This window comes from Tubulanus polymorphus, chromosome 4 (assembly GCF_964204645.1).
Source record: "Tubulanus polymorphus chromosome 4, tnTubPoly1.2, whole genome shotgun sequence".
Lineage (NCBI taxonomy): Eukaryota > Metazoa > Nemertea > Palaeonemertea > Tubulaniformes > Tubulanidae > Tubulanus > Tubulanus polymorphus.
Window position 1 is genome coordinate 22087476 of NC_134028.1, and position 60948 is coordinate 22148423.

General features: G+C 40.9%; 6 protein-coding genes and 1 non-coding gene across 8 annotated transcripts; 3 read left to right on the forward strand and 4 right to left on the reverse strand.

Moving 5' to 3' along the window:
- Positions 1-23289: 23289 nt before the first annotated feature.
- Positions 23290-24333, reverse strand: LOC141904442 (enhancer of split m7 protein-like). The gene is made up of 3 exons (XM_074793030.1): positions 24187-24333; positions 23944-24031; positions 23290-23840 (listed from the first exon to the last, which is right to left on the reverse strand). Exons 1-3 carry the CDS (start codon positions 24331-24333, stop codon positions 23290-23292), a joined length of 786 nt encoding a protein of 261 aa, XP_074649131.1.
- A 2168-nt stretch (positions 24334-26501) lies between these two features.
- Positions 26502-27544, reverse strand: LOC141904443 (uncharacterized). The gene is made up of 3 exons (XM_074793031.1): positions 27398-27544; positions 27155-27242; positions 26502-27052 (listed from the first exon to the last, which is right to left on the reverse strand). Exons 1-3 carry the CDS (start codon positions 27542-27544, stop codon positions 26502-26504), a joined length of 786 nt encoding a protein of 261 aa, XP_074649132.1.
- A 2137-nt stretch (positions 27545-29681) lies between these two features.
- LOC141904444 (transcription factor HES-4-B-like) lies at positions 29682-30764 on the reverse strand. The gene is made up of 4 exons (XM_074793032.1): positions 30618-30764; positions 30376-30463; positions 30129-30274; positions 29682-29825 (listed from the first exon to the last, which is right to left on the reverse strand). The coding sequence occupies exons 1-4, from the start codon at positions 30762-30764 to the stop codon at positions 29682-29684; spliced, it is 525 nt and encodes a 174-aa protein (XP_074649133.1).
- Positions 30765-32532: 1768 nt separating this feature from the next.
- On the reverse strand, positions 32533-40965 carry LOC141904153 (FERRY endosomal RAB5 effector complex subunit 3-like). The gene is made up of 13 exons (XM_074792687.1): positions 40872-40965; positions 39624-40517; positions 38971-39116; positions 38079-38260; positions 37708-37807; positions 37498-37622; positions 36920-37017; positions 36751-36835; positions 36118-36239; positions 35138-35307; positions 34348-34581; positions 34048-34173; positions 32533-33335 (listed from the first exon to the last, which is right to left on the reverse strand). The coding sequence occupies exons 2-13, from the start codon at positions 39781-39783 to the stop codon at positions 33255-33257; spliced, it is 1629 nt and encodes a 542-aa protein (XP_074648788.1). The 5' UTR covers positions 39784-40517; positions 40872-40965; the 3' UTR covers positions 32533-33254.
- Positions 40966-41377: 412 nt separating this feature from the next.
- On the forward strand, positions 41378-41459 carry Trnas-gcu (transfer RNA serine (anticodon GCU)). The gene has a single exon. It is a non-coding gene; the product is annotated as a tRNA-Ser (tRNA).
- Positions 41460-42275: 816 nt separating this feature from the next.
- Positions 42276-53018, forward strand: LOC141903159 (cytosolic phospholipase A2-like). Of its 2 annotated transcripts, none has more exons than XM_074791167.1 (18): positions 42276-42720; positions 44369-44451; positions 45030-45054; positions 45228-45306; positions 45545-45691; positions 46217-46332; positions 47216-47253; positions 47366-47498; positions 47787-47923; positions 48469-48691; positions 49119-49233; positions 49388-49525; positions 49661-49753; positions 49886-50042; positions 50526-50647; positions 50846-51027; positions 51446-51632; positions 52331-53018. In XM_074791167.1, exons 2-18 carry the CDS (start codon positions 44435-44437, stop codon positions 52825-52827), a joined length of 2406 nt encoding a protein of 801 aa, XP_074647268.1. In that variant the 5' UTR covers positions 42276-42720; positions 44369-44434; the 3' UTR covers positions 52828-53018. The 2 variants fall into 2 exon arrangements, with proteins under 2 accessions (XP_074647268.1, XP_074647267.1); XM_074791166.1 differs by lacking the exon at positions 42276-42720 and adding an exon at positions 43136-43401.
- Positions 53019-55327: 2309 nt separating this feature from the next.
- LOC141904002 (uncharacterized) lies at positions 55328-60722 on the forward strand. Its single transcript, XM_074792432.1, has 4 exons — positions 55328-55525; positions 56967-57079; positions 58056-58204; positions 58775-60722. The coding sequence occupies exons 1-4, from the start codon at positions 55456-55458 to the stop codon at positions 59703-59705; spliced, it is 1263 nt and encodes a 420-aa protein (XP_074648533.1). The 5' UTR covers positions 55328-55455; the 3' UTR covers positions 59706-60722.
- Positions 60723-60948: the final 226 nt, after the last annotated feature.

Consider the following 60948-nt stretch of genomic DNA (forward strand, 5'->3'; position numbering starts at 1 on the left):
CAAGTCACGTGATCGTAGAGAAAGTGTAAAACGATAAAAAGACGGTGAAACGTACGGCGAAATGAGAAAGTCATAATGCCGAACCGATCAGTGAATTAATGACACTGAACTAAACAATGTCACGACTGTTTTTCAAATAAATGAAATAGATTTGCTCTGAAGTCGAGATCGGATTGGATGATTTGGATCCCTGTTTTCCATCGTTGAATAGATACTGCCAAAGACTTCGTCATCGATGTGACCCAAAAACTACTACCCCAATAAAAATACCAATGTAAGATTGAACAGGCCCATATTTAAAGGGGTTTGGGGGTCGGTACGAACTGTGACAAAGTCCCACCCAGATGCCGGCCTTAAGAAGATTTGAGAATCGATTTCAAAAGATTCACCCATTAGTAATACTTTTTCATTTCGTTTTCGTTCAGAATATGCACATGTTACCAAATTTAGTTGATTTGAGTCCAAATTGTCGGAACTTGTCCAAACTTTCCACCACAAATATATAGTAGTAGTTTTGTAATGTATTCTCTTTGCATCTAATTGTCGAATTTTCCGCATCAATAGGACCCGACATAGGACCATAGGTCATAGGACCCGACATTAGCGCGGGTGCCGCACATAAAGTTCCATTTTCATGAAAATCGAACCCCCTCAACGACGTAGTGCTGGCTACGGGCCTGTTGCAAGTTACGAATGCAAAATATCAAGTTCTGAAATACGTGGACGAAACAAATCGTCCTAAAAATGATCGACAAACCTCTCTGTCAAAAACCAAACGTAAAAAGTCGTGAGCCTCTAATCCAATGGTGAATCGCATGCGTAATCCACGTAGAGCGAAAGGCCGGTGCGAAGGTTCGAATCTTACCGTTTCTGGTGCGCCGAGTATGTAGCGTGTAGGTCAGATACCATGCTAGCACCTATATACAGTGAAAATAGAACAGTACCACTGTACGTAAGTGCAAGCATGACATTCGAACTAATCCATCGGCGCCGTGCTGGTGATGGTGGTGGTCGTCGTCGTCGTGATTCTTTTCAATTCCCAATTGATATCAGGTATCGAATCCCCAGAGTTGCCTGTTAGATTTACATAACGTATATATATATATATATAACATATACAGTTCCCTTCTAGAAATCGTGATTTAAAGATGAACTTATGTCATTCTGAAAGAATGATTTGGTGCCTAAAAACATCGGCGAATAGTAACGCTTACCTCGGAAGTCGGAGACAAACTGACCTCGGGTATTGTGCAACTTGTGCGTGGTCCAACCACCGCGTGGTCCAACCAACGCGCAGTCCATCCCCCGCTCTAATTACGAGTATTAATTGCGGATGATTAATTATCCGTTAAATTACAATTCTGACCGAAGCTGTAAGATTCATTGACTCACTTACATAGCCGGTCGGACATTGGTCAATCGAGCAATCCCTGATGATCGAAAACTCAGTCATCTATGTCGTAGCGAATATAGATTACCTCAAATCGCTAAAAACACTTTCCTGTAGTTGAAGTATGAATGGGGGCGCCCGGGATAGATAGATGGTTGGATGGATGGATGGATGGATGGATGGATGGATGGATGGATGGATGGGTTTTTTACGAAATTAAAATGCCGTTAAAAAGATATTTGATAACATAGATATTTGATATTTTAATCTGTTTTCGTCGAAGTATTATATAGCTTGTACGGCATTTGTAATATCAATATTGAATGATAAAATGAAATGACTGCTAGATGATACCAGGAATATCTAATGTGTCGTTACTCGTCAACGAGAAACCACCATTTTCATTCACTAAACTTATAGAATGGTCGCCGTTAAATAGTATCACAATTAGATCCACACAAGACAGGGGATTCTTGAGGGAAAGCTCTTGTTTTCCGTTCTTGGCGATGTTACACACCTTGAAGTTGATATCTTACGTATAATATAGAGTAATCAACTGATCTAACTCCGGAATTACATCTAATCAACAACTGTAACGCAAGCTGCTGATTCGAAAGAAAACTGAATGCTGACAAAAACCACTAATAGATGTGCTGATCGGTAATAATAATAATGATGATAATAATAATGATGATAGTCATTTGTGTAGCGTAGTTTCCATGTAAAACAAAGTTCAAATGCGCTCCTTCGGATTAAAGCTTGAAATAAGCACAGACTAGTTTGGTTTTTATGGAATTTTTGAACTGAGTGGCATATTGGTAACAACAATAAGGGTGAATGCTTTATGCATTTCTTTATCATAAGAAATTGTACATCTTCAAAAGTAATTTGATTTCTCTAGCGCTCTTAGCGTGTAGCCATCTAGGGCCAACTTCTGGGTTAGTCGACTAGAATCGAACTAAGTGAAACCGAATTTCAGTTAGTCGATATTCCAGAAATAGTTCGGAAATTAAGCGCATTCGGTCATTGGTTCCGACCGCTAGTCGACTAGATACGAAAACCGAATTTGGCCCTGGCCAGGTACCCATTCACTCCGGGGAGAGGCGATGAGGATAGATGTCTTGTCAGCGGACGCTACGGTAAAGTTAAGTACGGGGTTCAAAACCAAGACCTGGTTTCCCAGAGGCGAACGATCTTACTGCTCTGCCACACCGCTCGCTCGATATAATGGACTAACGATACGATATATAATAATGATGAGGCTTTCATGACCGCAAAAAAAAACTAACCAACTCTCGACCCGAAAACTCTTAACTTTATACATTAACGAAAACTCATAATAATCGCAATCTCTTCCTAATCTCTTACGATAACTATACTCATCATCAATTTCCTATCTCGAAACAAATAAGACGTGAATATAAATATGAGCCATTAGTAAATAGATCGATCGTCAGAGAGATGGCCACAGTAATTAGGCGATCTGTATAATTGGACTAAATCGACGCAAAGTCAGCCGACCGCGACATAGCTATAATGTGTATTTAAGTCTCCGTCGTTTAATCACCACAACCCGAAACGCATCGCTGGACTGGTGTCGTGTTTATTTGCAAATGATTTGATTGGAAAATTAGCCGCGGAATCAACTGGAAAATAAATCGGCTCCGGATAAAGTATCGATGTATGTACGACGACACAGTACGTATCTATATAAACCGGGCGGTAAATCTTATATGCGAGATTAAAAGATTGCCGAACTATACACGCTGTTTGCCGTTATAACGCGAGGCTTTTCGTTGTTTTAGTATAGGGAATACCATATTCACTAAACAAGAAAATGGATTCGAATCCCACATTTTGCCAAAAAGAAACTTTGATTCAAATCCCATTTATTTTGTCAATAAGAACGGCGCACCAACATTTGAAACCATTCGCCCATAGGTTTTACTATATAATATATTATATAAAAAGAGAAATGCATTTCAAATTCCACTGGTTAGGCTAGAAAAGTCATATCTTGTTCTCCTTTTTCTGCTTAGCTTAAATGTTGAACCGGCCGGCCGGCCGCCTATCTACCCTGTACATTACTTTTCTTCAATCATGACCAAGCTAACCATAACAGACCCGACAGCAGAGAAATGAACTGAATTTTATTGCAGTTTACAAAATGACCCGGCCACTGCGGAGGAACAAGGTGTCATTTCATTTATAAGCCTTACCCCACCAACCTCAACATATACTCATCAAAGAAACAACCTGTCCGTGTTGTATTTAAGGATAATTTGTAAGTCTCATACTAGAAATAGCAATAGTCCGAAATGACTGTTAGAATATAATCAAAACGTCGAATAAATATCAGCAAAAGAAAACATTCAAATTCAAAATCATTATTATCAGTTTGAGATTTTATATAAAAGCTCAATAACATCATTTCTGTGTCTAATGTTGTATATATCCGAAGAAAACGATTGCGAATTATGAGGTTTTTGTCTTGTCTATCAGCATTAAACGGATAGAACGCTTAGTCACACGATGTTTAGGTATATTTGGTTAGTAAGTAGAGGATTATTGGTTGTAGCTCGGGTAATTAGTAACCGAAAACCAGTTCGCGGCGAATACTCGGTAAACCGGTGGCAGTTGTGCAAAGACCGACCACTGCTGACTATGAAAAAGCCGGAAATTTCCCACCGTTCGGCTGCAGCAGTGGCTAACCCCGGCGCACGAAGTCGGCCATTATCCTCGTAATTGAAGTGGTCGCCTCTAAGATGCAGATCGTTGCCGCGAAAACACGTTTCGCCGAGAACGAATGAATGGAAAATACTTAAATATTCATAGCTTAAAGCGTCGAGATTCGTTCAAGTTTTGTTGTTTTAGGCGTCGCGTTTATTCTGTCGAAGCGAGAAAAGCTTGCATCGAGTTACACCACGTCGCAACACATTAGAAAATAGCCCTCGAGAAAAGTAAACCGCATCTGATTTAGCTATCGAAGTTCAAAGCAGGCATGATCTTAATGAAGTTGCTCGATTACAAGTTCAATGAACGCAAAACTGCTCATATTTGTAAATATTAGTAGTCGAATAAAACACTCATCCGCGTTGACTGCCCCGCAATAGAATTTTTAAAGATAGAACGAACTGAAATGAAACCACAACGTTTTGGCTGTTGACTAACAGCCATCATCAAGTGGAAGTGAGAAAATCAGCTTGTAAATGTGCCAGAAGAAATAGATTAACTCACTATACGTAACTATATATGATAAAACAACTAAGATATACGACGACTTACCAGTAACCCAGAGACGTTATTTCACGGAGACATCTAAAAATATAAAAGTATTCATCCTTTATAAACATCCCAACCGATGTATGAAACAAATTCGAAATCGATCAAACTCAATCAAATCCGATTAATCCTAGTATACAGCTTTACGAGTTCAGTTCTGTTCAACGAAGCGAATTTAAGATTCTAGGCACTTAATTCGCATTTGTAGTGACGACAATTTTTTTTCACAAGCATTTCCTATGTATTTCGGTATTGAACTAGAGATTTCTTGAAAAAAAATAACAGACAGTGAACGTATATTAGTTATTTGTGAATGTACCGGTTTATCCGAGGCGACAGTTTAACTCGCGTGTACAGATACGGGGCCAAGTGCAATTGAATATCTTCATAATTTAGGATGTACTGCGGGACCACTGAGCTATTGCTGCAGTTTATAGCAACATATAAAACGATAATGGCGTCCTGGCGGGGCCCATAAAATTCCGGTTGTCTAGACCTTCAAAAACAGCTCCGTTCCCCGGGGTAGCATCATTTATGACTACGGTGATACCATCTCCCAGTGAACATTGCCCAAACTGCGTATCAATGCACCGTTTTGCGAACCCTATAAATCAGTTCAAACAACCGATAGCGCTTAGGATTTTTTTTCGCGCGAACGCGAGGTTTGCCTAGATACACCGGCGACAGTGAAAGATGAAAGTATCGCAGACAGGAAGAGAAATGCGCAACCGACGCAGATAACCCATCCGAACCACGGCGGGTTTCGATTGCATTCTGCCGACTGCGGAATTCACGTCTGGCGCGTTCGTTTCGACCACGCTCTAACTATTCAGGAATAGCATAATCATAAACCTGATAGAAGCGGCCAGTAGAGAGTTAGTATAATCCTCAGTTGATTATCTAGTCCTAAAAACGAAAAGGCCGAAATAAAAGAATGGCCAATTTATACCCAAACGTATGGAGAATAGATGATAGGATAGAATTAAAACAAGATGTACGTATTACAGGTTAGATTGAAAAATCGTATGAAATGACACGACGCATTTGGCTCGTCACACCTTACGGTATATTGAAAACCATTGATGAAACACTGTTCCGTTTTGTAACGAACAGAATCCCACGCTGATAAAACGAGAAAGATGAAGTCCGATAAGTTTCCTTTAAGCTAATTATTTATCGATTCGACGTTTCGACTATATCCTACCTGAAGATGAATATTAGGATAAAGTCGAAACGTCGAATCGATAAATCATTAGCTTGAAGGAAACTTTTCGGACTTCATCTTGCTCGTTTTGTGGGATGCTTTAAATATGGTTTATCGAATTTGTAAATAGTTGATTCTAATTGTGCTGCCTCAAACATATTCAAAATCGAAAATGACATATCGAGATGTTTATAGTTTCTGATTTGAAGAATTTGCGATCTACAAGAAATTCGCTCTAAAAGCGAAAGATCGCGCGCAAGACGGTATGCTCGATTTATGCCGAATTTTATTATTAAGTTTGAACGGTGCGGCGGGTTTTAGGAGTTTTATTCGACGGCGCACACGTCAAATCCACACGTATCGACGCCGTACTGAGAACCAGACGCCCGGCTGCAAAATCGTTAACGCGACGACAAGCGGCTAGATTTACAATCCGCCCACGTCAGCAGATAAATATACATCATGCACGATCTAATACATCGGAGCGCCGAAATTGCTCCCGACGCAGTTACATCAGCACCCGTATATACGTACGTGTATATACCTCAATCAATTTAAACTACATAGTTTTCGAAAGAAGGAAACGGAACGACAAATTGACTAATTAAACGGATTCAGACTATACTGTGTTCGCATTCTCGGTAGACTGGCCGGTCAACTCGGATGTATTTGGAAAAACATCTATTTTCCTGACTCACAAATCGATGAACTAGTCATACAGCCCAAGCTCTGAGGCACAATTTGCGTTTTTGCTTTTATGTGTCGGCATTTTCGTTGAACGAATTTGTAATCTTATATTCACGAAGTTTCTAACCAATCTCGGTGTCGCGGTATACGCCAAATTTGAAACATTAATCAACATTTTTTGGTTGCAATTTAAAAAAGATGCAAACATTCACTACCGATCCTAGTTGAGAACTACGTATATACTAAGTGACGAACAATCTAAGAAATACGACGTGAAAAGAAATACATAATATTTACCGTTGGTCATTGTGTCTGTACCTGTCCCAGATACCCATTCTGCCCGTATATAAGATCAAGTCGCTAGCTCGCTTCTACCTTCGAGTCGTTATAGTATTCTAACGATGCCGAGGAAGATTCTCCGTTCCGATGACTGACTGAGTGACTGACTGGAGCTGTTGAGCCGCGGTGAGAGACGATACCGACAGGGCACAGGCAGTGAATGAATTGAAGTGTAATACCATAGATGATAAGTTATTGAGATCAGATAATACGCGGTAATTAAGGGTAAAACGAAAGTAATATGGCTTGAGTCGATTAAGTATGATAGATTGATCACCGTGATGTAAAATATGAAGCTAGGATGGGACGAACGGATACAACTCAGGCAGAAGTGATACGCAATGAGGCAGTACCTTCGGCATCAGTGATTTCCAGCTTGAAAACTCTTCTGGCGCCGCCGGTTAACTGACTCGACCAATCGCAGCCGACGACGCATCCGCCTCGTATAACCGTCGTTGCATTTAAACATTCAAATCTTTTAGCTTCTCCGCTTTTGAAAAGCGATTGTAAGATTTTGATTCTAACGCGCGGGGGTAAGTGCAAACATCTTGTGGGAACACAAACAATAATATACGTACGATGACATGTTCAGTTCCAGACATGTCTCGCGTGCTGTTATGCTGTTATGATGTAGCTTTTAGAGTGTTCTCGGGCACTGGCCGAAAGAGCTAATATCTAAAACGACAATCTTGATCTTGATGTACCCATGAGATAAAAGCCGTCTTTAAATCAGTGTTGATCGTGATCAAATGATTAGTTATCTAAATCAACATCAGTTCAATCAAAACCTGCCTTGATTCCTTTAAAGCGATCGAAGGCGATTTTGCTCCCTCATTTCTCCAATTTTGATTCACTTATGGAAATACGTAGAGACAATAAATATGCAATGACATGTCTAGCAATGTAAGATCCAGACAGTCTCACGTTCTGTTATGACATGGGGTCTATAATAGTACATGGTAATGATGAGCTTTTGAGTGTTCTCGGATGGTGTTCGAAAGAGCTGATATGTACTGCACATGCGTCGAGTATTTGGTGGCAGAAAACGGGCCACTGGCAGTCGAGTGGCTATCGCCACCGCGACAGAAATCAATATAACTATTGATTTAAAAACAATTACGTATTCCGGTAAAATGAATGGTTCAGTCGGTACGGAAGTGCCGTTAAATCCACAGTGCATTGCAGCGTGCGACGATGAGCACTGAAGCAAGCGTAAACATCACATGAGCCTGGTGCCCGAAACGCTTTTCCGACTTGATTCATGACCATGCCCTTCAAAGCATTCCTTCGTCTAATATCGACTCATCACGCCCTATCTGATGATTATCTATATTTTATTGTTATTCATTAATTTCTTAAAGATTTTACGTATCGAAATTATAAAATCATATCTTATCATTCTACGAAGTATCAATTCTGTTTCTACTTATCATCTTCGAGTACTCTAAAGTATCTACTATCTATACGTGATCGCCTAATAGATACATCCATTGTGATTCAGCGATGAAATCCCCGATGGGAAATTTCAATGCATTCGCTGAATCGCGGCCAATCGGCTTTAATGATTTCATAATCCGCGCGGCACATATCGCTGGGCACGCGGGTCTTTACGCGGTGATCCATCGTTTTAAACTCCACCGCTGACCTCTGATCGGCCTTTGACGTCGGAAAAAATTACGCGCATAATGAGAAGATATTCACGTTCGTTCACGCTTTGTTGATTATGATGGATAGACTAGACAATGAGTAGGTAGCGTACAGGGTGACAAGTCTCTTTGGCAACAAAATGGCTCTAATTTCCGTCAATCACGCCGAAAGTAAAGTTATTTCGGATAAGTCAGTGTGATTTATTATGAACGATCAGTAGTTTGAATGAGAATCGCGGCGGTGGTGGCAATGATGGCCTAGTTTCGATCGAATCGATTCATGGTTAGCCGCCATTGCGCTCCCATAAAAAACGATCTTAACCGATTGGACGTGTAAAGTTACCTGAGATTACGCACAGTGAGGCAGCAGTACTGCGATGCCACCGAGGGGTGTATAGCCAAGGCTTTTGGGGAATAATACTAAATAAGAAAAAATACGTGTGTAGTTCCAATTACAATCTTCACATTAGCGCCGCCAGTGGAACCTCAATTGCCACAGTCTCCTAATCACTTCAATTTCTAGTGCAAATGTATACATTATTATAGATATGATCATTTTGTCCGATTGCGTAATTGCTACAGATTCAATCTGACGTCGGTTTTAACCTCACGGCATACGTCATTAAGTAACCAGTGTATATCGTGACACGGGGACCGCGCAGTGCCGCATCATCGATCGGTTTGTATTCCGATAGCGGCTACAAGCAATCTTTTACTTGCTTTAGATAACGATCTGTTTACCCATTCACCTCACGTAGCCATCGTGTAAACCCATTTGAATCGAGCGTCGAAATTTCGCTTACGACACCGCGCTTACGGGGGCGCTAGGGAAGGAATGTAGTCCCAGTAGTCCGCAGTCCGTATACGTCACTACTCTTTACACCGGTTCTGGATGCGGCGGTATTAATTTTCCTATTAGCGCAAGTAATCGTTTTGAGATGTGCGCGGGGATCCGCGTGTGTTCGTATAGGTACACGCTACAACCACCGGCGAAACACGGCCGGCACCTATAAAACATCGGTATAATAGTTTGATTTGCGCTACGTTGATTTTATCTTCGTTGAAAGCGAATGAGAATGCGATGTGTAGTGGGGACGATCTATACGCGGCTCGATTCGATGATATCATCATCAAATGAAACGATGATCAAAGGGTTGAATCGAAGCGTTTTCGTCAATTCCGTTCTAAGTTGTATCAGTTCAGCAAGCGCAATTTAAACCCTTCGAGAAAGCTCGTTAAACCGTACATTTTCAGGAAGCGTAGAATCTGCGCGAAGCCGGTTATGATTTGTTCGCTTATCATCTAAACGAGATGTGCCGGAGTTTTTTTGATCAAATCCCGAAATACAGACCCATACCGAGCTCTTTTGAGGAGCAATTATATTTCAAGAAAAGGGGCATTATTTACCGCGAAAAGGAGCACTTTCCTATTGCAAGAGGACACATCCAAAATATGAAGTGCCCGGGTACTTGGACAAATCATTTGAGAATTGACTGCTTTCCTTTTCGAAAAGAACATGAAAATTGTATCCAAATATCGCAAAATCTTGACCCGAAGTTTTTGACAATGAAGGGCGTTTTGAAAATTTTTAGTGGGTTCGTTCGTTACCCCCGAATCCCCACCCGGCATGGGTCTGAAGTAAAAAATCTAAACAAGAAAGAAAATCTCATGATAAGCATTTTCAAACGTCACCGAGCTAAACCATGAACTTGTCGCTGTCACCCGGAAAAATTAGTTAAATCGAGGATGACAGTAAGTGACAGTTACAGTACTTCTACTACGCGCTATTGCATGTCAGTTGTACAGAGACCGCGTCTTCAAACTGGCGCCAAATACGATCCATATCCACTGAAGTATTGAATTACGAGTTGTCCTTCGAGATTTCTTCAATCTGTTTCTCGCACGATTTAAAGAGATCAATTTGGCGAAGAACTAATCGCTTTTTTACGTCATCTCGAAGGCCTGCCACAAGCGTTTAACGAATTTATTCATCCCTCGCGCCCCGAATAAAGCTTAACAACGTCGACGATATTGTTTAGAACATACTCCTCTTTACACTAAACAACGATTCACAAGGTCACTGCTGGCAATCTTCAGCATATATATATATATATATATATATATATATATATATATATATATATATATATATATATATATATATATATATGTGTATATATATATATATATATATATATATATATATATATATATATATATATATATAATATATATATAAAGAAATATTGAATCCAAGAACTAACATGTCTTGTAATATTAAGTCCGAAAATGTTTCCTTGAGATAATTTACGTATTCAAAGTTTCGACTATATCCGACTATATCCATCTTCAGAAATGTTCAGTTTTCCTGAAGATGACTTGCATTAGAATAAACAACTTGCTCAACGAAACTTTTTCGGACTTAGTATTAATTTATCGTTAATATATTGTGGGATACTCTGTATATTAACGGCTATAGTGTTTTATCAATGGTTGTTTACGTTTACTTGGAGCCACTTGAGAACAATAATTGATTAACATAACACAATCACAACATTGACTTTAAATATAGACCACTTTAAAAGTAACTGATATTGTTAATCGGGATGGACATGTTTATGGATTCAGCATTCCGTCAAATACTCGTCATAGCCAGCTCTAATGTAGATATCAATCTGCACCTTGAATTGAAACCCTGAGATAATCGATACTCGTTATCACCATTCTTACAATGTTTGAAACGCGTGGTCATCTGGCTTGTAGCTCCAAACACCCTGGCCAAATTCGGATTTCGTATCTAGTTGACTAGCGGTCGAAACTAATAACCGAATGCGCTTGATTTTCGAACTATTTCCGGAACATAGCTCCGACAAACGGACATTCGGTTTCGTTTAGTTCGACTATAGTCGACTAACTCAGATAACCGAAGGTGGTCCTGGTTGTGGCCTGAACACTCTGGTTGGTGCCTGAACACTCTGGTTGGTTGGTGCCCGGACTGGCTGTTGTACCGAACACCCAGATCGGGGCCTGATGCATCTTGTCCTACACACACACGCACCACGCACGCACGCACACCTAGTTTATCACGCAGAAAGCAGCAGTCGTCGGTAAATGTTTACCCTGCAGCTCAAACTGCGAACATTACCCGCACGATAAGGCACCGAATTAACTTTCTTAAACGCTTTAGACTTCGCCGCAGTGCTAATGTTTCCTGCCTGATATGTTCGTACGAAATGCAAGACGTCAATTTTGCCAATTTGATGCGATTTAAACCAAACCCGGACAAAAATCGGCTTACTGTCACAGCCGGTGGAAAGTACAACTGCGTTATCGATTAGTGTCGTCCGCAAAGCAGATACGAGAGATCTAATTAAACGGCTGCCATGACTGACCACTATATTGCAGGGATACGTATATACCTAGTAGAAACCATGAATCTGGACAGTTGCTTAGAACTGTTGTGGGTTTAACTATTCGGTCAGCGATGTGTTTGCTTGCTTTGATAGTTCTTTTTTCGTTAGTATAAGTAATTTACTTGTCGCAGAGAAAATTTACAAAATTAGTAATAACAAATTTAATAAAAAACAATGAGGTACATGTACAGATGACAGGATCCTGAGCAGGGCCATAATAGCTGTATATTCAAAAGGATGTTCAGACATCCTGACAAAACACAAACATGAAAAAACAAAAGAAAAACAAATAGAAATTTTCGAGTAGTCTTTCCATCACCCATGTTGTCCTTTCAGTCAGTAGTTCAGTTAAATTCGATCGTATTTATGTATCTATTTTATGGATGTAGGAACATGTGAATATACGAAAAAGATCTGACATGACCCGCGTGTCGTTGAGACAGGGTTTTGAATATAAGGATGAGAAAGTATAGTGAGCGCGATGTCACTCTGAAACGATCATGACCGTCAAGATTGATTCGCCTCGCGGTATTTGATTTACTCTTCTGGTTTATCCAACGTTTCGCGTGAATGATGCGGTTTAGAACCTGACGACGCATCGGTTTTTGGTCGATTCGTAATATTTACGAGTTCAAGTTGACCTTCCGATTGTATGTGAACGCGCGCGAGCGTCACGCCGCATTACACAGTCGAATCAATCCCAGTCACGCTGTATATCGTCTCTGTTCTGACCTCTCGGCAGTTCATTATTCCCGATGACAGAAAGCCGATTTTACTAAAACTAATAATAATTCCCTCCGATGCTTTTCATACACGTTCTTTTTCTGCGGTTCTAATTTCTTGTTATCGAAATCGTGTTTGGATTGAGATGTTTTTATCTAGCCGAAAATCGTCCATCTACGGAGACCGAGTTTTGTAACCAGCGGTCAAATTATCCAGCTCTTTGATATCGTAGAAAACCTAGTTATGGGACTGGTTTTAGACTGAGACATTGTCCTCGAGCTCTGTATCGTCGACCAACTCAGTATATTGTATAATGAAGTCATTGTTTGTGAAAGCTCATATCATTTGGCAATGGTTTGATGCATTCCTGCGTCCTTTTCCAAAAATGCCATTATGCACTCTTAGTACTGTTAAGCCCAACGCACACGGCACCGAAACAAACGCTTTTTCCTCGTGAAAAACGTTTTCGCCGAACTGAAAAACGTTTTTCACGAGCAAAAAACGTTTTCTGAAAAACGTGTTTCTGTTTCGGCGAAACAAATGTTTTGCCGTGTGCGTTGGGCTTTATACAGCGCAAGGCCGACCTACGCCCGCCTTTAGACGCAGCTGTTTTTAGTCGATCACATCGAGGTTTTCAGGGATGGGAACAGGCCTAGCTATAAGGTTTTTGAATAACCTCCAAGAAATAAATCATCATCGGCAAAATCATTGGCCTGGCCATGCACCAGTCTTGTTTTATGTTCGATAACTCAGAAAGTAAAAGTTTAAGTCGAAATGAATCTCGCGGATAAAGAGATTGATTTCACGTCATTCGGGTCATGTTACGTATAAGCTGAGTTCGTTCGTTCGTTCGTAATTCGTTCGATTTGAACTCGGGCTATTACGCGCCGAAAATGAGTAATTGCGAACATGTTCGGTATAAACATCAATTTTAGCAGTTCTTGATTCGCTGAAATTACATCGCAAACTAAACCAATTAGCCGTTTCAATTTCGGGAGCTTAGAAACGACTGGAAAAAACGTGTCTCCGATGTTAATATGATCATCAATTTTATGTATACGGTGCTAAAAGCGGTGGTTGTCGTCGGGAATTTCAAACGTTTTAACGACTTCAGACGATTGCGTCGAACAAAATTTCGAACCCAGTATACGTAGTTGGCGCGCGCTCGAACATATTACCACAAAGACTAGCGCCATCAATCTCGTCTGCGAGGCGTGTGTGAAGCGTACCCGGCGGAGGTTGGAATTTAACAAGAAAATTACTACTTTATACAAAAGGCGATTTTATCGCGTTTTTACGGCGTGTTGTAAGTGCGCGGTAAATTGGAGAATAAAGAACTTGGTCTTAATCCTATCCGGAGCTGCCGATACTGACGATGTCCCTGATTGTCAGGGCACAGTGCCTGAATATGCCTCGCCAATTATTGCAGAAAACTATATATATATACGCCGTCTTTTGTAATATAGCTCACTGATAATGTCTTTCGAGACCTACGTGGGAAATTTGTCAATTCTATGTTGTATTTCTATTTAAAAAAGAATGCCTCACAGTCCCTGATGATGGTTTTTCGATGCTACTGAAAATTGCTATCCCTGCAACAATTTCTGCTGTCCCTCTGAAAAATTGTTTCAGATGTTCATTTTTCCTTGTTTTGTTTGTGAAAATTTAGTAGTGAGCATGATCGGTATTATCCAGTCCTGTATTTAGAGGGGGGGGGGTTCGGGGGGTCGCTCATCGACGGAGTTCCATTTACTTAAGCAAATTTGAGAATCGATTTCCATGATTCACTATTTAATGACACTTTTTCATTCGTTTTCGTTCAGACTATGCATATGTTTCCGAACTTAGTTGATTTGAGGCCAAATTCTATGAAGAGGCAAACTTTTCGCCAGAAGAAATTGTGAAATTGTCTCTTTTGCATCTCGTTTTCAAAAATTGCCTGCATGGGTTATACGCTTACATTTGCATGGATACCATACAAAAAAATTCCACTTTCGATGAAAATCGAACCCTCAAAGACGTGGGTGGCTAGTACGGGCCTGATATCGGGGGTAAAGATAAGACAAAATACGGATATTTCCCTCCACAGAATATACCCGGCGTCCGTACCAAACGCCGGAGAGACACCTCGGTTGAATAGAATAACGTTGTTTGCCGCGTGGAGGGTGATTGATAGTTAAACGGAGATATTGTCGTTTTGCTCGTCGATAACACCAGATCGACCGGTGTTACTGTGTAGCGTGTGGCCTAATGACATACCAACCGGAGTGTGCGTAACGTTTTACAGCATAACATCCCGCAGGACCAATAGCCACCATTCAATGAAAATAGACACCGCTCCGCTTTGTGACGGTAAACACCTCAATTTGCATCGAAGATACATCAACCCTAACTAGTTTGACAAGAAGATTGCGCAAACATGACAATATAGAAACAGATCGTGTTTTAGTTACTCGTTAGATCACGTTTCGTGGTGTTTCATACATTAGACTACATGGTTCTCTGCTACCAGGTTGAAAAAACCCGTCATGTCATTAATAAAAAAGTGCGCACGGTCAGCATTTACTGTAAAGGTGTTTAGCGAAACAGGATCAGTCGCCACAAAGGAGTTACGTGTTAGATTCGGACCTAATATTGATAGATGCTGTAAGGAGATTACTGCTTCGTATGACAAGTTCCCGAAACGGAGGCCTGTCACGGCGGCTATACAGGAGTCCTTCACAAAACTTTCCACAACACAAAACCTCGCACGTAGTCAGACGCGAATCGATCCGTCGGGTGTATCGAGGGTGTGAAATCTGTAAGCTATACCTTGCACTAGACTCGCGGAAAGGGCTCGAATTTCTACAGGGAAAGCAACACGCTTAGATCGATCAGAAGAATGTGATCCCCTCTCGCGAGGTTTCGCTATCCCTTCTGTGCAATAAAAGTGTTTAAAAATGCATCGCACGTAATCTCAAATAAACGACTTTCCCCTTTCATAGGCCGGCGCTTATATACTAATGGACATTGCCGAAAGATAAATGACAATGTTAATGAAACAGTGGTTGGAGCCGATCTATACACAGGACACAGGACACTGTGAAGTACTGTATTACACGATGATTTGTTTGATATACGATCATACGTATCTAATCTCATTTCAAAACGCTCCAAATGAATACACGTTTTATATTGTTCTTGCTGAATTTTCTAGTTCGATTGTTTGCAGCTAATGCACGCAATATCTGCCCGAAATACGAAACTCAGAAACACAAAAGAAATCTTCTGAATCGGTTGTTTACAGCTTTAAACGCGCGCAACATTTAATACCCGAAGTACGTGCCAACGCTTTCCTAGAGTATTTCTGAATCGGTAGCTGATACCCGCTCCCCAATCCTACCGCGATGATAAATGCGTTTTTGCGCAATCGTCACCGGAGAGATTGATCGATGTTTTCGACGCAATTTAAATATCATTTTAATCCTCGCGCGCCGCTCGCGCACGCTTGTAAAAGCGTTTTAATTCCGCGACAACAGAAACAGGAGAGAAACGATACGGGAAACGCTGACAAAAATCTCGACGACACTAACTCTCAGACGAAAGATAACGACAGACAAACGTCACCCGGTTATCTCAGTAACTGCTGTAAGTACATCTATCTATACATACTCACGGGATGATGAGTTATACGAGCTATTTTACAAGTCAGATTCAATTAATTCCAGCGCCGATGAATCAATCAATCGATCGAGATTACTAGTAAACTGAAACTTTTATCAACGGAATGAACAGGTGATAAGGAGTAGTGTGATGAGCGTGTTTCGTGCTTCCTGTGTGGAGACATGACAGACATTAGACAGACATGAGAAACGGGTCTTTTTGATAACGATCGCTCAGGGGTCTTTCACGTGTGGCTCTGCCGTTTTGAAGCATGGCTACCCCCGTCCTCCCGAGGGAGGGATTCGAACCTGATGGCATCGCTACACTCATCTCTGCCACACTAAATCAGGCGCGCATGTACATGCGCAGCACGAAATCTTGCGCTACCAATCAGATCGCTTGTTGTATAATCACTGAGGTAAATCTCACGGAAGAACTATAAATGGGAAAAGCCAGGCTAATAAAAAACGAGATATATTATTGGCTGATAATGACATCATCTACGCTGTGCACTCGGTCGAGTGTGGCAGAGTTTCGTACCGCAGCAATCTCGATACCATCAGGTTCGAATCCCTGCCGTGGGAGGATGGGATACCCCGTGCTCTGTGATTCTGCGGTAGTCTTTGGTCTCGGATCCCGGTTCCACGTGATGGAGCCCTGAGTTTGATAGGCCACATGGGCTACCGTCTCAGCATTGATTACATTCTTTGGTTCTTTCTTTGTTCAATAAAGTTCAGATATATTATCATATTGTATTGTATCGTATTCTTTATTGTATTGTATTACAGGCTCGACTTCTCCGCCTCACGCAGAGCCAGCGCGAGATCCTCCATCCGCAGGATGGGTGACATCCAAAGACAGCCACTTTAATTTTCCCTATAGTCAATCTTGCCGAGATAAGACGTATTTCGATGGCTTCGTTCGGTACTTTCTCATTTTGTATTTGGACATTAACCTAAACCTTAGATAACCACTGAAAGTCGCAGTAACGATAGTGCGGTAATAAAGACTTATTGCTGGATCAAGTGGCGGTTGTAACGTCGTGTGTGTGGTCTTTGTTTGCGACGGTATGAAAATAGCCAGCAGAGATTCCTAGATCAGCGCTGAAATTAAAGCGGGTATCGATCTCCAGCCCATCGGACCAGCATTTCGAACATTCGTGAAGTCTTGAAAGTATGCTTTGTATAAAATATCTGGTGTTCGTTGCAGTAATCGTTATCAGAAATTGATCATGACGTCACTAGTGAATGCATAGGCAAGAGGAAGAGGAAGGATCGAGTAGTGGAGAGTGGGTAGTGACGTAACTTCCGTCCGCCATCTTGGATGACGTCACTTCCTACTATTCACTGACCAATCCTCATCTTGCCTGTCTTTACTACTGACGTCATAGACGGGTCCATAGGACTGGACTCAGCACGTCGCAATGACGTCACTTTGTAATAATAACTTCTAGCTGATCAGACCAGAGTGAGCCTTCCGGTCACCATGCAATCACTAGGTCCCCGGGACTCGGACTCGGATTGTGGATTTAGCCAACAAGCGGCCTTCCTACATCTCTCATTCTCATTCATATTTACCCCTGATCTGTCCAGATGTTATATCAATTTGCCAATAAATATTAACCGATATCAAATTCGTTGGTTTGTTTATCCAGCACTGGGTAAATGTTCAAACACGTGTTTAACTCTCAGGATATTAATCATTGGTCTCCATCATCATCAACGGGGAGTGAGTGCGACATATTGCAAGCTACAGTTTTAGAGCCTGCGATCGCGTGTCACGCAGGTTATGGGTGTGTATCGCTCTGAAACAGTATCTACAACTTGCCCGGACTTTCAAGAGTCGATTCTCTCCACGTTCTATTCGTTCAACAACTCGGTAAACATAACGTAATGAATTATCCAACTTGTTTGTTAATGGGGTTCTTTACTACGTAACGCGGTCTCTCTCTATGGTACGCGCAATAGAAACAATCGTTCAGATACGAACGTGAAATGCATATCATCGAATATTTGGCATCGCTCAACATTCCAGGCATCCTATAGGACTAGCTATAACTCGTAAGGTTATTTGGGACTGGCTTTTAATCGTGGACCTCTCATCTCTAATAGACGGAGAATTCATTAGCAGCATCCACGCTACCACTAGTACCGTTCCAAATAGGTCCGCGTATACCTGGGAACGGACCAAATCATAGTGGGCTAACACGCGTTGCTAAATTAGCTACATATAGTTATGACTTGACCCGAAAGTTGTCGCAATGGTTATTTCAACCCCGGAATTTATATCTGAATGATAGATTTAAGAGTCCCTTGCCGTTATTTATTTAAACAATTTTGATGACTGCAGTTTATCATTATTTCTGGACACATCAATCTATGGTAAATTCTAGGCCATTTTCAAAACAATTAAAACGGATACTCCACGAGCAACACAACACGTAATAGACAGATTTCCGGATGATGAATAAGCCGTTAGCCAATACTTCAGGTTCTAGGCAAAACAGAAATTATGTAAAATCTGAAAATTATGTTATTCTACGCAGGCATTTCTGGCCCGGGCCATTTTGGAGCGACACTGTTCACACGGGTGTCAAATGGGCATGTGCCTGTTTGGCCCGAACACAAACTTGAGCCAAATTTTACGGTGAACGCGCTCTCTAACTAAGCACGAGCCCAATTTGACACGGGCCTGATCCGCGCCAATTTGGCCGGGGCCAAATCGTCGCCGTGTGATCGCGGCTATAATCACGTCGATCCGTGCGTTAGTCTTGTTTTTGTTTTCTGATCGGGGTTTCGTCTTCCGGTTCACCTGGGACTGCGTCGTTTGTAAACCTACCGTGCAGACGATTATTCCATTCTACACATCGTTGTTTTCGGTGCGTAAAACGATTACGTCTGCATCATTTATAACTACACCGATGTCACAACGACTGAAAACCGTCGCGCGCCCGTAATAAGATTGATGGTTTCTCGATAGTTTATGTGTACGCGGCGCTAATTTCAATATAGAATATACACGCATCCAACGGAGAACATAACATTATCACCGACTTATTAAACAAGTGAACTTCTCAGTACGTCGAAGATCATTAATCGAAATATCAAAATTACTAGTAGAATAGCCCCACTACTCAGACGCGGAGAATCGATGATGAGTTTGAAACCTGCTATATACAGACTTCAGAAGATTGAAGGGAGAACAGCCCGTACTCGCGGACGTGGACAAGTGATAAGTTATACAGAACAAACATTCCATACAGAATCAAAAAGATTGAAAACGAATTTCATTTATAAAAAATCACAGTCAAAATACATGACGTTTCGAACTCACCCTATAGACCATCGTCAAAGGTTCAAAACGTCGTGTATTTCTATTTCAAGTTTTGATAAATATAAAATTCGTTTTTAATCTTTTAGATTCTGTATTTAGCTTATTTTTCAAAGTAACTACATTATTTTCACATGGTCAAAGTTACTGTATTCATTATTTCTACATATTCAAATCTATGAAAATCATTCCTTTCAATCATGGACCCAAAAACGATGGGACGTGACACGGAAATGTTTTAGAGTCCATGGTTCAATCCAGAATCTTGAAGTATGTATCAGCCACTATTCCGAGTTTAAACGCCATCTTAAATACAATTCGACGATACGGCCCCATGCGGATGATTTACCGATTTATGGATCATTTAAAAGAAGCAGAAAATATAAGTTCTTAAGTGACAATAATCGCAAGATCTTTAAAATTAACCAGGATTAGGAAAATCTATTGATGCAATGAATGATTGTTTGTCAAATGGCCATATTTTAGCTTGTGTAAGCCGCCAGCCAGCCTGCGCTTGACCGGTATAATGTCCCATGATCCTTAAGGCACGAAGCACCGATACGAGGGGAATTTACCCAAAGAATTTCAGCAGTTTTTATAATCTAAAATATTACGTATTTATCCAACAATTGCCTTCAACCTCTCTATCCCTTACCTATTTTCCCTACCTACCACCCCCTCTCTCCTCGGCCATCTCTGACGCGGTGCCTTTTCGCCAAGACATCGGTTGATAACCCATCTTTATATGCGTGAATGTTGTAATTCTCAGCACGCAGTTTCACGTGCCGTGCAGTTATCTGAATTCTAAAACGACCGATTCAATCGCAGATCCGTCACTGTCTCAGAAACCAGTTTAACAATTGTCTCCTATTTACGGCGAGTCACGGAATATTAGTTCCAATGCACACAAGTCATGAATATTTAATCTCATAATTCGCGCCCAGCTCGGAAGGTCATCAATTTCCTCGACTTTCCCTCTCTCGAACGGCGACGGTGACAAGTCGTCGGCGATGACGCAACCGGTTCGGGTGACACCGGTGTTTTTTTTCTATATCAAATATTTATGAAAAAGTGTTTACCGACAGGTTAGAGTACAAGCCGACTCGTGACGAGCCAGTTGACTGCGACATCCAGGTTCGGCAAACAAAAGCGACGACAAAAACTGGCTTCGATATTTGATATTCATTCGAGCCGCTTTTTGAATAAAAAGAGGAGCCAATGATTCGAATGAGATAAATCTAATAAATATACTCACGTGTCAGGGCGAATTCTAGGAATCGGAACATTTCCAGTGAAAGGCATCCCTGCCGCCGTGGCCGACTGTATGAGTTGCAATTATTCCAAATCTATCGCGTTTCATCATCGCGTGCACATTATTAACAAAAAGGCGTAACTTTTTTAAGCGTAATAAAAAAAGTATCGCGTAGTTATTTTTGTTCAACGTGTGTCATTCAGTCAGAGTAGAATGAGTTTATATATGAGTCGCACGTCGCTGGTGCTGCTGGTGTTGCTGGTGCCGCCGCCGCTGCTGCTGCTGCTGATGCTGCTGCTGTCGCTGCTGCTGTTGTTGATGTTGTTGTTGTTGGTGGGTTCGGGGCGCGGGTCGTTGTGAAATGTTGTTGACTTAGTTGTTGATCATTGAACGGTTGCAGCACTGATTGACGCCTTTGCGATCAAAGCACAGACACAGAGAGCGGGAGAGAGACAGGGAATGCTCCCTTCACCGAGTGTGAAATATATTCCCGTATAAAATCAGAGTGAGAGTGGAGCCGAGTGAGTCCCTTTTGCGCGGCTCAATCGATCATCAACGCGAGATCGTCGTGATTGTTAATGCCTTATGTTGTAAAGCCGAATGTCTTATGTTGTAAAGCCGAGTATTGCCGTCGCGACTCGGGTATAACGGATAAGCCTAACGGCCCCTGCTACTGGATGATTCCCTCGTATGTCATTTTGTGTCATCTCTCTCTCTCTCCCGATTTGACATTATGTGTTACTGATTGTCTTTCCCTCTCGTGTTGAGAATCATTGTTTCCTGGTAGAAATGATCGACACTTCGTGTTATCGGAAATTACAGGGTATATATTACCATGATCATCGATAGCCAAATTCGAATCCGCGCACTACCTAGATCCGTGCTGTACGTGTCGTATTGATCAGTTCGGTGTTCTTCCAGTGGCGTTAAAACTACGAGAGTAAAACCATAAAAAAGCTAAAGCTAAAAACACCATATATATATATATATATATATATATATATATATATATATATATATATATATATATATATATATATATATATATATATATATATATATATATATATATATATATATATATATATATATATATATATATCGTCCAACTTGAAGTTCGATTTCCGATTTCAAAATCGAATCTCTGCCTCATAACCGACGGGTGTGACTGGTGGATTTGCAAGGGATACCAAACCAAATCAATGAACAGAATAAGAAAGGCAATTTCCCTATTTCTGGATAAGAATAAAGACCAATATTTACAAATTTTTGGCGAAATCTATTTACGATTGAAACCAAAGACCCGACTGATTTATCCGTTTTACTTTAGGAGTTGTGTAAGGGTATTGTATTGTATTATTATTGGGGGTAAAAAGTAATGTTTTCCAGCTTTGTGCAAATGCCATTTTATTATTATAGAGCATTATATATCACTTTATGCTACAAAAAAAACATGTTTTGTGATGACGTTATAAGTTTCCATGGCTGTTTTAACGGGTTTATTGAAAGATCTTACACGTAACATTTTGCGCCAAAGTGACAACTGACGTTTAATTAGAGAGGCGTGTTGATCTTACTGTCGCCGAATTGTCAGAAAGTTATCTGCGTGTTTACTCACTATTTCCATTATTAGATTCAACAGTAGTAGCAGCAGCATCAGCAGCAGCAGCGGCAGCGGCAGCAGCAGCAACGGCAGTGGCGGCGAGTGTCACTGTCAAACGTTTCACGTATATGAATCACGTAAACGGGAAACACGTTGTTTTTTCAATACAATATTTACTGTTTGGTGTTGACCCGCAATACGGGATAAACCGAAATAATGGTTAACGTGCTTCTCCGATTGTCCCGCAGTTACTACTTCCAAAATAGATATCGATCGTCATTTGCATATAGTAAAATTATAGCCTGGTTTTCAAGAACTTCTCCAGTTGCGCGAAAACCGCCGTGAGCGGTCTCATGTTCCGGTGATAACAAAGATATTGCATGCAATAGCTGGAAATAGCTGTAGCACTGGGGCCCAGATCGTGAAAATTTCAACGCTTTTTGAAGTTATTCGGCGTTATTCACGAGCGGTAGCAGGAAATACTTGCGGGAAACCACTCATGAAAACCAGACTTTGGTAAAAGTCTCCGTGTGGAAGCCTATGATGGGCTTCCACATGCGACCACGGTTCATAGGCCAATCAATCCGTGGAAATAATTTATTGTTTTAGTTGAAAATGCAACATCGAAAATAATTAAGACTTATTTAAGACAATAACTTAGTTTTAATTTATAAGTATTAGCACCATTCATGAAAAATTTACAAAAGAAAAATAGAATAGTATTTACAAATTCTCTTTTTGTTCTTTTCGTAGTTTTTTTAATCGCTTCGGTTTGTTTTTACCAAGGTCTCCACACGTTTTCTGTAACCGCTTGTTGATTAATGACCTCTACCGGACACCTTTTAGCTGGCATCGCTAGAGGCGCTGCGATCGCGGTCACCATATTTCGAGGTTCCCCGGATGAAGTCGACGGTTGTGCCATCTGATGGGAGTTATTGTAAAATGCTGCGGCCGGTGAGTTATTAAGTCCGCAGTATACGCTCAAGTTGCCGGATGAGGTTGGCGACGATGCGCTAAAACGGGAAGTATAATAAGCACCACCTGGTGTCGTTGGTTGTGATCTGTAACTTCTAGAAACGAGTGCGGGATTTGTCGTTGAATGTGATGATGAAACTGCATAAGCGAATGGTACGGTGTGATGTCGAGGCTGAGGCTGCTGCTGCTGCAGGTGCGTGTTCCTAACGTTCCCGATTCGATTCGATAAATGCTCTAGAACACGCGGTCGAAGTTCCGGATCAGCGCCGTCTATCGTCATCAAGTAATTGCTGACTTCACTGACGCATTCGCTGAATCCGATTTGATATTTGTTGATGTCGTTTGGATTCATGGCTACAAAAAAAACAGATAACGTTTTTTTCGATTAGACCTCAAATAGTGGTTTGGATTACGATGTTTTTTCGTATTTAGACGGAATGTTTCTGATGATATTTACCTCGTTGTAATTGAGAAATGTTCGATTTCAAATGTGAAACGGTTAATTCGAGAATATCTGCTTTTTCAAGTTTGTAATCACGAGGAATCTGAAAGAACAATTAAAATTATTCAAATTATTCATCTTAGTTAAATTTGAAAAAAAGGGAATCCTATATTATCACTAATTTTTCCGGTTAAATATTGTCATCTTTTTAGCCTTCTTTTAACTGATAAATCAAACTGCTTTTTGATTTCTAATTACCTGTTTGCCGATGACAACTTCGAGAAGTGTTTTCAATTCGTTCAGACTGGAATTGATTCTGGATCGCCTTTTTTTCTCGATAAGCGGTTTCATTATTCGACGGTCGTTGGCCTTCCTCGGCGGACTAGCGATTTCTGGTCGAGTCATATTGAACGGTCGGAGAGATGTGAACGGTACGAGTTGCAATAAGAGAATGATGCCAGTAGCTCGACCTGGCCCGGTATTTATACCCGTAGCCGCTACAGGTCCTATTGTTCGTTTCAATTGTTATTGTTACCCGGCACGCGAGTAGCTCGCTTTCGGCGGCGCGACGTTAGTTGCCACGCGAATTCCACGAGTTGCGCTGTCGAGCTATTGTTTACGACCTTGTATCCGAGGCGGCCTATAGGCGATATCGGAATACAAGGATTCCGCTTGCGCTTAGGCCAGGTGTGAAACCATCACGGTCGCTATGCCGCTCCACGCGTCGCATTCTATTGATCTGTAAACACTAATGACCAGTGATAAAGAAACGCTTTCTTTATTTCTAAATTGATGATACCTATTAATTTGCCCAATAAGCCTATGACTTTTCTAATTCCCTATGTTATTTTGATAATATCAGCTTACATGCACACACGTCGAGGATAGAATTGTCTCAAAGCTACAAAAGAAAATATCAATGAACTTTTTACTGGACCAGTGGTGTAGATTGAAACATTCTACATAGCCGTTGTCAAACAGTGGCTTCGCGGTCGCGTTCCGAATTGAGTTCATATTTAGTTATGCTCGCTTACGTCACAGTTGATTAGAGTAGTAGTTCGTAGAACCATGGAATTTACCGCACTGATGAAGAAAAACCACAAACCTGTGCTCAAAAACGATATCAAAAGATTTTAAGAAGAAATCTTGCTACCAAAACCATATACCATATCTTGAAAACATCTTGAATCACAATCGTAATTTGCTGGATTTTTACAACGAATTTAACAAAAATATTGGACATGAAATCATGAAACACGGGCCTCGTTAATGTAATGGATGAACTTGTCTCATGTTGAATACTTCACAGGATCAATTTAATAGCAATTTTAAAAAGAAAAATCAAACAATTTTTTCCGATTGAGTCTGACTGTTCGAGAGTTTGTGTTTGGTGTAAAAATTAAATGACTGATTTGACCGTTTTACTTTTGGAGTTTTGTATGAGTATTGCATTCTATTGTATTATTTGCGTAAAAAGTCACATTATCCAGCTCTGTAATTTGCCATTTTATTATTTGGGAGCAATAGATGTCACTTCATACTAAAATCCTGTCTAGTGATGACGCATTGAGTTTCATGGCTGTTTTGAAGGATTTGTTGAAAGATTTTATATGTGACATTTTTTGCAAAGCTGATAACTGACGCTTGAGGCGTGTTGATCTTTACCGCCGGATTGTCAGAAAGTTCGGCGTGTTTACTTGCTATTTGCATTGTTATATTCAACAGCAGCAGTAACAGCAGTAGTAGAGTAGCAGCAGCAGCAGCAGCAGCAGCAGCAGCAGCAGCAGCAGCAGCGACAGTGTTGGCGAGTGCCACTGTCAAACGTCTCACGTATGAATCACGTAAACGGGAAACACGTTGTTTCTTCAACTATAATATTTACTGTGTGATGTTGACCCGCAATTCGTGAAATAAACCAACATAGTGGTTGACGAATATCTCGGATTGTCGCGCAGTTACTATTTCCAAATAAGAGTGGATAGATTCGATGTAGTCATTACATGCACAAGACTGAAGCCTGAGCTCGGTTTTATAGACATGTATACCTTTAATGCGGGGCTAACTCGAATCATTTTCTATTGACTTAGCCCCCGCTTTAGATATGAAACCAGTCTGAAAAAACCTGGCCCAGGTTTTGTCGAACTTTTTCCAATGACGTGAAAACCACCCTCAGCAGTTTCCTGCTCCGTAGACAAAAACGCCATTGCATGCAATAGCTGGCAATTACGCTATCATTGTGGACGTTTTTTGGGGGGCAGAGCAGGATAGAAAATTTTAGTGTTTCTCCATTTTATTAGGCGTATTCACCAGCGGTTTGCAGCAGGAAGAGCTAACCTGGAAACCACTCATGAAAACCAGCCTTTCTACTGCGGGTGACCGGCCAATTAATTGATAGAAAGGAACAACGAAGAATAATTTAGGATTTATGTGAGAAAATAAAACAGAGTTTATTAATGATTTAAAAGAGTATTAGCACCATTTGTGATAAATTTACAGTAGCAGAAAATAGTTATACTACACAGAAATTCTTTTTGTTCTTTTAAGAGTTCCTTTTTAATTGCTGTGGTTTGTTTTTACCAAGGTCTCCACACGTTTTCTGTAACCGCTTGTTGATGAATGACCTCTACTGGACACCTTTTCGCCGGCATCGCTAGGGGCGCTGCGATCGCGGTCACCATATTTCGAAGTTCCCCGGATGAAGTCGACGGTTGTGCCATCTGATGGGAGTTATTGAAAGATGCTGCAGCCGGTGAGTTATTAAGTCCGCGGTATCCACTGAAGTTGCCAGATGAGGTGGGCGACGATGCGCTAAAAACGGATGAATAATTAGCGCCACCTGGTGGTGATCTGTAACTTCTAGAAACGAGTGCGGGATTTATCGTTGAATGTGATGATGAAACTGTATAACCGAATGGTACGGTGTGATGTCGTGGCTGAGGCTGCTGCTGCTGCTGCTGCTGCAGGTGCGTGTTCCTAACGTTCCCGATTCGATTCGATAAATGCTCTAGAACACGCGGTCGAAGTTCCGGATCAGCGCCGTCTATCGTCATCAAGTAATTGCTGACTTCACTGACGCATTCGCTGAATCCGATTTGATATTTGTTGATGTCGTTTGGATTCATGGCTACAAAAAAACAGATAACGTATTTTTCGATTAGACCTCAAATAGTTGTTTGGATTACGATGTTTTTTCGTATTTAGACGGAATGTTTCTGATGATATTTACCTCGTTGTAATTGAGAAATGTTCGATTTCAAATGTGAAACGGTTAATTCGAGAATATCTGCTTTTTCAAGTTTGTAATCACGAGGAATCTGTAAGAACAATTAAAATTATTCAAATTATTCATCTTAGTTAAATTTGAAAAAAAGGGAATCATATATTATCACTAATTTTTCCGGTTAAATATTGTCATCTTTTTAGCCTACTTTTAACTAATAAATCAAACTGCTATTTGATTTCTAATTACCTGTTTGCCGATGACAACTTCGAGAAGTGTTTTCAATTCGTTCAGACTGGAATTGATTCTGGATCGCCTTTTTTTCTCGATAAGCGGTTTCATTATTCGACGGTCGTTGGCCTTCCTCGGCGGACTAGCGATATCTGGTCGAGTCATATTGAACGGTCGGAGAGATGTGAACGGTACGAGTTGCAAAGAGAGAATGATGCCAGTAGCTCGACCTGGCCCGGTATTTATACCCGTAGCCGCTATAGGTCCTATTGTTCGTTTCAATTGTTATTGTTACCCGGCACGCGAGTAGCTCGCTTTCGGCGGCGCGTCGTTAGTTGCCACGCGAATTCCACGAGTTGCGCTGTGTCGAGCTATTGTTTACGACCTTGTATCCGAGGCGGCCTATAGGTGCTATCGGAAAACAAGGATTCCGCTTGCGCTTAGGCCAGTTGTGAAACCATCACGGTCGCTATGCCGCTCCACGCGTCGCACTCTATTGATCTGTAAACACTAATGACCAGCGATAAAGAAACGCTTTCGTTATTTCTAAATTGATGATACCTATTAATTTGCCCAATAAGCCTATGACTTTTCCAATTCCCTATGTTATTTTGATAATATCAGCTTACATACACACACGTCGAGGATAGAATTAATTGTCTCAAAGCTACAAAAGAAAATATCAATGGACTTTGTACTGGACCAGTGGTGTAGATTGAAACATTCTACACAGCTGTTGTCAAACAGTGGCTTCGCGGTCGCGTTCCGAATTAAGTTCATATTTAATTATGCTCGCTTACGTCACAGTTGATTAGAGTAGAAATTCGTAGAACCATGGAATTTGCCGCACTGATGAAAAAAAACGCAAACCTGTGAACAAAAAAACGATATCAAAAGATTTTAAGAAGAAATCTTGCTACCAAAACCATATACCATATCTTGAAAACATCTTGAATCACAATCGTAATTTGCTGGATTTTTACAACGAATTTAACAAAAATATTGGACATGAAATCATGAAACACGGGCCTCGTTAATGTAATGGATGAACTTGTCTCATGTTGAATACTTCACAGGATCAATTTAATAGCAATTTTAAAAAGAAAAATCAAACAATTTTTTCCGATTGAGTCTGACTGTTCGAGAGTTTGTGTTTGGTGTAAAAATTAAATGACTGATTTGACCGTTTTACTTTTGGAGTTTTGTATGAGTATTGCATTCTATTGTATTATTTGCGTAAAAAGTCACATTATCCAGCTCTGTAATTTGCCATTTTATTATTTGGGAGCAATAGATGTCACTTAATACTAAAATCCTGTCTAGTGATGACGCGTTGAGTTTCATGGCTGTTTTGAAGGATTTGTTGAAAGATTTTATATGTGACATTTTTTGCGAAGCTGATAACTGACGCTTGAGGCGTGTTGATCTTTACCGCCGGATTGTCAGAAAGTTCGGCGTGTTTACTTGCTATTTGCATTATTATTTTCAACAGCAGCAGTAACAGCAGTAGTAGTAGCAGCAGCAGCAGCAGCGACAGTGTTGGCGAGTGCCACTGTCAAACGTTTCACGTATGAATCACGTAAACGGGAAACACGTTGTTTCTTCAACTATGATATTTACTGTGTGATGTTGACCCGCAATTCGTGGAATAAACCAACATAATGGTTGACGAATATCTCGGATTGTCGCGCAGTTACTATTTCCAAATAGGAGTGGATAGATTCGATGTAGACATTACATGCACAAGACTTAAGCCTGGGCTCGGTTTTATAGAAATGTGTTACCTTTAATGCGGAGCTAACTCGAATCATTTTCTATTGACTTAGCCCTCGGATTAAATATGAGACCAGTCTAAAAAATCCTGGCCCAGGTTCTGTCGAACTCTTTCCAATGACGTGAAAACCGCCCTCAGCAGTTTCCTGCTCCGTAGACAAAAACGCCAATTGCATGCAATAGCTGGCAATTACGCCATCATTGTGGACGTTTTTGGGATCAGAAAAGGACAAAGTGTTTCTCCATTTATTAGGAGTCACCAGCGGTTTGCAGCAGGAAGAGCTAACCGGGAAACCACTCATGAAAACCCGCCTTTCTACTACGGATGACCGGCCAATTAATTGATAAAAAGGAACAACGAAGAATAATTTAGGATTTATGTGAGAAAATAAAACAGTGTTTATTAATGATTTAAAGAGTATTAGCACCATTTGTGATAAATTTACAGTAGCAGAAAATAGTTATACTATTTACACAGAAATTCCTTTTGTTCTTTTAAGAGTTCCCTTTTAATTGCTGTGGTTTATTTTTACCAAGGTCTCCACACGTTTTCTGTAACCGCTTGTTGATGAATGACCTCTACTGGACACCTTTTCGCCGGCATCGCTAAGGGCGCGGCGATCGCGGTCATCCTATTTCGAGGTTCACCGGATGAAGTCGACGGTTGTGCCATCTGATGGGAGTTATTGTAAAATGCTGCGGCCGGTGAGTTATTAAGTCCGTGGTATACGCTGAAGTTGCCAGCTGATGAGGTGGGCGACGATGCGCTAAAAACGGAAGTATAATTAGCGCCACCTGGTAGTGATCTGTAACTTCTAGAAACGAGTGCGGGATTCGTCGTTGAATGTGATGATGAAACTGCATAAGCGAATGGTACGGTGTGATGTCGTGGCTGTGGCTGAGGCTGAGGCTGCTGCTGCTGCTGCTGCTGCTGCTGCTGCTGCTGCTGCTGCTGCTGCAGGTGCGTGTTCCTAACGTTCCCGATTCGATTCGATAAATGCTCTAGAACACGCGGCCGAAGTTCCGGATCAGCGCCGTCTATCGTCATCAAGTAATTGCTGACTTCACTGACGCATTCGCTGAATCCGATTTGATATTTGTTGATGTCGTTTGGATTCATGGCTACAAAAAAAAAGATAACGTATTTTTCGATTAGACCTCAAATAGTTGTTTTGATTACGATTTTTTTCGTATTTAGACGGAATGTTTCTGATGATATTTACCTCGTTGTAATTGAGAAATGTTCGATTTCAAATGTGAGACGGTTAATTCGAGAATATCTGCTTTTTCAAGTTTGTAATCACGAGGAATCTGAAAGAACAATTAAAATTATTCAAATTATTCATCTCATATAAATTTGAAAAAAGGGAATCATATATTATCACTAATTTTTCCGGTTAAATATTGTCATCTTTTTAGCCTTCTTTTAACTGATAAATCAAACTGCTTTTTGATTTCTAATTACCTGTTTGCCGATGACAACTTCGAGAAGTGTTTTCAATTCGTTCAGACTGGAATTGATTCTGGATCGCCTTTTTTTCTCGATAAGCGGTTTCATTATTCGACGGTCGTTGGCCTTCCTCGGCGGACTAGCGATTTCTGGTCGAGTCATATTGAACGGTCGGAGAGATGTGAACGGTACGAATTGCAAAGAGAGAATGATGCCAGTAGCTCGACCTGGCCCGGTATTTATACCCGTAGTCGCGGCTATAGGTCCTATCGTTCGTTTCAATTGTTATTGTTACCCGGCACGCGAGTAGCTCGCTTTCGGCGGCGCGGCGTCAGTTGCCACGCGAATTCCACGAGTTGCGCTGTCGAGCTATTGTTTACGACCTTGTATCCGAGGCGGCCTATAGGCGCTATCGGAAAACAAGGATTCCGCTTGCGCTTAGGCCAGGTGTGAAACCATCACGGTCGCTATGCCGCTCCACGCGTCGCATTCTACTTTGATATTTTTACAATCATCGGTGCAGTTATACCGTATCCAAGACTTTCACAACTTTTTCCCTGATGATATGAACAAATATTTGCGTTTCGAGCACGGGTGTAGGCCTAAAACGTGTTAAGCCAAATTCACCATTGTCGGGAAACCTTTATTTATAGTGAAAAGCGAAAAGAAAACTAGATTCATCATCTTAAGATCAAAATCATCATCAGGTATAATAAAATTCTCAAGCAATTCAATTGGGGACTAAAAATGATGATCACACCTATATGTTTTAGTAAGTAAATCACTTTTGATTCGTATTAGAAATGTTATCATACTAAATTAGGCTAATTGGAACGGCAATTAACTAGTTAAGAATGTTCACTGAAATAGTTACATTTCAAAAGTTTTGCATGCTTTGTAATGAAAATTTCGTCGCCAAATGGATCGTCTTCGCTTAACTGTATATTCATTTGATTTATTCTTAAACATTGATTTGTTGAAATCCCGCCGTTAGTAGCGAATCTAGCAATCGTAATTGATTTGATGAAAACGAATGGCACGCGAACCGATTAAGAGTATTGTATATAATAGCGTTTGGGTTGCCAAGCCGCACGCTCTGGGCTATTGTTCTCTCGGCTGACTATCGGAATGCGGTCTATTCCGGTGGCAATCGACCAGGTGTTTAATCCACTCAGCTAGTATCCGAGAGGCCCGCAACGACGCCTCACGCTTTACTTAAAATAAAAGAGAAAGATGGTTTTAATGCGTGTTCCACGGCAAAATATGAGATTCTAGGTAAACTAGATCGGGTGGTCGGTCGTTCTGTCGGGAAATGTCCATCAAATAATTCGTAATTTTACCAATAATTCGTACGGTAGTGGACTCTAATTCGTTTTAGAGTCAATGGTCGTAGTAACGACATCTGGCGGCTGGTGAAAATGATTGTTGGGCCCTTCAGCAGATTAAGAAAATCAAGGAATTCCCGATTTATTTCTTATTGCGCAGTGAAAAATACGTAAAGAAATCTTGGCTGCGTTAGTTTGAAGATCGCTAACGCAGCCAAGATTTCTTTACGTATTTTTCACTGCGCAACAAGAAATAAATCGGGAATTCCTTGATTTTCTTGATTCCATTGAGCTTTGCAAGGCGCAGGAAAAACGCGCTACAATATTTGTAATTTTTCTTTCTCGTTTTTGAATTGTTATTTTTCTCCTGATTTTCAAGTTCTGCTTTTCCGTGAAATAAATATCATTTTGACCAGGTGACCAGCTCTGACCAATCAGTTCCATTGCTTTCGGGCGCCTGTTTCAACGCTGCAAGAATGAGTAGAAGTAATTTTGGGTTCGAAGCCCGCGGGATTCAAGTTAGACACAGGCACTGTTGCGCAACTGCGCGCTCTAGACCTTTAGTCATCATATGCTACATGAAAACAAAATAATACACACTGATGTTGTTTATAATTAAAACAATTAATATATTCACTACATAATAATCGGTTTACATATACAACAATTGCATAATGGCCACATTTTTAAGTTACGGATATTCAGTGAAATAATTAAGTGGGATTCTACGTAAATTATTTCTCCAAGGAGACAGGAATGCCATGTACATCGTCGGCATGTACGTACATGTATATGTATGTATGGCTTTGTGTACATGATGGCAGAGTCTCAAGATGCGATCCGGTTCGAATCAGGGGTCATTCATTTATTACGCACGCATAAAATTTGAATTTTTCAACCACCCTCCCCTCTGTATGCAAAATCAGCCATTCTTTCATATACATTAAGCATTACAGTACGCAATTTCACTGACTCCTCCCCTAATACGTACGTAATAAATGAATGACCCCTGACACAGCGCTAGGGGATTGCATTGAGGAATTCGAACCTGATGGCATCGAGATTGCCACGGTTTGTGCCATGGCTGAGCGTAGCGATCCTATCGGGTTCGAATCACAGCGCTAGCGGAGTGGTACGTACTACCATGGAGGTATAAACTAGCTTATACGTCCATGGTACTACTGAGAACATCAGTCGTGTATCTAACAATCGTGTATTTAACTGGCTGCAGCACATTCCATCTAAACGGTAACAAATAACGTGTCCGATGTGATAGAAGATGACGACATGATGTAAGTTAGTGAGTTGATGTGAGACGCCTTGTTCATCATCCTTTCACCGGGTTCGACACGCGGAATATACCGGGCAACATCGAACTGAATTCCGTAAACATTTTCTCAGAACAGCCCTGCAAAATACAATACGTACGCGCGATTAGAAATAATCAAAATCAAGATCGGTAAATCAAATTAAAGTATACCATTCGTTACAACGTAATTTACCAGAAATGATCTAATCTATTCTATGATTCAACAAGGAAAACCATATCACGGAACCCAGAAACTTAGCATGTTAAACTTTCAACTATTCTATTCTTACCATTCGTTACAACGTAATTTACCAGAAATAATCTAATCTATTCAATGATTCCACAAGGAAAACCATATCACGAAACCCAGAAACTTAGCATGTTAAACTTTCAACTATTCTATTCACAGAAAAGTTTAAGTTTGACATCGTTTATTCACTAATCAATGCAGGTACCGATCAGCCTGGTCCTCAGAAACTCTAAATTTTATCAATATTCTGCCAGTTTTTGAACGTCTACACTTCACATGTGTTCAAGACGTTTTTGATTGAAAATGAACTACATGTACGAACACCAGACATTCAACACTTAATCAGCACACTTTCATTCAAAACCTGATCATCTACACTTCACACATAGTCACAACTTCACCGGAGACATTTGAATTGATAATGAACTACGAACACCAGACATTAGACAATTTATCAGCGCACATTCAAAACTGATCGTCCACACTTCACATCTGGAGGGGTCGAGGGCTGCAACTCGATACCTGCATATGGAACATCCTCAGGCGTCATTATGTTTTTACCTTCGGTACGATGAACTGTATAGTTCTCGACGACTGTCCCCCCCATGAAGCCATTTCCATCATGAATCCTTTAACGCATTTAAACACCAACTCAGCTCTTCTATTGCACCATTGTACCGTCATCTCCTGTAGAGAAAATCGATGCAATATTCTGTTATCAAATACCTACAGAAAATATCTAGAAAAGAATATTGCTGATCCTCACAACAGATCGTAAGTAATTATCGATGCACAACGCATGGGTCAAAATTGGCCAGTTTGATCCGGGCCAAGTTGTCTGCGTCTGATCACGGCTCTTACCTCCGACATTTCGTGCGTCAGTAGTAGCGGAATGCTCAGCGTGAAAATGTCGTATCTGAAGCACATTTTGAGTATGTTGCGTATTCCGAGTATGACCGGGTGTCGAGACGATATATCGGGAGACGTCAACGTCTCGTCGGTGACTAGATGAAACGCGACGTGCACGTCCGATAGATTTGAATGGCGCGTCGTATAGAAATCACCGACGTGCATTCGATTCGAGCGATCTTCTCTCTAAACACGAGAAAACAAAAACGAGAATATTGAAAACATGACCGCGATTAACTGACATCAATCTCAGTGTAGAGTTAACAAATAAAAATCCACAGTTAGATAGTTAAAGCCTCGAAGCTGTAAGGAAAATAAACTGTTTTTCCAGATCTAACTGTGGGTTTTATTTGTTAATACTGAAAACACTTTATTCTCGCTCCCCGAGGAGAGATGACTGAAATCAGGGCCGCATCTATGAAAATTCAAAGAACAAGGCGGGTTCTAAAAGGAAGGAAGGAATGGGATTCATCGAATAAAGCAGCCACGCAGAAGACTGTAAACAGGGTTCCACAATTGGAGTTAGATAACGTAGATACCCATCCCCAAAGCGACAATTTCCGAGAGAACAAATATGAGTGTCAACGAAGGCCACCATTGTGCATCAAGATGTCATGATGGTCTAACATACAATAGTTCGGATCCAACCTAGGATGCTATTAGGTATGTATGAGTTAAATACAAGTCCCTCACTTGAATTCTGAAATCTTCTACTGTGTATTATTATCGTAGCTATACTCACAGATCCTTCACTGCTCGTTGATTTTAAACTAACTCTGTCTCCGTCTTCGTTGACCTTGTGCAGAACGCGCCACTCGTTTCCTTTCACGACGTTTTGTTCGATCGATTGGAATTGTTGTTCTAGATTCGGCAGATGGAAATCAGTCGACTGTTCGCAGACCTTCGCGAATTCTGAAGAAAATCGATAAAGGAATACAATTCATAGCAATCAGGAAGAGTAAACTCTGCCTTACTCAGTAGGTTCAAGTCTTAGGTGACCTGGGTTAGATATTAAATAGCAGTTCCGACACTACTGAGTTTCCCGAATTCTCAACGCAAACAGGAATCAGGGAAAGTAAACTCTGCCTTACTGAGTACCAGTGAATTTGTTAAAACACTGAAGTCTTAGGTGAACTGGGTGAAAGGTTTACCGCAGTTCCAACACTACTGAGTTCCCCGATTCACAACGCAAACAGGAATTAAGGATAGTAGACTCTGCCTTACTCAGTGCTGGACAACTCGATAACTTGCTCGAGTCTTTAGTGAATTTTATTAAATTTGTTTAAAAAGAAAAACTTTCTATTTCCCTAATTCTTAACTCAATGAAATATCCACAGCAGTTCAATCACTACAGAGTTCCCTGATCCTCAACCCACTCGGTGAAATATTTACAGCAGTCCCAGCACAACAGAGTTCCCTGATTGTCAAAGCTACCAGGTTCCCTGATCGTCAACTCGGCGATATAGTTACAATTCACACAGTACCACAAAGATGCAGTTTACTCGTATTACAGTTGAACCTCGTTAAAACAAACTCGGATACAACGATTCTTCGGATATAACAAATATAGAATTTTGTCCCAAGTAAGACAATTTGATTTATTTCATACTGGAAATAACGCACTATCAGTTATAACTATCTTATTTCCCGGTCCCGTGAAGTTTGCTGTAGTGAGGAGGCTCCACTGTATGAGTAATCAGTTGATTCTAAGACGATACTAACCTCTTTTGATACCGGTGTATGAGTTTAATCGATTATCAACCAACAAAATTAGAGCACTTAGATTATTGGAATACAGCGACATGGCCGTCTGCAAACGTTGCGGAGATGGAATCAACATTCCTCTAAAAATAAATCATTAATGCACATCATCGTGTAGGGAAACTTCAAACAACCAATAGCACTGCAGAGCTAGCAAGGTCACAGGGGCTCGTAAACTGGCTTGAATTTTATCTAAACAACATCATTTTTAGTAAAGCGTCGCGACCGTCTGATTCTCGATAAAACAGTTGATTGTTTATCGCAACTTTACACCAGATAATCAAACAATATTAACACAAGGTATTTGCGTGAAATTTTGAGTTCATTTGCAGATTGAATTTAGTGCCGTTCTCGCGAGATTGTCAACAACCCGGAAGTAAACCCAAGCCGGTTTACAAGCCCCTGCGATCTGCAGATGTGCTTTGGGATCATGCATTTATTACGTACGCATAAAATTTGACTTTTTCAACCCCCCTGTACGCAAAATCGGCCATTTTTTCATACACATTAAGCATTACAGTACGCACATTTACCCCTCCCCTAATATGTACGTAATAAATGAATGATCCCTTAGGAGAGGAACTTCGTACTCACCCAACTTTATTCGGTTTATGCCGACACAAGTCTAAAATATCGACGCACAATAAACGTAGATTGTGCATCGTTTTCTGCTGCGCACCTACAAAATATCGAATGCAATAAATACAGAATGCGCCTCCTGCGAGTGAGTTCACTCGATTGATGATGATTATAGTAACCATACCTAAATGAATGGTAAAACTTTCTTCCATGCGAGGCTGTGGAACTCCATCATCGTCGCACGGTTCAGGCATATTATTGGTTAGAGCACGCACTCTCTGCCTACAAAAAACGAAGAGACAATTGACATACGAAATATTGAATGACAATTTATGAAAGCTTGTTACACGGGTAGACCATTATTTACACACAGCCATCAAACACCGAATCTGTCAAAGGGGCGGATTTAGGGGGTGGTCTCGGGGGTTCATAACCCTGCCTACCCATTGTAGATGCCGTTTTCATCAAGACAAAGATCGTTAAAATCTTGAAAAAGACAAATTTGAAACTCATCCTTTCGGAAATTGGAGGGCTACGACTGAGATTTATCCGTAAAATGCCTTTTTTCTTCTGGACCCCTGCGTTTCGAATTTCCTAGATCGGCCCTGTGTCAAAACAACTGGTTAGGGAAAACCTTTTTTGCACCGTCTTACAATGGTTTACTTGGAGCACGTAATAATCAGAGTTCATCATGACCGTATGCTGCTCCAAATAAAAAAGATTCTCTCAAATTCACCTGTTTTTAGTGCCCGTGAAACTTACACGAATGAAGGCGTGCCGTGACTAGTTTGGGTATCTTCGTGTACTTTCATCACCCATTCTCGGTATTCACGTTTCTGCGTCTCTTGTAAATTGCTCAATTCACTGGCCCATTTACTTTCGATCATCTACGTAACATCGAAATCACAGAAAACAAAAATGAGAAAATCGTTCAACGCGAACGAGATACAGCACTTATAAATTCGACGATACCTGAGTATTTTCAAACTGTCTTTGAGCTAATTGGTTCACTTGAACATCGGTGTATACAGTTCCTAGTAAACTAACTGCATCTTCCATTTCTTTACTTTGCCTAGTCAAAAGTAAAACATACTATTGCTATTAATGAGACAATCAAGATTAGAAACTAAATTTGGTTAATTTGATATAGGAGGTTAAAAATTTTGATGAAATTTCGGTCTAGATGTCCTTTTGTTAGGCAAGCCATTTGTTGTCATGAAAAGGGTCTGGAAGCGAGGTAGGTAGAGCCTACCTACCTGATTTCAAAGTAACTCATGTTATGGAAGTAGCCAGTTTACTTTATCTCAAAGCGACTGAGGTTCTATATTAAATAGGCAGCCTACCTGATTTCGAAGTGATTAAGGTCCCGATCGCGTTGCGTGATGACGTCTTCTACGGCTATCGCGTACGTGTGTTCTAAATTCAGTAAAGTCTCCAGCGCCGGTGAATGTATCAGATTATGATAAACCTCCGAGAAAACCTGATCGTTACTGATTTCGACCGGCTTCGCGTATTCCTTCAACTCCTGCAAGTAAAGCAATAACAATAACAATATTTCATATTCGAGCAAGAAATCCATGAAATACAATGATTCGGGATAGTTGCCCGATTTAACAAGCCATCAGTCTTTCGCTGGTGTCTCGTCAATCCAAATTTGATTTGTGCCTTCCGAGCAAGCTGCTAGCCCTGTACACTAACCCTCCCTCTCGCCCACTGACCACACCCCAGAACTTCGGGTTCACGGGTTCGAATTTCGGTTGCTGTACATGTAGAGGATCTTTTCAAGCAATTCTTATCAGGAAAACATGCATGCCCTGAGTAGCTGTCAGTGGGTTGAGGGAAACTCTCCACTCAAATCTGGTCGGAGAAAACCGTGTTTAACAGTCTTGTTAAACAGTGTTTAAGGTTTTAACCCTTTCAGTGCGCCTACACCACAATGCGGTGTACGAATCAGTGATGGATTTTGCTAGTACACCGCACTGCGGTGTATTGATTTAATTAGTAATTACTAATTATTTCTCTTGAAAGATGGCAGCACCTGTCAAACAAAGTGAAATATTAGTAACTAACGATATACCGCCCCAGGGTGTAGACGCACTATAGCTATTCCCGTTATTCAACAGACTAGGGTGGAATTTTTCAGAATTTTCAAATTATCTTCAGCACTATAGGGTATTGATTAGTCAGCACTGAAAGGGTTAATGATGAAATAAATTCAATTGATGAACTCCAAACCTGCGTGAAAACCTTCGCCCACTGATCGACAAGATCATCCACGTCATCGACGTTCTCTTGGAATTTGCGTAAAGCCTCTTCGGAATTTCGGACGTAAAACTTTCCAGTTTCTTCCGCTTGGAACGCAGTCAGTGAAGTCTTTAAACCTACAAAACATAGAAAACAAATCTCAAGACTTTATTTTCTATGATTATGATTAAGTGTTGCCCGCACGCTGTAAGGAGCCAGCAGAATCACCATATCCATATATTGTGATGATAATATAAAAAGAAACCTACGATATTCCTGAAAGTTACTATTAGAACATATAAACGAAGCATTGAATAAACTACTAGCTGAAGGAAATACGTTCGGACTTTATCGTAAAGAATTTCAGGGGGTTATGTATGGGTAGGCTATATGAGGGGAAACTTATTTAACTGATTAAATTTTGATTTCCTGAATTCTAGGGTATTTAAGGACCCGTAGGAACCCTGTTATATTATTTTTCGTTAAATCATTATTGTGGGATTCCTTTTAGCCAGAAGGACTACATCTCATCACTCAGTACTAAATCACAACAGCATCACGCGTTTTTCCACTGAAACCTACTGAGGGACGCTGCGATTTTTACTAAGTTAGCCACGCCATCTGGTGGTGCGTGATTATCTTACCATTTACGGCGAAGCACGGTAAACAATGCGCTTTGATCAATCGTCCGACGAGGTCGTCAATAGATGTCTCTAGCGGTATCGTAACCGGTGCCGTTAGCGTACATCGTTCCTCTTTACTCCGGTACGTGTAGACAAAATCTCTTTCAACTGTCAACGGCATGTCTGTTCTCGGGACGACACGAGGGTCTGTATCTCACTCGGGACGACACGAGGGTCTGAATCTTACTCGAGACGTGAGGGTCTGTATCTCACTGGGGACTACGCGAGGGTCTGTAGCCTATCTCACTGGGGACTACGCGAGGGTCTGTATCTCACTCGGGACGACACGAGGGTCTGTATCTCACTCGGGACGACACGAGGGTCTAAATCTTACTCGAGACGACGCGAGGGTCTGTATCTCACTCCAGACGACGCAAGGGTCTGTATCTCACTGGGGACAATGCGAGGGTCTGTATCTCACTCGGGACGACACGAGGGTCTGTATCTTACTCGGGACGACACGAGGGTCTGTATCTCACTCGGGACGACGCGAGGGTCTGTATCTCACTCTAGACGACGCGAGGGTCTGTATCTCACTCTAGACGACGCGAGGGTCTGTATCTCACTCCGGACGACACGAGGGTCTGTATCTTACTCGGGACGACACGAGGGTCTGTATCTCACTCGGGACGACACGAGGGTCTGTATCTTACTCGAGACGACGTGAGGGCCTGTATCTCACTGGGGAATACGCGAGGGTCTGTATCTTACTCGAGATGACACGAGGGTCAGTATCTCACTGGGGACTATGCGAGGGTCTGGATCCCACTCAGGGCGACGCGAGGGTCTGGATCCCACTCGGGACGACGCAAGGGTCCGGATCCCACTCTGGACGACGCAGATACAGTTCACAACCTGCAATCAGATTATTAATGTTGATGACTTATGCTTTATTAATTATGGACAAATGTTAAGGACAGGTTTTAAGGACGATTTATGTTAGATGAGCTATTGAGTATCCTTGCAGGTGTCAGTAGTAAAAACACAGCCACTGTCTGACTGCTGCACTGGTGCACATTCACACGCAGAGGTTGACCCATAGGGAAGAAAAAAGTCAACTGCCACAGAAAACCATGCCATGCCACACACAGTACACACTCCCTGACATCATTAATTTCATTCCAACTTCTTCAGCAAATCATTGCCAATTACCTATCATTAGTTAGATTAGAAGAAAAAGAAATAAACTTGCTGGTAGCAAGGTATTACCTGGGTCTCATCACTTCGACAGATCCAAAATTCCCGTCCCTCTTCAATATTTGTCGAATTTTTTTTATCTGACAATCCAATCGCTTCCTGCTCCACGCGACCTTTACGTCCACCGTCTCGGAGCAACCCCTCACGAGATCCACCTACCAAATATTGATATTGATATATCTATCTTTTTATGCTTTTATTATATTTTAAATATTTCAGTGAAATACTGATTGTATTGTTATGTCATGTTCAGTCCGTAAAAATTATTCTCCTCGGTCTTGGTCACTGGATAAAGCGCCGATTGAATTGGTGGGCTCGTAATCCCATAAAATTAAAAAGCCGTTTTGAATAATGCCTCACAAACAGACACCACGCAGTAACTTTGTAGTTTCTTCCATGAACTTGAAGATATGATAAGTTATAAATCCTTGATATTAGAACAATCCATTTAGAAGAAAGAAGCTATTCTTATTATGATATGTTATGAAATACTAAATCTCCAAACTCAGCTGCCAGCTGACGAGGTGGCCGAGTGGTTAAGGCGATGGACTGCTAATCCATTGGGCTCTGCCCGCGTGGGTTCGAATCCCATCCTCGTCGATAGATCTTTTAATTTTTCAAAGTATATATGGAGGACAACACAAGTAAGTAATAAACATTTGAAGCATTATCTTAATATGCCAAATGATATCTCTTTCATTTTAAGATCGACTAAATTCTATAATTCACCAAATTATTTTTTGATCAACTCTATCTACGCATCGCCAATGCGACCCACCAGTGGTTATTACATCTAACTTCAAACTAACGCGTATAAAAAGTTCTTCCGAGTTTTTTTCAAGAGGTTTTCTATAAATAGGTGATCGGTAGACTATTTTAGGAACATCCACTGAAGACCGGAAAACGCCCACTTCAGTACCTCAAGAGTCTAAAGATCGCCATACGCGACGACAACTCATATTAGAACCATTTTCCTGGAATGTTTTTAAGGAGAGATATTTAAGGGTCGGCGGTGTCATGAAGGACTATTCATTTGAAATCCACTTATAGAATCCCATTTATTGAATCCAAAAGTACCACTGACTCATCATTAGATTATAAGAAAGGTAAAGGCAAAGCCATCTCAAAAATTTGAATGTATGATAATTAAGTATAGTTGCCGTCTTACTTTGCTTTAACGACTTGGATCTAAGAAAAATAGGCCTACGCATACGAAAGCTTTTATTGCAGATGACAATATCAGCCTCAGTGCGCATCATAACCGTCGATTTAAAGATAAAGTTCACACAGAAGTCAAAACCCGGGAGAGCGCATTGTTAGTCGCATTTTCGGTGAGTTCGGAGATTTATAAAGCGTAAATAAGATCGTAATAGGATAATAGAAAACAACTAAAATCGGTTGTTCGAAAAGTGGGTCGCGTCTCATTTTGACGCCGGCCGCGTATATTGTAGCGAACGAGAGTTATTCGCGTCTGCGTCGATTCGATGATGATTCGGAGATCACGAGTAAAGTAGATGTAGCAAGAAATGTGTGTCAGAAGTGGGAAGATGAGTATTTATAATGTGTCAACTAGTCTCGATCGTTAAAAACCACACCGCAAAAGGAACTAACTCTCCATACAACATCATCGCGCCGCGGCAGTCATCAAAAGAATACTTATTTATTAGACCATTCGAATTTCTATTTCGTACAACAAACCGCTGAAGGTTCGGCTGGTGCTGCATTCTCAAGACACAGTTATTTCGAGGATTGTATCATAAACTGGATTTCTATATGCTGCTGCGAATGTCAACTAATCTCTGAACACTCACCACGAGCTTTTTTGGCTTGATGCGAGAATAGTTGTATTTGTACTCGAACCGTAAGTTTACAACGACGTGCATAGCATATGTTCGTATCGAGATATATGCGAATTATTTTTGTTGAAAATTAATCTGCTGAAAAAAATGCACTAAATCTTTTCTTGTTTTCGGGAAAAATGCGATACCAATTGTTTGACAAAAACCCAGACGCGATATCAATGTTTATGAGACATGTTCGAAGGTCAAAGCAATTAATCAGACAGACAAAAGCGGACAAAACAATTTTGCATAAACTTTCGACACGGTGAATGAATTATTGATCAAAAATATGCGCGACCTAACAAGATCAGACGATTTTCGTTTGTATACCAATTAAAGTATGCCCCTCCAATAGGATAGGCTTATTAATCACATTTCAATTTCAACCTGACCTGTATTTGAAATTACGATTTTCATTGAAAAATTATCGAGATTGAATATAATTAAGGAAACCTTCAAGGATTAGCCGGCCCGTTGGGAACGGTGCATGGGTTTTGACGTGCCACCGTTTGTTTATCGGTATAATTATCTAGTGCACCACGTGATTGATATAAATAGGGCTCTATACAATGTGGGGAACTTTGTAAGTTTATTTAGTGCGTAAAATTCGGTTAGTTAATAACAGATATCGATATCTCAGCGGCATAATGGCTGAAACGAAAGCAGTTACATTTTCTGACGAGGGGAATAACGTCGAAAAAGTAAGTCACCAGTGTAGTATAACATCGACCCGACAAACTGGATCCAGTTCCACACTTATGAGTTAAGTCTCTTCATTTTCAAATGAGTTAACTCCGAGTCAAATCTTAACTTGGAACTGTAGAACTTGATCAATTGATGTAGGTAAAGTAATTCGTCAAAACCGATGTAGTTTTTCCGAAAGTATTTATTTGTTAGATTCTATTCCTTGGATATATCTGCAAATTAGACAATTATTTGATAGAATAGCCCGTACACTCTGACGCGGAGAACGGTAATAAGACCTGTACAGAATTTAAAAGATTTCATATATCAAAATCAAGAAGTCGTGTTTTCTGATTTTAATTTTCGATTAGATTTAATTCTTAATCTCTCAAATTCTGTATATAGTGGATTTTTAACTTATGAGACGATTCTTTATTTATTCGATTCCGTAACGAGTGAATGCGACATTTTGAAGACGAATAATTCGACAATCGAAATTTGTTTTGTTTTCTGAACTGTTTACCATTGATGAAACACTCTGAGTGTTCGGAATATTTGCTCGTGCTAATATATCAATTCGACGTTTCGACAATATCCTAGTAGTCATCTCGGTTCCAAGTCCAGTATAGCGGTTTGTTGGTATGTCGGTATGTTTGTATGGCATTAGGTAAAAATTAGTTAAGTCCAATATAGGCGGATTAATTTCAAATACCAGTCTGATGTGATTGGTCTCGCTGGAACTATGGACCTCAGGACCCAGTTCCACAGTTGTGAGTTATGGTTAACTCTGAGTTAAAGTTAGTTCATTTTCAATGAGTTAACTCTTAGTTAATCTAATTGAATCTTAACTCAGATCTGTGGAACTGGACCCAGGAATAACAAAATGATGAGATGCATTCCAGGACAACTAGGCATACAAAGCGATTTCGTTCTTGAATGGGATTTTATATTGTTTTAAAGTATCTTTCATTCATTCGTTTACAGGATTTGAATGAACAGCGCCGTCACCGCCTTCCTGGCCACGAAACACAATCCCCAATCGAAGAAGCCATGGAGGATGCGCCGGAGTAAGTGTAGAGACATAACATAGATCTTGGAGTAATCAGACTGATTACTCCAAGCATAGACATCGTGTCTAGAATGCGTGTATATATTTCCAATGTCATACGAGTTGACTGTCTGAGTCTACTAATTAAAAATCAACAATATACAAATGCATATAATATATAAGCCCACACTAACAATAAAATGAGTCCAAAATATTTCCTCGAGCTCATATCTATTCGACGTTTCGACAATATCCCATATAATGCCATGCGAGCTTTCGCATTAAAAAGGACCGTCCTTCTGTTAACGAGACGACGCTTATAAAGACAACTTTTTTAAATGTATTTATATGAACGAAACGCATTCCTCAAAGTCGATTAACGAATTTGATACTGTCTGTGACGGAAATACCGCGACGGTAATAACCAAGAGATATATTTTCCACTCAGCTTATGCACCAACCCGTTAGAATTTTAGCAACAAGATCACTGTATTATACAACTCCTCGAAATTTTCGAAAACTTTCATCGAAAATCGTGTGTGAAAAACTATCTTTCGCAGTATATTATTTCTTCTGGTTTATTTTCCTCTTCTTCAGGTTTGACCCTTACCAAGTATTTACGGTAAGCCTTCACAATTTCTCTATAACTTAGATTATCAAAAGAGATTGCACGAAAGTCCATACAATAGTGACGTCTCTCGTTTTGATGTGTTTAAATGGAGGCAGCAATCGACCGCTAGCCAGTGCATGTTTATATAATAATCAATTACTCTTATTTGTTTTCACATCGATTAGGTGACCCATCCAGTTTGCAAAATACTTACAGTTACGGTTCTTTGCGGACGCAACATATCAAAAGGCTGGGAAGATTACGGTACGAAAAGCTTATCTTAATGAATTAGAGACGAATTCAATTCCGCGTAAATCATGGTTGAATAAGATATCGAGGCCTAGTACTACTCTGGGATGGATTGTTTTAATATGATAAAAAGCCCACAAATGACACACGGGGATATTTCAGCCTCAGAAATCATCGTCAAGCAAGACACCGAAAATTAAAAAAAAATATATTCAGAAATCTATAAATTTTTATGAATATTTGAATGTTATAGTTGATGAGCCGGACCCGTACGTACAGCTGCGAGTACCAAACGCACCCGACGGCGTCAGACAAACGAAAGTTTTCACCAATGAAGTGAATCCCGTCTGGAACGAAACGTTTACGTTCTTACTCGACCCGTTGAACGAAAATATTCTACGTAAGTAAAGTTTTTCAAACCTATATTCTATTTAGAATATCTGGAGTCCAGAATTTAGAGTCGTCTCACTCGCGCCCGGACTCATGCGTCAGTTTTATAGCTTTAGGTGATTATAAGAAACAGACTCCAAAACAGCGCGCTTGACTGTGGAGTTTTAAGCCAGGTTTTAAGCTTTGGTCGGATAAGATCTGACTTGATAGTCGGATCTTATAGGGAACCGGCTGCCAGTCACTGATTTTTAAGTCGGGGAGTTTGTCATAGTTGTACTAAAGCCTGATTCGGGTCGCCCGTACGATCCGTCGGCGATTCGTAAGGCCGTAACCAATGAACATGTATAAATCACATGACTATATACATTGAATATTGGCTATACGACCTTACGAGCGGTCGCTAGGGCACTCGGTTCACATAAGATCCGATCCGATCCGATTTATACTTGGAGTGAAAGGAAAACTGAAAAAAAATTGTGATCACTATATCAATTCCAGAGTTGGAATCAACGTCTCTTTATTCCTGTTTTTATAGAGCTGACATTATGGGAATCGAACTACATGATGGACACGGTCATCGGCACGACTACTTTCGATTTGAACAGTTTACCGTGCGTGAAAAAAACTACTGAAACATTTTTCTTGAATCAGGTAATTCAAACGTATCCACTCACGGTGAGCATGTCTACACGCAATTTACCCACGTGGTATGACGTCACGAGTAACTGGTCATATTAGGTCTTCATTTTTGGTGGTAAATCTACCGGGCGTTTGTCCGAGCGATTAGGGTCACATACAGCTATGCAACCACATCACAGAGGACCTAACTGTGAATTCTTCTATTAGTTTTTATTATTCATTTGATTAGTTATTTAGATGCTTCCTCGATATGAATCAATGTATTTGTATTGTTTATTGCCAACCGATAAAACTGCGCTCGAATTTGACGTCGCAAGGTCGACCTACGCCCGGCTTTAAGCAATCGTCGCGTTGCGTCACAAGTGGGGGCGTAAGTCGGTTGCGACGAGGTTGTCAGCGACTGTGTGCGACTAGTTGCTCCCAGTCGCAAGAGCGCGTAGATCGGTTACGACGCTCGCGTCGCGTCGCAGAAAGTAGAACATGTGCGACTCATTGCGACTGGCGTCGCTGGCAGTCGCAAGGCAGCGTAGGTCGGTTGGTCGTTGCGACGCGATCGTCGCTGGCAGTCGCAGTGAGTCGCGTCGCAGTGAGTCGCAAGCCGTCGCAAGGCCGACCTACGCCCGGCTTAAGGTTGCAAGAATAGGGTTGCGATATCTTATCATTGACGTATACCCCACATACAAAAGAAAAGAAAGAAGGGACCGAAACGTTTCCTTAAGATCACCATCATCATCATTTTTCCTTCGAACCGGTATATAAGATTTGTTGAAAAAAACTAGAAATACCTACTTCGACGTTTCGACTATATCTTAAAAGTAACCTTCAGTTATAGCACGGACGCTGGGAGTGTCTTTTATCAAGGTTATAACGAGGGGTAAAATCTTTCTATTTTCAGACTAGTGAAATAGATGTCGAATTTCAAATTGAATACGAGTAAGTGTCATTAAACACATAAACCGTCAGCGCGACGACACGGAACCCAGAGACAATTTCAATGGTCAATGTAGGAATGATAGAAATTGTCAGATATTGATTTTCTTTGTAGTAACAATCCGTCGCTTAGATACAGCCTGTGTCTGCATCCTAGTGAGAAGAAATTCAAAGAAACAAGAAGAACAAAATGTATGAAAGCGATGCAGAAATTGCTGGGATCAAAAGGACCGACCAATACAAGACAGGTATTTGAAATACAAAACTCTGAAATGTTTAGTAGTTATATATGCTAATGATATTGACTTCTGCAACATGTTACATATGAATATATAGTTTGTAATTACTTGCATGATAAATCGGTACACATTCATCCCCCTCCCCATCCCTCCCTCTCTCCACTCTCTCCCCTCTCATCTCTATCCCTCTCCCCTCTCTCCACTCTCTCCCTCTCCTCACTCTCCTCATTCTCACGCTATCCCTAATCGATGCGCGTTGCTGATGATTTACGCTTGGTTATCTTATTTTCGATTTAGACCCCGACGATTGGAATCCTCGGATCTGGCGGTGGTTTCAGAGCTATGGTCGCTATGAGCGGAGTTATTAAAGCTCTCAAAGAATCCGGTGTACTCGACTGCGCCATGTATATGTCCGGACTATCGGGCTCATCATGGTAAGTAGGTGCTTCTGGGATTTAGTGTTAATTTCCGATCACCTATCCTCGATTGAATGTCTTTCCCATCCCAAACGGTTAGCGCTAATAAGGTACCAAGGTACCAAAGTATACCAATAAGGTCTCTCTCATCACTTTCGCAAGCATTTCGTTAGCCATCAATTTTCCTGTGGTCAATTTCGCGACTCCTAAAAAACACTCGAAAATAGTAAATATACTGTGGTTAGATCGTTCGACTCTGGGGAGCAAGGTCTTGGGTCCGAACCCGTACATTATCGAATTGTCCTCGGGCAAGACACTTATCCTCATCGCCTCTCTCCCCACCCAGGAGTAAAATAGGAACCTGGTCTGATAGATGACTCCTTAGTCCTAGCAGCTGCTCGGATGTTACTTCTCCCCAGGGAGAGCTGGTCTGATAAATGGTCAGAGTCATAGGCTGTGGGTAATGATGGAAAGCGCCGTTGAACATCGTATCATAGTGAAAAGGGCGCTATCAAAATTAAATGACTTATGGTTTACTTACTTACTGTGATGCTATTTCACAGGTGTATCTCCACCTTGTATTCGCATCCTGATTGGCCGAACCTGGATATCGCTGATTTCCAAGACGAAATGAAAAACAACATCGACTCGAGTTTATTTTATCTGTTGTCGCCGCAGAGTATTTACCGTTACATAGACAGCATCGTTAGCAAACGGAAAAACGGCCAACCGGTCAGCTTTACGGACTTCTTCGGTCATCTGGTCGGCGAGACACTTCTCAGAGGGGTAAGTAGTAGGATTAGATGCCAGGGAAGGAAGTTAGAGACAGACATAGATGTAGAAGAGAAGAGGGAGACGGAGAGAGGGACGGAGAGGGAGAGGGAGATGGAGAGGGAGATGGAGATGGAGAGGGAGACGGAGACGGAGACGGAGAGGGAGAGGGAGAGGGAGAGGGAGAGGGAGAGGGAGAGGGAGAGGGAGACGGAGGGGGAGACGGAGAGGGAGAGGGAGGGGGAGGCGGAGAGAGGGAGACGGAGAGGGAGAGGGGGAGGGAGAGGGAGGCGGAGAGGGAGACGGAGACGGAGACGGAGAGGGAGAGTTCTTCTAACATATCATCTATTAGCAGAACCTTACTCAGTTCATCCTGTCTTGTGATGATATATCAAAATTAGTATTTTATAATGACGAGTGACGAGAATTTCTCATTTCGTAGAGAATGGATTCGAAATTGTCGCATCAACAAGCCAAAATCAACGATGGAGACGCACCGTGTCCATTATACACATGTGTTCACGTGAAGAAAGACGTCTCAGCCCAAGTGTTCCATGGTAAAACCAAAACCTTCGTGAAATATATTTTGTCTTATTTCAAATTGAGAAAAAAAACCTTTAAGCATAAATAACTCATAGATTTAAAAAAAAATACTCTTTTAAGTACGTAATACACATAACTCTAAATGACGTTTTTTTCAAATCGTTTTAGAATGGGTTGAATTCTCGCCTTACGAAATCGGAATGCCTAAATATGGAACGTTTTTAGACTCACATCTATTCGGGAGCAAGTTCTTTCTTGGAAAATTGTGCCGCCAGTTCCCGGAACCGCCGCTATTCTTCCTTCAAGGTGCGTATACAGTCAGCAGACAGAAAAAAAAATCCAATCCGATTCGAACAATTCAGATACCGGTAATATTCAACTCGTTATGATATTGACAATTGAAAAAAACTGAACCTGAACCTGAACCAACCGATTTTCCAGGAATTTGGGGAAGCGCATTTTGCATTTTGTTCAAAAGGCTGACAGACAACAACAAAAAGATCGACCCTGTTGAGATGGTTCGCGAAGAAATGGGTAAGGCATTTAGAGCGACGACTGCGATTCGACCGGGATACGTCGAACCAGTTTATTGCGGTAGCTCAGTGGGTGGTCAGCAGCGTAGAAACACGATCGTCATTTCTCTTTTTTTTCATCTAAAATCTATAGAGAAACAATTACAAGAAGAAGAAACTGACGAAGAAAGCGACCTCAGCGAAGACGAGGGAAACCAGCAAAATAAAACGGATAAACAGAAACAGCCGCGTGAAACTGGTTCATCTAGTGGCGGATTCTGGAAAGATTTCCTACAAGGAATTTTCAATTCGTAAGTCACGTAAAATCCAGGGGCCAGTTGCACAGTCGTGACTTATGTCTAAAAGTGGTCTTAAATCTCAAGACTGGTCTTAAGTTGTTAGATTGGTTATAGAACTAAGTTGGTCTTAGACTGGTCTAAAGTCTAAGCCATGACTATGCAACCGGCCCCAGGACCCAGTTCCACAGTTGTGAGTTAGAGTTTAATCTGAGTTAAAGTTAGTTTATTTCCAATGTTTTAACTCGGAGTCAAATCTTAACTCAGAACTGTGGAACTGGATCCATGGGTAGAAAAGTGTTTTTGGACAAAACTTTCTAAAAGGATATTCTACGAATTTTTTTATAACATCACAGGTCCAGCCCCAGGCATTTCAAATCCTGTGCTTTTGGAAATTGACAGTTCTTCCAGTATCCTCCAATTTACCCTACCAATTTGGTCATTCGGGGACTCTACAAATGTACAAGTAAATGACAAATTTCGCTTTTAATAATTTAGGAATTCATTATTGAATTCGCGGTCTGGACGCGCCGGAGTGATTCATAACTTCATGAGAGGCCTTTCTTTGAACAAGAGTTACTCGCTGACTCCGTTCATCAACGCGCTACAAGAAGACAACGGTTAGTCTTAACACGGACGTATAAACTAGTTTAAACGTCCGTGGTCTTAATGAGATACGACGGTTTTACCTAGGAAAAAAATTCTGTGTATTTCGCATGAATACTGGCTTCATTTATGTTCTTCAAAAAAGTCCGGTCAACAGAAACGAACTCTTTATTTTTTGTTGTAATTTATTTAATTTTTTTTTTATCTTATAGAGGATACTTTCGACGGTATTTTCGACATGGCTTCTACTCAACAGAAGAAGTTGTTCGTAGTTGACGCCGGATTGACGTTCAACTCGCCGTACCCGCTGTTACTGAGACCGCAACGAGGGGTCAACCTGCTGCTGTCTTTCGACTTCAGCGCCAGACCGTCCGACGATCATCACCCGTTCAAGGTTCATATCTCCCAATTTTCGATTACCTTTTTCATCAATCGATACCGCTACGAAATAGTACACGAACCAATTTGTCCACAAAGAAATATATACATCTCTATTACATATCTATGAAATAGAGATGAATTTCGGTCGTATGGTTATCACAATCGTGTGTTAATCTTCCTATTTTCATTACTCTGCACTTTGGTTCTGCCATTAAGAATTCTGATTCTACGAGGTTACTAGAACGAGTGGGTTTTGGATGGACCCACATTCTGTGTGACCTCATTTGCAGCTTCGGAAGACACATTTGACAATAGTTCATTTTAGTCGGCGCCCTGAACGTATAAGTCAGGTCTTGGGCAACAGTTTATACGATCCACATATCTGGCCCACGAGCATAGGTTGAATATCTAATTTCTGAATGATTTTTTAGGAACTGCTTCTGGCGGAGAAATGGGCAAAACTGAACAAGCTTCCATTCCCACCGATAGATACGTGCGTGTTCGATCGAGAAGGAATCAAAGAGCTGTACATCTTTCGACACCCGACTGATCCTCACTGCCCGATAGTCATGCATTTTGTATTGCTCAATAAGACGTTTAGGGAATACAAAAGTCCAGGTAAGATGCTCGCGCTAACTAACTTCAAATTGTAAGCCCAAGCCCTGCGCACACGCTTGGGGTATCGGTCTGTTAAGCGTGTGCGTTGGGAAATGCTATTTTGCTTCATATCATGCTTGATATGTTCTAATAGGAGCATCATTTTTAGCAGGGAGACGACTGAATGCATACAAAAACTTCACATAAAATCCAACGCTATGAATAAAAAAGAGTTCAAAATATTTCATTGCAATCATTGATATCAGTGGCGGATCCAGGGCCCCATTTAATGAATAAAACGCGATGAAATATGAATAGCATGAACTTAAAAAGGGCTGCTATCCAGGCCTGTGAGAGACGAGGTTTCGAAATTTGAGTATCTTCAAAATTTATCAATTTCATTTTATTCTCACTTTAACTCATTTGCTTGACACTCGAGAGAAAAATGTCAACAAGTCAGATTCTAAGTGAAAAGTTTTCATTTTGAATTTTTCCAACCTGTTGCGCACAGCGGCTGCTTTTTCGTGACAATTTCTCGAGGGCACTTGTAATGGCGACCTCGCACGTGCTAGATGTTGCGACAGTCTGGATCCGTCCCTGAATTCGACGTTTTGACAAATATCCTAACTGTCATCTTCAGGAATACTTAAGTTACGTTGAAATGATGGGATATACCGAGTCTATAAAAATTGTTTCCAATTTGTTTTCTATTTCATTAGGAGTCAAACGAGAAACTCAAGAAGAAAAAGACTTCGCAGATTTCAGCATCTTCGACGATCCGAATACGCCTTATTCGACGTTCAATTTCACCTACCCCCATCGCGCTTTCGAACAGCTCAGCAAACTGGCCGAATTCAACACTCTCCTGCACATAGACGACATCAAACAGTGCATGGCCGAACTGGTGGAAAAACGCGTGCAAAGCCCGCCGAATATTCTCTTCTCGTTGAGCAGTTTGAAGATGATCGAAATGCGCAATCGACGAATGCGGGAAAGAATGGGCAAAATGTTGCAAAACGTCCGCGATCGCAAGAAATCGGCAGCGACCGACTCGAAAAACGACGACGACGACGAAGATAGCGACGTATTCTACGAAGCGGCGTCCGAGATCTTGTCCGGACACTCTCCGACTAAATCGCACGTATCAGTGAACTCGACTACGGCTGGCAATGGCCGTCGGAAAACGGATTATTATTCGACTTCTTCAGAGATCTAGTAATAAAAAAACATTTTCGCGCGTAGAAAATGTTGTAATATAGTCGCTACTAAGCATGTGTGTAGTAGGTTATCGCATTTTTCCAAAGTTTCTATTTTTCAAATCTTCGGTCTTTTCTTATCGTGTATATGATTACTTTTACCGAAAATACTAAGGAGGATGTATTTTTGATTTTACTTGTAATAAATTTACAGCGTTGTTACAAATACATTGTATCAAGAGGCTTCTTGTCTCTATAGAGTGGACTATTGCGTTTACCTCTGTACAAACTGAAATGCATGACAATCTACTGTCTGTCTGTCTGTCAGCCTGCTTGCATGCCTACCTGCCTGTCGGTCTGTCTGTCTGTCCATCCGTCCCGTCCGTCTGTCGTCTGTCTGTCGTGTCGACAAGTCTTTCCGTCAACCAGTTTTTGGGTCCCATAACAGAGTATAAGATTAAATGAACTCAATGTGTATTCAGTGACTGCTCGATTAACATTTATTCATGTTTCTAAATGTTTAGCATATTCTCATATTTCTAAATCTAAACCTCCGCATTGCGCCCTGCTATCACGGCCGTAAGCGCTGCATGCAACAAGGGTTTTCTGATTTTTCCCCAGACTCTCTTGAACCATCCTCGTTTCATCAGTTTAACGGTTCGTCTGGCCTCCATCAACTCCAGCGGGTCGTGTCCAGCAGTCTCAGCGTCTCGAAGAGCTCATTCTATTTGATCACCAGTAACGGCGACCACCAGTAAAACACACAATACAAAAACTGCCGACAATTTCATTTTACCGGGGATTCTTCTGTAATCAATGAATTACAGGCCATTATTAAAAAAATACAGTTAAGTTAAGTTAAGTTAAGTTTATTTTGCATAATAGATTGATACAAAGATATGTAATTATACAATACGATACATTATGAAAATATAATAACAATCAATCATTGTAGCAATAGATTATGCGAGGAAACAGGAAAAGCCAAAGTTGGCTTAAACAGTAAACCCATACCGCCAATCCCGTCTGAAGCCGGGTTTATTGCCGAGAACGGAACAGTTAATTTGTCTTGGAACTATAGTCAAAATCAACCTATAAAATAACGCCATAGCCTATACTCACCCAAAATCAAAATCACCCATATGGGCGCGGAGTTGATCAGGGGTTGATTCGTTTGTACTGATATTAGCTCACTGAATGATGGATGTCAACAATCACCAAGTCATTAGTTACCAAACATGTAGATGTATTTATTCCCCGTAGAATTGAATTTGCCAATCTTACAATAAACGATTCTAGGTAGATATAGTCTTGCAAAGTGCCCAAACATTCTATTTTCTATAATTTGAATGAGGGAATATTACACTTTCTACTATTTCCCCTACGGTAAGAAAAAAGTACAGTAAAACTAAAAACAAAGAACATATATCTCTACTTACGAAATCTTTCACTGTGAAGCAAATCGAAATGCTTTCGATGAGAGTTAAATGTTTCGATTTTCATCTCTGTTTATATACAACAGCCTTAATTCGTTTCTGATAGAGGAGCTTTCGGACAAAATACCGCATAGAAGTAACAAAATCCCGAACTCAAAACAGTTGTTTGTTATAGACTTAGGATCCCATTAAACATGTGTCAATTGAACTGTTGTTATTCAACAAAGTATAGTCTCTCAGAATCATATCATCCTAGCAGCTTTTGAACATCAAATCTGATTTAATGATTCGCCCTAAAATACTGAAATCCTTTGAGCGCGAGCGTTACGTCTCATACTGTAGTTTTGTGATGTGAATGAATAGATTTTGCAGGTGTCGTTGACTGGAGATTATCATGGTTTTTCCAGAACGGTCTATAGACAAATGACGGGGCTTAAATTCGCCCATCTGTCCTTTCAAATCTGTTTACGGATTGGCCACAAATTTTTTACTCCTTATCACGTGAGTCCAGATATTTTGGGAAATTTTCAAGATGGCTTCAAATGGATTGTCTCATCCTCGCTTGCCAGGGGTCCGGTATCACTCCCGAACTCGCTTCCACCAGCGGAACAGCTTTAGCGTAGTGGGTTCGAATCCCTTGACGGTTGAAGATGGGATTGTCTCGGCGGGTTGATAAACCGCCTCAATCGAATCATTTTTTTCTTCAATGTTTTTGGCTTTTCTCCCAATGACGAGATCCTGCGAGGCCATGTGGTCCGTGGATACAGGTGACCTCAAACGAGTTTCAGAGATCCATGTGCGGCACATTAGTCGTGGCGACGGCTCTTACGACGAGTCGGCCGCGCAGTCCGGCCCAGCTAGTCACGGCACCGGCGGCACACTGCAGGCCGGCTCGTAGTTGAAGTTTGGGGGCGAATAGTAACTTAGATCCGCCAGCTTTCAAGCAACTTAAATATTGGAGGATCTTGGAGGATTGGAGGAACACGGAAACAAATATACTTTCAAATATATTGAATTGAGTTGCCTTCGGTAAGCGAGGTTTGAATTGAATTGTTCAGTCAACATTAACCTTTTTGAACCCGAAAGTAATTTGTTATCTTCGACAAAATGTAGATTTTCTTTCTTTTTTTGGTGAATAAAACCACGTTTTCCAGACGATTGAGCGCGACGACATCCCGCCTGATACCGTTAATGGTTTCTCTCGGGTTCTAAATGGATTTTTATGAAGGAATAGATGCTGCTGGTGTAATCATGATGGATGAAAATTACTGGTATGAAAACGGTAAGAAAAGAACTGGAAGAACTGTCGTCAGCAGTCAAATGCCAGCAGAATCGAGAAATGAATGAGACATTTTTGCACTGTCACTTTCTGAATTTGAGCTTTGATGATATAATTACGGATAAATGCACCAGTAATGTGTTACGTCCTACCCCTCCTCCGATCACCCGCCATTTTTACGGCACTTTCTTAGTCTCTCTAGTCTGGATTGGAATCATTAAACCAAATGATATCTGACCGCACCATCTATCATCAGTGTTGAGTCTTTTACATGTGCTCTAAACAGAGTTTTGTGATAAACCAGGGAATTCATTGAATGATCGATTTTTACCATGGCAGATTCTAGTCAGTAACCTGTCTGTGGTTTAGTTTCACGATCGGATATTTTCACAAACCACAGTCAGGAATGGGAAGGTCATTTTTCAATGAAGTCTTCGTCAGCCAATTCGAGTGACGAGTAATTTGCCTGGCATTTCATTGTCTCTTAAGATAACCGTCTAATTTTTGTTGTAATCGACGCACAACAGATTCGTAGTTTGTCTGATACCTATAACACCTCACCTGACGATCTTAATCCATGTGCAAATCGGCCGTAAAGTGAGAGTAAATTTCCGTCGAGTCAACAGCTGCCATTTTGCAAATTACTGGAGGTGAAACTCACGAAGCGAAACAACGAAATTGAAAAAATTAAGAAATCAACACTTATTCACATTTTTCTTTTACCAGAATTTATTATTTCATTATTTTTTATGGAAAACACGAAGATTTGAATCAAAGTTGGAAAACCATCAAAATTGAAAATTGTCGTTTCGTCTTGGAAGTTTTATATAAATCATTGTAGGTCCCCTTGCCTTATCATGCCACACATGCAATACAGAGAAATGGCGGCCAATGGCGAAATTTGTGGAGAAATTAATTAATTTCTGAAAATAATGTTGATTAATCACTCGAAACATACATAAAATTGGATTATTTCGAAAGGTACCTGTGTTAGTTTGTGAATTAAGCCATTAATTGTGGACTGAAGTGAATAGAAAGTATATTTTTGAAGTGTTACTTTTTTCAACCGTGTTTTGGCCCTTGTCATCCCTAACGTTGGTATAAGCTCATCCGATTATAAAAAGCTTACCACCAACGATTAGGTAACTAACTAGGCAGATTCATGCATTAACATACATCATTTCTCCTAAGAAGGGATGTATTTTGGCCTACAATAACATATACAATAAATGTATAATAAAAGCAGTTTTCAGGTCCAATTTTGAGCCTTATATACATTTTGGAAAGGTCCACCTCTGACCTAAACCTTGTTTTGATATAAAACGCTTTTGAATAATGAATTGATTAGATGGCCCTATAACCAGTATGAATGGCGTTCTAGAATTATAATGATGTTTAGTAATTGAAATCTATTCTATTTTCTTCGTTTATCTATTGATTGAAGAACTGAAGCTGGCAGCCGAACTCGGGAAGACCTTACTAGAACGCAACAAAGAGCTCGAAAACCAACTAAACCTCGCTCATCAACTCAGCCATGACCGCTATACAGAAATCACCGTAAGACATCAGCCTCGAGATGTTGTTGTTTTGACCGGGGCAAAATAATCCTAGTTGCGAACATCCAGAAATTTGTCGGTTAATTACTGTGGTTTCTCATTGTTACTCAAAACCCAGTTCCACAGTTGTGAGTTAAGATTTGACTCTGATAATGAACTAATTTTAACTCCTCTAAATAACGATTGTGGAACTGGATCCTGGGTTGCAGTTGCTTAAAAGCGATAGATAACTGGCAGATAAATACCATAGAAACAATGAACTTTCAAAATTTCGAGCAACTGACCCCTGGGTGAATATTACCTCCGAGTATATAGAGACTTTGATACCCAGTCCACCTATGGTTCAACAGGGTACAGAACACTGGTGTTGTGATTCCTAATGAATTCAGGGTCCCTACAACTCCTTGAATCCTTGAAAACTCCTTGATTTTTGAACATATTTTTCAAGGTCCTTGAAAATCCTTTAATTTTGAGAAATATCCATAAACTCCTTGAAACTCCTTAAATTCTGGGAAAGTCCTATTAAAAATTTTCAAAAGGTCCTTTTCAGAAGACAGTGTATTCTATTATTCTTCATTGTGTGACTTGTGAGTGAAAGTTGTTTCACTTTGAGATTTAAAACATGTAAAACCAAAACGGCACACACAACAACTGATCAAAATTTGAGAAAAACTTGGTTTTTTTTTCGAATTTTCGACTTTTTTTCCTTATATATGACCGCGAAAACCTCCTTGAATTTTGAAAATTACTCCTTGAAAATTCCTTGAATTCTGGATACCAGGAATTGTTGGAACCTTGGAATTAAAAAGTCTATCTCATTCAGATTTCTCTGGACTGACCAGAGCCGGTCGGTTTCAATCTGGTCATATATTTCAGAATTTTCAGTGAAATTATAAAGAAAAATAGAATCCAACTCATAATGACGATGAGGGTGTGATGAAATTGATTAGTAATTTTGGTCATTGTTTTCACGATAGTTTTTACGCCAACAAGTCGACACGCTACGAGAGATGAATCAATCGAAAATGAGAATCTACGAAGAGATCGACAGAAATTCGCAGGAAACCGAAAAACTCAACAAGACACTGGAAAGAGAAAATAAATCCGATAGAGAAAAAATCAAAAGGTATTGGTTTGAATACTGAATAATTTGTAGTCCGATAAACTGCAGTCCAGTTACTGACTAAACTGCAGTCAGATTACTGACTAAACCATAGTCCAGTTACTGTTTGAACCACAGTCTTGCTACTGCACAGTTCAGTTTGTAACTAAACCATACTCAAGTTACTGACTAAGCCAGTCCATTCACTGACTAAAACACAGTCTTGTTACTGCCTTAACCACAGTCCAGTCACTGAATAAAACATAGTTCCGTTACTGACTAAACCTTAGTCCAGTTACTGACTAAACCATAGTCTGGTTACTGACTAAATCCCAGTCCGGTTACTGACACTTAACAGTACAGTCCAGTTACTGACTAAACCTTACCACAATCTAGTTAATGGCTAAACCACGGTCCGGTTACTGGCTAAACTGCAGTCCAATGACTTTCCAGGAGACCCTGTTGAAATATTATTTGCGAAACAGTACCACCTAGTCTACATGTATGTCCATGGAACTAGCTTCTGTTGTTCACATTGATGGATGGAACCGCAGCTGTATCTAAAGAATTTTTCCATGTCTTGTTTTTTCGCAGGTTGCAAGAAGCGGTTGAATCTGTGGAATCTCGGTGTCAGGATCTACAAACAGAAATCGACCAACTACAAAAAGAGAAACGCGCCGAGTCGAAAAACGAGAAGTTAGCGTCAAAGCGAATGTCGTCGAGTTTCCCGTCGCTGCACGACATCGGCGATTTCGATCGGTTGCTCGGCAACAACGGCAACAATAACCAGTCGATGAATTTACGAGAAGTCGAGATCGTTCGTCTGCGGGAAAATCTGCGAAACGTTCGCGCGCGTCTCGCGGTGGACGAGCACCGGCGCGACGAGCTGCAAGCACAACTCGAGCTCGCCGAGCAACTCAATAAACAACTCACCGGTGAACTGGCGGCGTCGCGTGACGACTCGAAGCGACTCCGGGTCGTCGACGCCGAGATGAAAGACTTGGAGCTGAGAGTCGCGCGCGCCGAGAACAACAAACTGTGCGAGAAATGCCGCACGCGTCTGGAGAACGTCGACACGGAGCCGGCACTGCCGATATCCGACCTGGAACACGACATAAACGAGATCCGACACGGGCAGGTTTTGAAAATGGACAACGGCGGAAGCGTGTTTGGCAGCAAGGAGTCGCTGCGCACGGCCGGCATCGACACGTACGACTTCGAGTCGCAGTTCGACATCAATCTGCTGTCGGAACTCGACCAGCAGTATCACCGGCTCGTGCAGAAATACGAGTCGTTGATCGAGGCGAAGCGTCGCAGTCTGCACGTCGACGGCGCCGCGTCGCCGACGACGAAGAAATCGCAGGAGGTGCAGACGTTCGCGGCGACCTCGACGTCCGAGGCCGAGTACAAGAAGATTTTCGAGGAGATTTTCTCGACTTTGCGACGGTCGATTAGTTACGACGACGTGACGAGTCGCGGAGCCGCCGCAACGAGCGTCGGTAAACACGATCTGATGAAGTCGTAGATGGTTTTTCATTCCTCAGTAGAGAGTGATATTAATCTCAGTATTTCTGGGTTAATCAGCTAAAACCGACATTGCGATTATTTGACAATTTATTGCGACAGTTTCGAAGTTTTGACTAAACCTCGTTTATTCTTCGATGATGAATATCGGTGTAAATTTCTTAACTGTGAGAATAAATTGTTGATTCATCGATTGTGGGTTTTGCTCGTTTTCCCGGTTGTTGTTCGAAGCCCCGGTCAAATTGGCAGCCGATTGAAGATGAGATTTAGATAAATGGGGAACCCGTAATACCAGCTATCCCACCAGATGGCGTAATGAGCAGTAGGTCGTTCATTGTCAAAATTAGTTCATTTTCGGTAAACTTTGAACTGGATTTTTAGACCAATTATCTATCATCGCAGCACCAACCAAATATACAATACTTTCATTCCTCTACTCGGATATCGGTGTAGTTTTTCTGAAGTAATTGATTCATTAAAGAAAAAAGTTCATTTAGTCTTATTGAAATGTAGAAGAAATCGAACGTGGACGACCGACTATCTTCTAGCAAACCAGGCGGATCCTCACCTGCCATAAGTGGAATCCTCGATTGCCACAGTTGCACTGAGGGAACCCCATTAGATAGACTTTGGAGGCTTTAGTGTGATCGGGGCTCTGAATGCTTGAATTTAGAAATATGAATCTTATTAACAGTGTGAACAAGAGAGTTTTGAATCTGAATATCTTCACAGAATGAATTCTAATACCTAGGCTACACATCTATTAGCGATCTGTCTGTCCGCATTTCTAAGTTGACTCGCAAGTTAACTCATAGTTCCACGGTTCTAATTCGGTCGAGTTTAATTCTTGCAGTCGAGTGCCTATTTGAATCTAGTTGAATATTTTCTGTGGAACTGACGCTCTTGTGAATTTCCGGCTTCAATAACAACTGAACTATATATGCTATAGCTAGCTCCAAAACTGCGGAGTAGTTTCTATTGACCACCTTAATTTACATCCCTTCGCTGCTACCAATTTTCATCGATTCGCGGTTGATTTGCTGGTGCCGGCGCAAGTCCTCGTAAAAGTCTGAATGCGTCGTCGCCAGAGCCGAAATATACTCTTAACCATTTCAGTGTGTCTACACCACAGTGCGGTGTATAAATCGGTGATGGATTTTGCTAGTACACCGCACTGCCGTGTTTCGATTTAATTAGTTATTAGTAATTATCTCTCGAAAGATGGCAGCACCTGTCAAACATAG

What these genes read in the sequence shown, in the direction of transcription:
- LOC141904442 (XM_074793030.1), bottom strand. Translation starts at nt 24,333, where the DNA reads ATGACTCGACCAGAAATCGCTAGTCCGCCGAGGAAGGCCAACGACCGT. An exon ending in AAGTTGTCATCGGCAAACAG is followed by an intron (nt 24,032 to 24,186) that starts GTAATTAGAAAT and finishes TTGTTCTTTCAG; the next exon opens with ATTCCTCGTGATTACAAACT. An exon ending in CATTTCTCAATTACAACGAG is followed by an intron (nt 23,841 to 23,943) that starts GTAAATATCATC and finishes TTTTTTTTGTAG; the next exon opens with CCATGAATCCAAACGACATC.
- LOC141904443 (XM_074793031.1), bottom strand. Translation starts at nt 27,544, where the DNA reads ATGACTCGACCAGATATCGCTAGTCCGCCGAGGAAGGCCAACGACCGT. An exon ending in AAGTTGTCATCGGCAAACAG is followed by an intron (nt 27,243 to 27,397) that starts GTAATTAGAAAT and finishes TTGTTCTTACAG; the next exon opens with ATTCCTCGTGATTACAAACT. An exon ending in CATTTCTCAATTACAACGAG is followed by an intron (nt 27,053 to 27,154) that starts GTAAATATCATC and finishes GTTTTTTTGTAG; the next exon opens with CCATGAATCCAAACGACATC.
- LOC141904444 (XM_074793032.1), bottom strand. Translation starts at nt 30,764, where the DNA reads ATGACTCGACCAGAAATCGCTAGTCCGCCGAGGAAGGCCAACGACCGT. An exon ending in AAGTTGTCATCGGCAAACAG is followed by an intron (nt 30,464 to 30,617) that starts GTAATTAGAAAT and finishes TTGTTCTTTCAG; the next exon opens with ATTCCTCGTGATTACAAACT. An exon ending in TATCGAATCGAATCGGGAAC is followed by an intron (nt 29,826 to 30,128) that starts GTTAGGAACACG and finishes AACTCCCATCAG; the next exon opens with ATGGCACAACCGTCGACTTC.
- LOC141904153 (XM_074792687.1), bottom strand. Translation starts at nt 39,783, where the DNA reads ATGCCGTTGACAGTTGAAAGAGATTTTGTCTACACGTACCGGAGTAAA. An exon ending in ACCGTGCTTCGCCGTAAATG is followed by an intron (nt 39,117 to 39,623) that starts GTAAGATAATCA and finishes TATGTTTTGTAG; the next exon opens with GTTTAAAGACTTCACTGACT. An exon ending in AAGTTTTACCATTCATTTAG is followed by an intron (nt 36,836 to 36,919) that starts GTATGGTTACTA and finishes GATATTTTGTAG; the next exon opens with GTGCGCAGCAGAAAACGATG.
- LOC141903159 (XM_074791166.1), top strand. Translation starts at nt 43,348, where the DNA reads ATGGCTGAAACGAAAGCAGTTACATTTTCTGACGAGGGGAATAACGTC. An exon ending in AAAAGGCTGGGAAGATTACG is followed by an intron (nt 45,307 to 45,544) that starts GTACGAAAAGCT and finishes TGAATGTTATAG; the next exon opens with TTGATGAGCCGGACCCGTAC. An exon ending in AAACATTTTTCTTGAATCAG is followed by an intron (nt 46,333 to 47,215) that starts GTAATTCAAACG and finishes TTCTATTTTCAG; the next exon opens with ACTAGTGAAATAGATGTCGA.
- LOC141904002 (XM_074792432.1), top strand. Translation starts at nt 55,456, where the DNA reads ATGGATTTTTATGAAGGAATAGATGCTGCTGGTGTAATCATGATGGAT. An exon ending in AAATTACTGGTATGAAAACG is followed by an intron (nt 55,526 to 56,966) that starts GTAAGAAAAGAA and finishes TATTGATTGAAG; the next exon opens with AACTGAAGCTGGCAGCCGAA. An exon ending in GATAGAGAAAAAATCAAAAG is followed by an intron (nt 58,205 to 58,774) that starts GTATTGGTTTGA and finishes GTTTTTTCGCAG; the next exon opens with GTTGCAAGAAGCGGTTGAAT.